This window comes from Salvelinus namaycush, unplaced genomic scaffold, assembly GCF_016432855.1.
Source record: "Salvelinus namaycush isolate Seneca unplaced genomic scaffold, SaNama_1.0 Scaffold222, whole genome shotgun sequence".
NCBI lineage: Eukaryota > Metazoa > Chordata > Actinopteri > Salmoniformes > Salmonidae > Salvelinus > Salvelinus namaycush.
Window position 1 is genome coordinate 1 of NW_024059031.1, and position 63237 is coordinate 63237.

The following is a 63237-nucleotide window of genomic DNA, read 5'->3' on the forward strand; positions in this document are numbered from 1 at the left end:
GCCAGTCTGTTGTTGACGACTGTTTGCCAGTCTGTTGTTGACGACTGTTTGCCAGTCTGTTGTTGACGACTGTTTGCCAGTCTGTTGTTGACGACTGTTTGCCAGTCTCTGTTGACGACTGTTTGCCAGTCTGTTGTTGACGACTGTTTGCCAGTCTTCTGTGTTGACGACTGTTTGCCAGTCTGTTGTTGACGACTGTTGCCAGTCTGTTGTTGACGACTGTTTGCCAGTCTGTTGTTGTCGACTGTTTGCCAGTCTGTTGTTGACGACTGTTTGCCAGTCTGTTGTTGACGACTGTTTGCCAGTCTGTTGTTGACGACTGTTTGCCAGTCTGTTGTTGACGACTGTTTGCCAGTCTGTTGTTGACGACTGTTTGCCAGTCTTCTGTTGTTGACGACTGTTTGCCAGTCTGTTGTTGTCGACTGTTTGCCAGTCTGTTGTTGACGACTGTTTGCCAGTCTGTTGTTGTCGACTGTTTGCCAGTCTGTTGTTGACGACTGTTTGCCAGTCTGTTGTTGTCGACTGTTTGCCAGTCTGTTGTTGACGACTGTTTGCCAGTCTGTTGTTGACGACTGTTTGCCAGTCTGTTGTTGTCGGACTGTTTGCCAGTCTGTTGTTGACGACTGTTTGCCAGTCTGTTGTTGACGACTGTTTGCCAGTCTTTGTTGTCGACTGTTTGCCAGTCTGTTGGTTGTCGACTGTTTGCCAGTCTGTTGTTGACGACTGTTTGCCAGTCTGTTGTTGACGACTGTTTGCCAGTCTGTTGTTGACGACTGTTTGCCAGTCTGTTGTTGACGACTGTTTGCCAGTCTGTTGTTGACGACTGTTTGCCAGTCTTCTGTTGTTGACGACTGTTTGCCAGTCTGTTGTTGACGACTGTTTGCCAGTCTGTTGTTGTCGACTGTTTGCCAGTCTGTTGTTGACGACTGTTTGCCAGTCTGTTGTTGACGACTGTTTGCCAGTCTGTTGTTGACGACTGTTTGCCAGTCTGTTGTTGCCGACTGTTGCCAGTCTGTGTTGACGACTGTTGCCAGTCTGTTGTTGATCGACTGTTTGCCAGTCTGTGTTGGTACGACTGTTTGCCAGTCTGTTGTTTGACGACTGTTTGCCAGTTCTGTTGTTGACGACCTGTTTGCCACGTCTGTTGTTGTACGACTGTTTGCCAGTCTGTTGTTTGTCGACTGTTTGCCAGTCTGTTGTTGACGACTGTTTGCCAGTTCTGTTGTTGACGACTGTTTGCCAGTCTGTTGTTGACGACTGTTTGCCAGTCTTCTGTTGTTGACGACTGTTTGCCAGTCTGTTGTTGACGACTGTTTGCCAGTCTGTTGTTGACGACTGTTTGCCAGTCTGTTGTTGACGACTGTTTGCCAGTCTGTTGTTGTCGACTGTTTGCCAGTCTGTTGTTGACGACTGTTTGCCAGTCTGTTGTTGACGACTGTTTGCCAGTCTGTTGTTGACGACTGTTTGCCAGTCTGTTGTTGACGACTGTTTGCCAGTCTGTTGTTGACGACTGTTTGCCAGTCTGTTGTTGACGACTGTTTGCAGTCTGTTGTTGCGACTGTTTGCCAGTCCTGTTTGTTGTACGACTGTTTTGCCAGTCTGTTGTTGACGACTGTTTGCAGTCTTGTTGTTGACGACTGTTTGCCAGTCTGTTGTTGACGACTGTTTGCCAGTCTGTTGTTGACGACTGTTTGCCAGTCTGTTGTTGACGACTGTTTGCCAGTCTGTTGTTGTCGACTGTTTGCCAGTCTGTTGTTGTCGACTGTTTGCCAGTCTGTTGTTGTCGACTGTTTGCCAGTCTGTTGTTGACGACTGTTTGCCAGTCTGTTGTTGACGACTGTTTGCCAGTCTGTTGTTGACGACTGTTTGCCAGTCTGTTGTTGACGACTGTTTGCCAGTCTGTTGTTGACGACTGTTTGCCAGTCTGTTGTTGACGACTGTTTTGCCAGTCTGTTGTTGCCGACTGTTTGCCAGTCAGTTGTGAGACTGTTGCCAGTCTGTTGTTGACTGTTTGCCAGTCTGTTGTTGATCGACTGTTTGCCAGTCTGTTGTTGACGACTGTTTGCCAGTCTGTTGTTGACGACTGTTTGCCAGTCTGTTGTTGACGACTGTTTGCCAGTCTGTTGTTGACGACTGTGTGCCAGTCTGTTGTTGACGACTGGTATTGCCAGTCTGTTGTTGACGACTGTTTGCCAGTCTGTTGTTGACGACTGTTTGCCAGTCTGTTGTTGACGACTGTTTGCCAGTCTGTTGTTGACGACTGTTTGCCAGTCTGTTGTTGACGACTGTTTGCCAGTCTGTTGTTGACGACTGTTTGCCAGTCTGTTGACGACTGTTTGCCAGTCTGTTGTTGACGACTGTTTGCCAGTCTGTTGACGACTGTTTGCCAGTCTGTTGTTGACGACTGTTTGCCAGTCTGTTGTTGACGACTGTTTGCCAGTCTGTTGTTGACGACTGTTTGCCAGTCTGTTGACGACTGTTTGCCAGTCTGTTGTTGACGACTGTTTGCCAGTCTGTTGTTGACGACTGTTTGCCAGTCTGTTGTTGACTGTTTGCCAGTCTGTTGTTGACGACTGTTTGCCAGTCTGTTGTTGACGACTGTTTGTGCTCGAGAGGGTGTGATTAAAAAGTCAGCTCACTAATCCAACTGTCTGTTGATCATAACGAGAGTGTTCCTGACCCCTGTTTTATTCTCTCGTGTGTGTGTGTGTGTGTGTGTGTGTGTGTGTGTGTGTGTGTGTGTGTGTGTGTGTGTGTGTGTGTGTGTGTTTTAGATATCAACGAGTGCCAGTCTTCTCCCTGCATCTCTGGTTCTAGCTGTATTGATGAGATCAATGGCTACCGCTGCCTGTGTCCCCAAGACAGAGCTGGACCACGCTGTCAGGAAGGTAGGTTAACACAGTCAGTCAGGAAGGCAGGTTAACACAGGCTGTCAGGAAGGCAGGTTAACACAGTCAGTCAGGAAGGCAGGTTAACATAGTCCGTCAGGAAGGCAGGTTAACACAGGCTGTCTGTCAGGAAGGCAGGTTAACACAGGCTGTCTGTCTGTCAGGAAGGCAGGTTAACACAGGCTGTCCGTCAGGAAGGCAGGTTAACACAGTCAGTCAGGAAGGCAGGTTAACACAGTCCGTCAGGAAGGCAGGTTAACACAGGCTGTCCGTCAGGAAGGCAGGTTAACACAGGCTGTCAGGAAGGCAGGTTAACACAGTCCGTCAGGAAGGCAGGTTAACACAGGCTGTCTGTCAGGAAGGCAGGTTAACACAGTCCGTCAGGAAGACAGGTTAACACAATCAGTCAGGAAGGCAGGTTAACACAGTCAGTCAGGAAGGCAGGTTAACACAGTCAGTCAGGAAGGCAGGTTAACACAGTCAGTCAGGAAGGCAGGTTAACACAGTCCGTCAGGAAGGCAGGTTAACACAGTCAGTCAGGAAGGCAGGTTAACACAGTCCGTCAGGAAGGCAGGTTAACACAGTCCGTCAGGAAGGCAGGTTAACACAGTCCGTCAGGAAGGCAGGTTAACACAGTCCGTCAGGAAGGCAGGTTAACACAGTCCGTCAGGAAGGCAGGTTAACACAGTCCGTCAGGAAGGCAGGTTAACACAGTCAGTCAGGAAGGCAGGTTAACACAGTCAGTCAGGAAGGCAGGTTAACACAGTCAGTCAGGAAGGCAGGTTAACACAGGCTGTCTGTCAGGAAGGCAGGTTAACACAGGCTGTCTGTCAGGAAGGCAGGTTAACACAGTCAGTCAGGAAGGCAGGTTAACACAGTCAGTCAGGAAGGCAGGTTAACACAGTCAGTCAGGAAGGCAGGTTAACACAGTCCGTCAGGAAGGCAGGTTAACACAGTCCGTCAGGAAGGCAGGTTAACACAGTCAGTCAGGAAGGCAGGTTAACACAGTCCGTCAGGAAGGCAGGTTAACACAGTCCGTCAGGAAGGCAGGTTAACACAGTCCGTCAGGAAGGCAGGTTAACACAGTCCGTCAGGAAGGCAGGTTAACACAGTCCGTCAGGAAGGCAGGTTAACACAGTCCGTCAGGAAGGTAGGTTAACACAGTCCGTCAGGAAGGCAGGTTAACACAGTCCGTCAGGAAGGTAGGTTAACACAGTCCGTCAGGAAGGCAGGTTAACACAGTCCGTCAGGAAGGCAGGTTAACACAGTCCGTCAGGAAGGCAGGTTAACACAGTCCGTCAGGAAGGCAGGTTAACACAGTCCGTCAGGAAGGCAGGTTAACACAGTCCGTCAGGAAGGCAGGTTAACACAGTCAGTCAGGAAGGCAGGTTAACACAGCCTGTCAGTCAGGAAGGCAGGTTAACACAGTCCGTCAGGAAGGCAGGTTAACACAGTCCGTCAGGAAGGCAGGTTAACACAGTCCGTCAGGAAGGCAGGTTAACACAGTCAGTCAGGAAGGCAGGTTAACACAGCCTGTCAGTCAGGAAGGCAGGTTAACACAGCCTGTCTGTCAGGAAGGCAGATTAACACAGTCTGTCTGTCAGGAAGGCAGGTTAACACAGTCTGTCTGTCAGGAAGGCAGGTTAACACAGTCTGTCTGTCAGGAAGGCAGGTTAACACAGTCTGTCTGTCAGGAAGGCAGGTTAACACAGTCTGTCTGTCAGGAAGGCAGGTTAACACAGTCAGTCAGGAAGGCAGGTTAACACAGTCTGTCTGTCAGGAAGGCAGGTTAACACAGTCAGTCAGGAAGGCAGGTTAACACAGTCTGTCTGTCAGGAAGACAGGTTAACACAGTCAGGATGTCAGGAAGGCAGGTTAACACAGTCAGTCAGGAAGACAGGTTAACACAGTCAGGATGTCAGGAAGGCAGGTTAACACAGTCAGTCAGTCAGTCAGGAAGACAGGTTAACACAGGCTGTCTGTCTGTCAGGAAGGCAGGTTAACACAGTCTGTCTGTCAGGAAGGCAGGTTAACACAGTCTGTCTGTGTCAGGAAGGCAGGTTAACACTGTCTGTCTGTCAGGAAGGCAGGTTAACACAGTCAGGATGTCAGGAAGGCAGGTTAACACAGTCAGTCAGTCAGTCAGTCAGGAAGGCAGGTTAACATAGGCTGTCTGTCAGGAAGACAGGTTAACACAGGCTGTCAGGAAGACAGGTTAACACAGTCAGTCAGTCAGTCAGGAAGGCAGGTTAACATTGGCTGTCTGTCAGGAAGGCAGGTTAACACAGGCTGTCCGTCAGGAAGGCAGGTTAACACAGGCTGTCAGGAAGACAGGTTAACACAGTCAGTCAGGAAGACAGGTTAACACAGTCAGTCAGTCAGGAAGGCAGGTTAACACAGTCAGTCAGGAAGACAGGTTAACACAGTCAGTCAGTCAGGAAGGCAGGTTAACACAGTCAGTCAGTCAGTCAGTCAGGAAGGCAGGTTAACATAGGCTGTCTGTCAGGAAGACAGGTTAACACAGGCTGTCAGGAAGACAGGTTAACACAGTCAGTCAGTCAGGAAGGCAGGTTAACACAGGCTGTCTGTCAGGAAGGCAGGTTAACACAGTCTGTCTGTCAGGAAGACAGGTTAACACAGTCTGTCTGTCAGGAAGGCAGGTTAACCCAGTCTGTCTGTCAGGAAGGCAGGTTAACACAGTCCGTCAGGAAGGCAGGTTAACACAGTCCGTCAGGAAGGCAGGTTAACACAGTCCGTCAGGAAGGCAGGTTAACACAGTCCGTCAGGAAGGCAGGTTAACACAGTCCGTCAGGAAGGCAGGTTAACACAGTCCGTCAGGAAGGCAGGTTAACACAGTCAGTCAGGAAGGCAGGTTAACACAGTCAGTCAGGAAGGCAGGTTAACACAGTCAGTCAGGAAGGCAGGTTAACACAGTCAGTCAGGAAGGCAGGTTAACACAGGCTGTCTGTCAGGAAGGCAGGTTAACACAGGCTGTCTGTCAGGAAGGCAGGTTAACACAGTCAGTCAGGAAGGCAGGTTAACACAGTCAGTCAGGAAGGCAGGTTAACACAGTCCGTCAGGAAGGCAGGTTAACACAGTCCGTCAGGAAGGCAGGTTAACACAGTCAGTCAGGAAGGCAGGTTAACACAGTCCGTCAGGAAGGCAGGTTAACACAGTCCGTCAGGAAGGCAGGTTAACACAGTCCGTCAGGAAGGCAGGTTAACACAGTCCGTCAGGAAGGCAGGTTAACACAGTCCGTCAGGAAGGTAGGTTAACACAGTCCGTCAGGAAGGCAGGTTAACACAGTCCGTCAGGAAGGTAGGTTAACACAGTCCGTCAGGAAGGCAGGTTAACACAGTCCGTCAGGAAGGCAGGTTAACACAGTCCGTCAGGAAGGCAGGTTAACACAGTCCGTCAGGAAGGCAGGTTAACACAGTCCGTCAGGAAGGCAGGTTAACACAGTCCGTCAGGAAGGCAGGTTAACACAGTCAGTCAGGAAGGCAGGTTAACACAGTCAGTCAGGAAGGCAGGTTAACACAGCCTGTCAGTCAGGAAGGCAGGTTAACACAGTCCGTCAGGAAGGCAGGTTAACACAGTCCGTCAGGAAGGCAGGTTAACACAGTCCGTCAGGAAGGCAGGTTAACACAGTCAGTCAGGAAGGCAGGTTAACACAGCCTGTCAGTCAGGAAGGCAGGTTAACACAGCCTGTCTGTCAGGAAGGCAGGTTAACACAGTCTGTCTGTCAGGAAGGCAGGTTAACACAGTCTGTCTGTCAGGAAGGCAGGTTAACACAGTCTGTCTGTCAGGAAGGCAGGTTAACACAGTCTGTCTGTCAGGAAGGCAGGTTAACACAGTCTGTCTGTCAGGAAGGCAGGTTAACACAGTCAGTCAGGAAGGCAGGTTAACACAGTCAGTCAGGAAGGCAGGTTAACACAGTCAGTCAGGAAGGCAGGTTAACACAGTCTGTCTGTCAGGAAGACAGGTTAACACAGTCAGGATGTCAGGAAGGCAGGTTAACACAGTCAGTCAGGAAGACAGGTTAACACAGTCAGGATGTCAGGAAGGCAGGTTAACACAGTCAGTCAGTCAGTCAGGAAGACAGGTTAACACAGGCTGTCTGTCTGTCAGGAAGGCAGGTTAACACAGTCTGTCTGTCAGGAAGGCAGGTTAACACAGTCTGTCTGTGTCAGGAAGGCAGGTTAACACTGTCTGTCTGTCAGGAAGGCAGGTTAACACAGTCAGGATGTCAGGAAGGCAGGTTAACACAGTCAGTCAGTCAGTCAGTCAGGAAGGCAGGTTAACATAGGCTGTCTGTCAGGAAGACAGGTTAACACAGGCTGTCAGGAAGACAGGTTAACACAGTCAGTCAGTCAGTCAGTCAGGAAGGCAGGTTAACATTGGCTGTCTGTCAGGAAGGCAGGTTAACACAGGCTGTCCGTCAGGAAGGCAGGTTAACACAGGCTGTCAGGAAGACAGGTTAACACAGTCAGTCAGGAAGACAGGTTAACACAGTCAGTCAGTCAGGAAGGCAGGTTAACACAGTCAGTCAGGAAGACAGGTTAACACAGTCAGTCAGTCAGGAAGGCAGGTTAACACAGTCAGTCAGTCAGTCAGTCAGGAAGGCAGGTTAACACAGGCTGTCAGGAAGACAGGTTAACACAGTCAGTCAGTCAGGAAGGCAGGTTAACACAGGCTGTCTGTCAGGAAGGCAGGTTAACACAGTCTGTCTGTCAGGAAGACAGGTTAACACAGTCTGTCTGTCAGGAAGGCAGGCAGGTTAACCCAGTCTGTCTGTCAGGAAGGCAGGTTAACACAGTCTGTCTGTCAGGAAGGTAGGTTAACAGTCTGTCTGTCAGGAAGACAGGTTAACAGTCTGTCTGTCAGGAAGACAGGTTAACACAGGCTGTCAGGAAGACAGGTTAACACAGGCTGTCTGTCAGGAAGACAGGTTAACACAGGCTGTCAGGAAGACAGGTTAACACAGTCAGTCAGGAAGGCAGGTTAACACAGGCTGTCAGGAAGGCAGGTTAACACAGGCTGTCTGTCAGGAAGGCAGGTTAACACAGGCTGTCTGTCAGGAAGACAGGTTAACACAGGCTGTCTGTCAGGAAGGCAGGTTAACCCAGTCTGTCTGTCAGGAAGACAGGTTAACACAGTCAGTCAGTCAGTCAGGCAGGAAGGCAGGTTAACACAGGCTGTCAGGAAGGTAGGTTAACACAGGCTGTCTGTCAGGAAGGCAGGTTAACATAGGCTGTCTGTCAGGAAGGCAGGTTAACCCAGTCTGTCTGTCAGGAAGGCAGGTTAACACAGTCTGTCTGTCAGGAAGACAGGTTAACACAGGCTGTCAGGAAGACAGGTTAACACAGGCTGTCTGTCTGTCAGGAAGACAGGTTAACACAGGCTGTCAGGAAGACAGGTTAACACAGGCTGTCAGGAAGACAGGTTAACACAGTCAGTCAGGAAGACAGGTTAACACAGTCAGTCAGTCAGGAAGGCAGGTTAACACAGTCAGTCAGGAAGACAGGTTAACACAGTCAGTCAGTCAGTCAGGAAGGCAGGTTAACACAGTCAGTCAGTCAGTCAGGAAGGCAGGTTAACATAGGCTGTCTGTCAGGAAGACAGGTTAACACAGGCTGTCAGGAAGACAGGTTAACACAGTCAGTCAGTCAGTCAGTCAGGAAGGCAGGTTAACACAGGCTGTCTGTCAGGAAGGCAGGTTAACACAGGCTGTCTGTCAGGAAGGCAGGTTAACACAGTCTGTCTGTCAGGAAGACAGGTTAACACAGTCTGTCTGTCAGGAAGGCAGGCAGGTTAACCCAGTCTGTCTGTCAGGAAGGCAGGTTAACACAGTCTGTCTGTCAGGAAGGTAGGTTAACAGTCTGTCTGTCAGGAAGACAGGTTAACAGTCTGTCTGTCAGGAAGACAGGTTAACACAGGCTGTCAGGAAGACAGGTTAACACAGGCTGTCTGTCAGGAAGACAGGTTAACACAGGCTGTCAGGAAGACAGGTTAACACAGTCAGTCAGGAAGACAGGTTAACACAGTCAGTCAGTCAGTCAGGAAGGCAGGTTAACACAGGCTGTCAGGAAGGCAGGTTAACACAGGCTGTCTGTCAGGAAGGCAGGTTAACACAGGCTGTCTGTCAGGAAGACAGGTTAACCCAGTCTGTCTGTCAGGAAGACAGGTTAACACAGTCAGTCAGTCAGTCAGGAAGGCAGGTTAACACAGGCTGTCAGGAAGGCAGGTTAACACAGGCTGTCTGTCAGGAAGGCAGGTTAACACAGGCTGTCTGTCAGGAAGACAGGTTAACACAGGCTGTCTGTCAGGAAGGCAGGTTAACACAGTCTGTCTGTCAGGAAGGCAGGTTAACACAGGCTGTCAGGAAGACAGGTTAACACAGGCTGTCTGTCTGTCAGGAAGACAGGTTAACACAGGCTGTCAGGAAGACAGGTTAACACAGGCTGTCAGGAAGACAGGTTAACACAGGCTGTCAGGAAGACAGGTTAACACAGGCTGTCAGGAAGACAGGTTAACACAGGCTGTCAGGAAGACAGGTTAACACAGGCTGTCTGGAAGACAGGTTAACACAGGCTGTCAGGAAGACAGGTTAACACAGGCTGTCAGGAAGACAGGTTAACACAGGCTGTCTGTCAGGAAGACAGGTTAACACAGGCTGTCTGTCAGGAAGGCAGGTTAACACAGTCAGTCAGGAAGGCAGGTTAACACAGGCTGTCTGTCAGGAAGGCAGGTTAACACAGGCTGTCTGTCAGGAAGACAGGTTAACCCAGTCTGTCTGTCAGGAAGACAGGTTAACACAGTCAGTCAGTCAGTCAGGAAGGCAGGTTAACACAGGCTGTCAGGAAGGTAGGTTAACACAGGCTGTCTGTCAGGAAGGCAGGTTAACACAGGCTGTCTGTCAGGAAGACAGGTTAACACAGGCTGTCAGGAAGACAGGTTAACACAGGCTGTCTGTCTGTCAGGAAGACAGGTTAACACAGGCTGTCAGGAAGACAGGTTAACACAGGCTGTCAGGAAGACAGGTTAACACAGGCTGTCAGGAAGACAGGTTAACACAGGCTGTCAGGAAGACAGGTTAACACAGGCTGTCAGGAAGACAGGTTAACACAGGCTGTCAGGAAGACAGGTTAACACAGGCTGTCAGGAAGACAGGTTAACACAGGCTGTCAGGAAGACAGGTTAACACAGGCTGTCAGGAAGACAGGTTAACACAGGCTGTCTGTCAGGAAGGCAGGTTAACACAGGCTGTCTGTCTGTCAGGAAGACAGGTTAACACAGGCTGTCAGGAAGACAGGTTAACACAGGCTGTCTGTCTGTCAGGAGAGCCTTCATTGTTGTGATAGTTGTATGTCTTTGCGTCACAGTGACACAGAGAGCGTGCTCTGTGAACGGTCATCTGACCCCTGAAGGAGCTAAGTGGGACGAGGACTGCAACACCTGTCAGTGTTTTAATGGGAAGGTGACGTGTACCAGGGTACGTACCAACTACTCTTACCTTTCATCCACCTGGGTTCTCTCTCAAACAACCTTGCCTGGTGCAATGGAACCAATGGAATAGTCACAAAAGTGCAACCTGCCTATCTGACATCAAATAAATACTACTTGAACCCAGGTAGGGTTCTGAGTCTTATTGTCTGGATCTTGATTGGGTATTTTGTCTCGTTGTGTTCCAGATGTGGTGTGGTCCTAAGTCGTGCCGGATCAGCGGTGGGGTCAAAGGTCGAGGGGGCGGGGCCGGGTGTCGGTCTGGTCAGAGCTGTGTACCAATCAGGGAGGAGCAGTGTTTTGTCCGGCCGTGTCTGAATCTTGGGGAGTGCCACCCCTCCTCCCCACCAACCACCAAATGTCACCCCAGCTCCGGTTACCACGACAACAGCTGCTCCAACATCACGTTTACGTTCACCAAAGAGACCATGCCCAGGGTGAGTCAGTCCTTCTCCCTCCTCTTCTACTATTCAACTCAAACCCCTATTCCATATAGTGCACTACGCAGTCTCTTAACTGTCCTCCTCCGCCCAGCTGCTCAGCCCTCCTCTCCCGGCCCTCCGCTCCCGGCCCTCCTCTCCCGGCCCTCCGCTCTCAGCCCTCCGCCCTGCTCCTCTGTCACTCTCTAACTCAATATGGCTGAGTTTACACAGGCAGCCCAATTCTGATCTTTTGGCCAAATATCAGCAGAAGAGACATGATCTGATTGGTCAAGACAAAAGAGTGGAAAAATATCAAAATTAGGCTGCCTGTGTAAACGCAGCCAACTGTGACAGACCGGGTTCTGAACAAACATACACCTCGCTCTGAGCTAAACCAGCTACTCATCCCAAACCTCGCTCTGAGCTAAACCAGCTACTCATCCCAAACCTCGCTCTGAGCTAAACCAGCTACTCATCCCAAACCTCGCTCTGAGCTAAACCAGCTACTCATCCCAAACCTCGCTCTGAGCTAAACCAGCTACTCATCCCAAACCTCGCTCTGAGCTAAACCAGCTACTCATCCCAAACCTCGCTCTGAGCTAAACCAGCTACTCATCCCAAACCTCGCTCTGAGCTAAACCAGCTACTCATCCCAAACCTCGCTCTGAGCTAAACCAGCTACTCATCCCAAACCTCGCTCTGAGCTAAACCAGCTACTCATCCCAAACCTCGCTCTGAGCTAAACCAGCTACTCATCCCAAACCTCGCTCTGAGCTAAACCAGCTACTCATCCCAAACCTCGCTCTGAGCTAAACCAGCTACTCATCCCAAACCTCGCTCTGAGCTAAACCAGCTACTCATCCCAAACCTCGCTCTGAGCTAAACCAGCTACTCATCCCAAACCGGTTAGGGAAAGTTTTCCACTCCAAGTCCAACTTTCTCTTGAAGGTTCAGTCAGTTTCCGTTATAGGAACGCAAAAAGGGGACTTTCTCAATTTTTGTGTCCCTGTGCTGTTTCCATCCAAATAAATCACATTGTATTTTGGTCACATGCTTTGTGAACAGCAGGTGTAGTGTAACAGTGAAATGATTCCTTCCCAACAATGCAGAGAAAAATATAGAACAATTATAACACAAGGACTAAATACACAATGAGTAACGATAAGTAGTAACTATATACACGGTGTACCAGTACAGAATCGATGTGCAGGGGTACGAGGTCATTGAGGTCGATACTGTACATAGACAGTGCATTTGGAAAGTATTCAGACCCCTTGACTTTTTCCACATTTTATGTTACAGCCTTTTTCTAAAATGGATTCAATCTACACACAATACCCCATAATGACAAAGCAAAAACAGTTTTTTTTAGACATATCACGTAAGTATTCAGACCTTTACTCAGTACTTTGTTGAAGCACCTTTGGCAGCGATTACAGCCTCGCTTCTTCTTGGGTATGACGCTACAAGCTTGGCACACCTGTATTTGGAGGGTTTCTCCCATTCTTCTCTGCAGTTCCTCTCAAGCTCTGTCAGGTTGGATGGAGAGCGTCGCTGCACAGCTATTTTAAGGTCTCTCCAGAAATGTTCGATCAGGTTCAAGTCTGGGCTCTGGCTGGGCCACTCAAGGACATGCAGAGACTTGTCCCGAAGACACTCCTGCGTTGTCTTGGCTGTGTGCTTTGGGTCCTTGTCCTTTTGGAAGGTGAACCTTCGCCGCAGTCTGAGGTCCTGTGTGCTCTGGAGCAGGATTTTAATCAAGGATCTCTCCGTACTTTGGTCCGTTCATCTTTCCCTCGATCCTGACTAGTCCTCCAGTCCCTGCCACTGAAAAACATCCCCACAACATGATGCTGCCACCCATGCTTCACCTGTATGGATGGTGCCAGGTTCCCTCCAGAAATGGTTTTCCTCTGCTAAACCACTCGTAGAGGACGAGGAGAGACTGTCTGAAGCGAAAGCTGTCACGCTTGTTAGGCAACTGCAGAGTGATGACGCTTTGTGTTGGAGTCGCCAGCGGTCCTGTTACAGCTTAGATTCACATGATCTCCTCTGTGTGTGTTCTGACATTCATCTTACAATAATCCCACATTGCGGTCACAGTATTAACTCATTCTCTTGACAGCTGTTATGGATGATGTAGTTTGGGTTTCAGAGGAAGAACACCCATAAAACCTCTATACCCAGGCGGTGTCAGAGGAAGGCCCTACAAATGATCAAAGACTCCAACACTCAAGTCCTAGACTGTTCTCTCTGCTACCGCACGGCGAGCTGCACTGCTGAACCAAGTCTGGAACCAACAGGACCCGGAACAGCTTCTACCTCCAAGTCTGTAACCAACAGGACCCGGAACAGCTTCTACCTCCAAGTCTGGAACCAACAGAACCCGGAACAGCTTCTACCTCCAAGTCTGGAACCAACAGAACCCTGAACAGATTCTACCTCCAAGTCTGGAACCAACAGGACCCTGAACAGCTTCTACCTCCAAGTCTGGAACCAACAGAACCCTGAACAGCTTCTACCTCCAAGTCTGGAACCAACAGAACCCTGAACAGCTTCTACCTCCAAGTCTGGAACCAACAGGACCCTGAACAGCTTCTACCTCCAAGTCTGGAACCAACAGAACCCTGAACAGATTCTACCTTCAAGTCTGGAACCAACAGGACCCTGAACAGCTTCTACCCCCAAGTCAGGAACCAACAGAACCCTGAACAGATTCTACCTCCAGGTCTGGAACCAACAGGACCCTGAACAGCTTCTACCCCCAAGTCAGGAACCAACAGGACCCTGAACAGCTTCTACCTCCAAGTCTGGAACCAACAGAACCCTGAACAGATTCTACCTCCAGGTCTGGAACCAACAGGACCCTGAACAGCTTCTACCTCCAAGTCAGGAACCAACAGAACCCTGAACAGATTCTACCTTCAAGTCTGGAACCAACAGGACCCTGAACAGCTTCTACCTCCAAGTCAGGAACCAACAGAACCCTGAACAGATTCTACCTCCAAGTCTGGAACCAACAGGACCCTGAACAGCTTCTACCTCCAAGTCTGGAACCAACAGAACCCTGAACAGCTTCTACCTCCAAGTCTGGAACCAACAGAACCCTGAACAGATTCTACCTCCAAGTCTGGAACCAACAGGACCCTGAACAGCTTCTACCTCCACGTCTGGAACCAACAGGACCCTGAACAGCTTCTACCTCCAAATCTGGAACCAACAGAACCCTGAACAGCTTCTACCTCCAAGTCTGGGACCAACAGAACCCTGAACAGCTTCTACCTCCAAGTCTGGAACCAACAGGACCCTGAACAGCTTCTACCTCCAAGTCTGGAACCAACAGAACCCTGAACAGCTTCTACCTCCAAGTCTGGAACCAACAGGACCCTGAACAGCTTCTACCTCCAAGTCTGGAACCAACAGAACCCTGAACAGCTTCTACCTCCAAGTCTGGAACCAACAGGACCCTGAACAGCTTCTACCTCCAAGTCTGGAACCAACAGAACCCTGAACAGCTTCTACCTCCAAGTCTGGAACCAACAGGACCCTGAACAGCTTCTACCTCCATAAGACTGATAAATAGTTAGTCCGGGTACCAATTGGTTAACTATTTGAACTATCTGCGTTGACCTTTTTTGTTACCAACTCTTGACTCACATGCTGCTACTGTTTATTATCTATCCTGTTGCCTAGTTACTGGTGCCCTACCTACAGTGCTTTCTGAAAGTATTCAGACCCCTTCTCCTTTTCCACATTTTGTTACGTTACAGCCTTTATTCTAAAATGGATTAAATACAAAATGTTTGTCATCAATCTACACACCTGTACCCCTACACATGGACTCAGTACCGGTTCCCCCTGTATATAGCCTCCACATGGACTCAGTACCGGTTCCCCCTGTATATTGCCTCCACATTGACTCTGTACCGGTAACCCCCTCCACATTGACTCTGTACTGGTACCCCCTGTATATAGCCTCCACATTGACTCTGTACCGGTAACCCCCTCCACATTGACTCTGTACTGGTACCCCCTGTATATAGCCTCCACATTGACTCGGTACTGTAACACCCTGTATATAGCCTCCACATGGACTCAGTACCGGTTCCCCCTGTATATTGCCTCCACATTGACTCTGTACCGGTAACCCCCTGTATATAGCCTCCACATTGACTCTGTACTGGTACCCCCTGTATATAGCCTCCACATGGACTCAGTACCGGTAACCCCCTGTATATAGCCTCCACATGGACTCGGTTCCGGTGCCCCCTGTATATAACCTCCACACTGACTCTGTACCGGGGCCCCCTGTATATAGCCTCCACATTGACTCTGTACCGGGGCCTCCTGTATATAGCCTCCACAGTGACTCAGTACCGTAACACCCTGTATATAGCCTCCACATTGACTCTGTACCGTAACACCCTGTATATAGCCTCCAGATTGACTCTGTATCGTAACACCCTGTATATAGCCTCCACATTGACTCTGTACCGTAACACCCTGTATATAGCCTCCACATTGACTCTGTACCGTAACACCCTGTATATAGCCTCCACATTGACTCTGTACCGTAATACCCTTAAGGGCTTGTAAGTAAGCATTTCACGGTAAAGTCTACACTTGTGACAAAAAGTTTGTTTTGAAAATGACAAATCGAAAACAGGTTTTTAGAAATGTTTGCGAATGTATAAAGAAAAACGTATTTACATAAGTATTCAGACCCTTTGCTATGAGACTCGAAATTGAGCTCAGGTGCATCCTGTTTCCATTGATCATCCTTGAGATGTTTCTAAACTCAGAAAAAAATGAAACATCCCTTTTTCAGGACCCTGTCTTTCAAAGATAATTCGTAAAAATCCAAATAACTTCACAGATCTTCATTGTAAAAGGTTTAAACACTGTTTCCCATGCTTGTTCAATGAACCATAAATAATTAATGAACATGAACCTGTGGAACGGTCGTTAAGACACTAACAGCTTACAGACCGTAGGCAATTAAGGTCACAGTTATGAAAACATAGAACACTAAAGAGGCCTTTCTACTGACTCGAAAAAACAAGCACACAGCCAAGACAACGCAGTAGTGGCTTCAGGACAAGTCTCTGAATGTCCTTGAGTGACCCAGCCAGAGCCTGGACTTGAACCCAATCGAACATCTCTGGAGAGACCGGAAAATAGTTGTGCAGCAACTCTCCCTATCCAACCTGACAGAGCTTGAGAGGATCTGCAGAGAAGAATGGGAGAAACTCCCCAAATACAGGTGTGACAAGCTTGTAGATTCATACCCAAGAAGAGTCAAGGCTGTAATTGCTGCCAAAGTACTGAGTAAAAGTCTGAATAGTTATGCAAATTTTATATTTCATTATTATTTTATATTTTTTTATACATTTATAAAAACCTATGTTTTTGCTTTGTCATTATGGGGTATTGTGATGTCATTATGGGGTATTGTGATGTCATTATTGGATATTGTGTGTAGATTGATGAAACTATTTAGTCAATTTTAGAATAAAGTCAAGGGGTCTGAATGTTCTTGATGTTTTACGTTGTACACTGAGGATATTTTTGAAGTATTCTGCATGCAGAGTCTCAATTTGGTGTTTGTCCCATTTTGTGAATTCTTGGTTGGTGACCGGACCCCATACCCCACAACCATAAAGGGTCAATGGGTTCTATAAATGATTCAAGTATTTTTAGCCAGATCCTAATTGGTAGGTCAATTTCATGTTCCTTTTGATGGCATAGAAGGCCCTTCTTGCCTTGTCTCTCAGATCGTTCACAGCTTTGTGGAAGTTACCTGTGGCGCTGATGTTTAGGCCGAGGCATGTATAGTTTCTCAGTCAGGGCCCGGGTCTGACAGAATCTGTGCAGAAGATCTAGGTGCTGCTGTAGGCCCTCCTTGGTTGGTGACAAAAGCACCAGATCATCAGCAAACAGTAGACATTTGACTTCCGATTCTAGTAGGGTGAGGCCGGGTGCTGCAGACTGTTCTAGTGCCCTCGCCAATTCGTTGATATATGTTGAAGAGGGTGGGGCTTAAGCTGCATCCTTGTCTCACCCCACGGCCCTGTGGAAAGATGTCTTTTGCCAATTTTAACCACACGCTTGTTTGTGTACATGGATTTTAATGTTTTTCCACCAAACACCACTTTCATCAATTTGTATAACAGACCCTCATGCCAAATTGAGTCAAAAGCTTTTTTGAAGTAAACAAAGCATGAGTAGACTTTGCCTTTGTTTTGGTTTGTTTGTTTGTCAATTGGGGTTTGCAGCGTGAATACGTGGTCTGTCGTATGGTAATTTGGTAAAAAGACAATTTGACTTTTGCTCAGTACATTGTTTTCACTGAGGAAATGTACAAGTCTTCTGTTGACAATAATGCAGAGTATTTTCCCAAGGTTGCTGTTGACGATTATGTCCCACGGTAGTTATTGGGGTCAAATTTGTCTCCACTTTTGTGGATTGGGGTGATCAATCCTTGGTTCCAAATATTGGGGAAGATGCCAGAGCTGAGGATGATGTTAAAGAGTTTAAGTATAGCCAATTGGAATTTGTGGTCTGTATATTTTATCATTTAATTTAGGATACCATCAACACCACATGCCTTTTTTGGGTTGGAGGGTTTGTATTTTGTCCTGTAGTTCATTCAATGTAATTGGAGAATCCAGTGGGTTCTGGTAGTCTTTAATAGTTGATTATAAGATTTGTATTTCATCATGTCTATGTTTTTGCTGTTTGTTCTTTATTATAGAGCTAAACATATAGGAGAAGTGGTTTATCCACACATCTCCGTTTTGGATAGATAACTCTTCGTGTTGTTTGTTTAGTGTTTTCCAATTTTCCCAGAAGTGGTTAGAGTCTATGGATTCTTCAAATACATTTGAGCTGATTTCTGACGTGCTGTTCCTTCTTTTTCCGTAGTGTATTTCTGTATTGTTTTAGTGATTCACCATAGTGAAGGAGTAGACTCAGGTTTTCTGGGTCTCTATGTTTTTTGGTTGGATAGATTTCTCAATTTGTCTTAGGTTTTTGCTTTCTCCATCAAACCATTTGTCATTGTTGTTCATTTTCTTAAGTTGTCTGCTTTAAATGTTTAGATTAGATGGTACATTTGACTTTTCAGCTTCCCTGTTTGTTTTCTACTGCCAAGTTTACACTATTACAGTGGAACATTTTGTCCAGGAAGTTGTCTAAAAGGGATTGAATGTGTTGTTGCCTAATTGTTTTTTGGTTGGTTTCCACACTACTTTCCTTCCATCTGTAGCATTTCATGATTTGAGTTTTGCTCTGTTCAGGTAGACTGTCCCTCTCTGTCTCTCTTTCCAGTGTATAACTTCTCTCTCGTCAGCGTATCGAGGCATTGTGTAACTCTCTCCTCTCTCTGTCTCTCTGTCTCTCTCTCCAGTGTGTAACTTTCTCTCTCTCTCCAGTGTGTAACTTTCTCTCTCTCTCTGTCTCCCTCTCCAGTGTGTAACTCTCTCCTCTCTCTGTCTCTCTCTCCAGTGTGTAACTTTCTCTCTCTCTCTGTCTCTCTCTCCAGTGTGTAACTCTCTCCTCTCTCTGTCTCTCTCTTCAGGGTCTGAGTATCGAGGCAGTGTGTAAGCAGCTGAGACAACTGTATGTGCTGAATAATGTGTCCTCTGAGTATTCTGTTTCCATAACCTGTGACCCTTCAACCTCCGCCAGCAACGAGATCCATCTCAGCATCGTAAGTCACTTCCTGTCACCTGTGTGAGTGTGTCTTGGGGTTAAAAGCAAAAAAATACAAATTTCTGTGGACTGTAAGGAAAATGAAACATAGTGTCTGCAAAAGTAAAGCATGAAGGATTTCCCTTAGTCTTCATAAGTCTGTCACTCTTTTCACACTACGGAGCCAAGCAGAGCTGGGCTGGCCTGGTTATGCCATAGACAGACGTGCATTATTTTTTACAATTTGTGTTCTATTTAATTGTATTTGTCACCGTGCTCCGGATAATGGTTACAGATTAGATACGCTGGCTAGCCGTTGTGAGATTTAGTGTTTCGCTGAAGCCATAAAACAACAAAACCCAGTTTAATCTGATAGACATAATCTGATAGACATAATCTGATAGACATAATCTGATAGACATAATCTGATAGACATAATCTGATAGACATAATCTGATAAACATAATCTGAAAACACTGTGTATCAAGACCTCCAATAACCTTTTTTTCTGTTTTCTTGGTTTTCCGTCATCTGGGCATGTTCATAAAACGTCTCCTGCTGATCTAGAATCAGATATGGCCTTTTAGCTCATAATGAGTAAGATTAAATGGCGATGGGGACCTGAGCCTAGATCAGTACTCCCTATTATGAATACGGGCCCTGATGAAGCAGAAACACCACACTTTTCCCTGTGTTTTGTAGGAGGGGACACGGTTATTCCAACATCCCAACAGACATTAGTTAGTATTCCAATACTTACAAGAGTAATCATAAAAAATAATGTTAACAATGAAAAGACTTTCTCTAATTTATCTTTGTGGCTGTAACGGTCGTTGAAGTCGTTCTCCTCCTCAGACGAGGAGGAGGAGTAAGGGTTGGACCAAAACGCAGCGAGGTATGATGACATACTGAATTTATTAAACAAGACGAAACACTATGAACACTTGAACAAACTACAAAACAATAAACGAAGTAGACAGACCTGAACTTACGAACTTACAATAATAACACGAAGAACGCACGAACAGGAACAGACTACAAACACGAACGAAAACGAAAACGAAACAGTCCCGTGTGGTGCGACATACACAGACACGGAAGACAATCACCCACAAACAAACAGTGTGAACAGCATACCTTTATATGGTTCTCAATCAGAGGAAACGTCAAACACCTGTCCCTGATTGAGAACCATATAAGGCTAATTACCAATGAACCTAAACATAGAAACACATAACATAGAATGCCCACCCCAACTCACGCCCTGACCAACTAAACACATACAAAAATAACAGACAACAGGTCAGGAACGTGACAGAACCCCCCCCTCAAGGTGCGAACTCCGGGCGCACCCCTAAAACTCAAGGGGAGGGTCTGGGTGGGCATCTGTCCGCGGTGGCGGCTCCGGCGCAGGACGAGGACACCACTCCACCATTGTCTTTGTCCCCCTCCTTAGCGTCCCTTGAGTGGCGACCCTCGCCCCCGACCATGGTCCATGAACCTTCACCAAGGCCCCTCCTAAATATAGACAACTCAGGACAGAGAGGTAGCTCAGGACAGAGAGGTAGCTCAGGACAGAGAGGTAGCTCAGGACAGAGCTCAGGACAGAGAGGTAGCTCAGGACAGAGAGGTAGCTCAGGACAGAGGGGCAACTCCGGACAGAGAGGCAACTCCGGACAGAGAGGCAGCTCCGGACAGAGAGGCAGCTCCGGACAGAGAGGCAGCTCCGGACAGAGAGGCAGCTCCGGACAGAGAGGCAGCTCCGGACAGAGAGGCAGCTCCGGACAGAGAGGCAGCTCCGGACAGAGAGGCAGCTCCGGACAGAGAGGCAGCTCCGGACAGAGAGGCAGCTCCGGACAGAGAGGCAGCTCCGGACTGAGTGGCAGCTCCGGACTGAGTGGCAGCTCCGGACTGAGTGGCAGCTCCGGACTGAGTGGCAGCTCCGGACTGAGTGGCAGCTCCGGACTGAGTGGCAGCTCCGGACTGAAGGGCAGCTCATGACTGGAAGGCAGCTCATGACTGGAAGGCAGCTCATGACTGGAAGGCAGCTCATGACTGGAGGGCGGCTCTGGCTGCTCATGGCTGGCTGGCGGCTCTGGCTGCTCATGGCTGGCTGGCGGCTCTGGCTGCTCATGGCTGGCTGGCGGCTCTGGCTGCTCATGGCTGGCTGGCGGCTCTGGCTGCTCATGGCTGGCTGGCGGCTCTTGCTGCTCATGGCTGGCTGGCGGCTCTGGCTGCTCATGGCTGGCTGGCGGCTCTGGCTGCTCATGGCTGGCTGGCGGAAGGTTCTGGCTGCTCCTGTCTGGCGGAAGGCTCTGGCTGCTCCTGTCTGGCGGAAGGCTCTGGCTGCTCCTGTCTGGCGGAAGGCTCTGGCTGCTCCTGTCTGGCGGAAGGCTCTAGCGGCTCCTGTCTGGCGGGCGGCTCTGAAGGCTCATGACAGACGGGCGGCTCTGAAGGCTCAGTACAGACGGGCGGCTTTGCAGGCTCAGTACAGACGGGCGGCTTTGAAGGCTCAGTACAGACAGGCAGTTCATGCGGCGCTTGGCAGACGGACAGTTAGACGCGTTGGGCAGACGGGCAGTTCAGGCGCCGTTGGGCAGACGGGCAGTTCAGACGGCATTGGGCAGACGGGCAGTTCAGACGGCGTTGGGCAGACGGGCAGTTCAGGCGCTGTTGGGCAGACGGGCAGTTGGGCAGACGGGCAGTTCAGGCGCCGTTGGGCAGACGGGCAGTTCAGGCGCCGCTGGGCAGACGGCAGACTCTGGCCGGCTGAGGCGCACTGTAGGCCTAGTGCGTGGTGCCGGAACTGGAGGTACCGGGCTAAGGACACGCACCTTCAGGCTAGTGCGGGGAGCAGGAACAGGGCACACTGGTTTCTCAAAGCGCACTATAGGCCTGGTGCGTGGTGCCGGAACTGGTGGTACCGGACTGAGGGCACGCACCTCAGGGCGAGTGCGGGGAGAAGGAACAGTGCGTACAGGGCTCTGGAGACGCACATTAGGCCTAGTGCGTGGTGCCGGAACTGGTGGTACCGGATTGGAGACACGCACCTCAAGGCGAGTGTGGGAAACAGCAACAGGACTCTGGAGACGCACAGGAGGCTTGGTGCGTGGTGTAGGCACTGTCTTAACCAGACGGCTAGCACGCACCTCAGGACGAGTATGGAGAGCTGTTCCCGGTGACATCAACTCACCGACACGTTCAGTCGGACGGATGTCGTGCCTCATGCACCAAACCAGTACATCCCTCATTACTCTCTCCTCCAATTTCCCCATTAAATCCTTCACAGTCTCTGCGTCACTCACCTCCAATTCCGCCCTCACCGGCTCCTTTCGGTAAGCAGGGGGAGTTGGCTCAGGTCTGACTCCTGACTCTGCCACACTCCCCGTGTTCCCCCCCCCAAGAAATTTTTGGGGCTGCCTCTCGGGCCTCCAGCCGCTCTGCCGTGCGAGCGCCTCATAATAGCGCCTCTCCGCCTTCGCTGCCTCCAGCTCTTCTTTGGGGCGGCGATATTCTCCTGGCTCTGCCCAGGGTCCTTTGCCGTCTAGGTCGTCCTCACATGTCCATTTCTCCAAATAGTGCAGCCTCTCCTGCTGCTGCTGCTGCTGCTGCTGTCGCTGTTGCCCGTTACCCCGCTGCTTGATCCTTTGTTGGTGGGTGATTCTGTAACGGTCGTTGAAGTCGTTCTCCTCCTCAGACGAGGAGGAGGAGTAAGGGTTGGACCAAAACGCAGCGAGGTATGATGACATACTGAATTTATTAAACAAGACGAAACACTATGAACACTTGAACAAACTACAAAACAATAAACGAAGTAGACAGACCTGAACTTACGAACTTACAATAATAACACGAAGAACGCACGAACAGGAACAGACTACAAACACGAACGAAAACGAAAACGAAACAGTCCCGTGTGGTGCGACATACACAGACACGGAAGACAATCACCCACAAACAAACAGTGTGAACAGCCTACCTTTATATGGTTCTCAATCAGAGGAAACGTCAAACACCTGTCCCTGATTGAGAACCATATAAGGCTAATTACCAATGAACCTAAACATAGAAAGACATAACATAGAATGCCCACCCCAACTCACGCCCTGACCAACTAAACACATACAAAAACCACAGAAAACAGGTCAGGAACGTGACAGAGGCATTGCTGCACACAATTATATTATGATGTAAGCAAGCGGCAGCCAAGTCACACAGGCTACGCAGAAAGCTAGTTCCCAAGTTAAACTTTATTTTTTTTTACATACATTTTCTACTATCCGGATATCCAAAGAAATGTCATATTATTCGAATAGTGAAATGATTTCAAATACCCCTCCCTAGTGTTTTTCTATCAGTATACAGAAGATACAGCTCACCTGTAAAGGACATAACAGATACCCAACCAGTATACCCCCCCCCCCCTCTCTCACCCCAGTACACAGTAGACCAGTGGATGGACAGATCCCCTATAAAGGGGATAAGAGATATCCAACCATTATAACCCCCCCTCTCTTCTCTCTTCAGTACACAGAGGACCACCTGATGGACAGATCCACTATAAAGGAGATAACAGATAGGATCATCGATCTGGTGTCTAAACACCATGGCAATAACAGCATCATCACCGCCATCGCCAAGGTCCATGTGCAGAGGAGGCCTAGCGCCAGCCAGACGGGTACGATTCATTCTCTCTCACACACACACACACACACACACACACACACACACACACACACACACACACACACACACACACACACACACACACACACACACACACAACTAACTACCACAGATCAGGAGTTCCAAACGCTGCCAGAGACCCGTAATTCCACATGGGTTGTGCGTGTAGGGTACACTAAATTAGAAGGGTTGCAGCCAAGGGGTGGGGAGTGTCTGTAAAGCCTACAGGGACAGGTGGGGACAGGTCGCTCTCTTTGTCTCGCTCTCTGTCTCTCTGTTGGTCTCTTTCTGTCTGTCGCTGTCTTTGTCTCGCTCTCTGTCTCTCTGTTGGTCTCTTTCTGTCTGTCGCTGTCTTTGTCTCGCTCTCTGTCTCTCTGTTGGTCTCTTTCTGTCTGTCGGTCTGTCGCTCTCTTTGTCTCGCTCTCTTTCGAACTGCACACACTTGTAGTAGGAAGGAGGGAAGAGATGAGGGAGAGAGGTTAATAAGAGAGAAAAAATAGAAAATGACACTGAGGAACTGTCCTGAGTTCTAACCTTCTACACGTTCATGGAAAAACCATATCTCAACCTGTGGCTGAGTCCTAAATTATCCCCTATCAAGTACACTTCTTTTGACCAGTGCTCATAGGTCCAGTCCTCTCTATCAGTCACATGGACCAAGGCCCATAGGTCCAGACCTCTCTATCAGTCACATGGACCAGGGCCCATAGGTCCAGACCTCTCTATCAGTCACATGGACCAGGGCCCATAGGTCCAGACCTCTCTATCAGTCACATGGACCAGGGCCCATAGGTCCAGTCCTCTATCAGTCACATGGACCAGGGCCCATAGGTCCAGTCCTCTCTATCAGTAATGCAATTCAGGTCTAACAGCCTTGAGCTGTAGCCAGGGTTTCATTCATGTGGAAATGTTGTGGAACTTGGCGAGGAGTGGAGAGATGGGGAGGGGGACGGAGTGAGGGAGAGGAGGACGGAGTGAGGGAGAGGAGGACGGAGTGAGGGAGAGGAGGACGGAGTGAGGGAGAGGACGGGAGGCTGCAGACAAATGGACAGTGTAGTGAGACAAATGTTGCAGACAGAAGAGCGAGAACTTTAGTAGGAGGAGACAGTCTTTATGTTGACGTTTATAACCTTTAGTAGGAGTAGACAGTCTCTATGTTGACGTTTATAACCTTTAGTAGGAGGAAACAGTCTTTATGTTGACGTTTATAACCTTTAGTAGGAGTAAACAGTCTCTATGTTGACGTTTATAACCTTTAGTAGGAGTAGACAGTCTCTATGTTGACGTTTATAACCTTTAGTAGGAGTAAACAGTCTCTATGTTGACGTTTATAACCTTTAGTAGGAGGAAACAGTCTTTATGTTGACGTTTATAACCTTTAGTAGGAGTAGACAGTCTTTATGTTGACGTTTATAACCTTTAGTAGGAGTAGACAGTCTTTATGTTGACGTTTATAACCTTTAGTAGGAGTAGACAGTCTTTATGTTGACGTTTATAACCTTTAGTAGGAGTAGACAGTCTCTATGTTGACGTTTATAACCTTTAGTAGGAGTAGACAGTCTTTATGTTGACGTTTATAACCTTTAGTAGGAGTAGACAGTCTCTATGTTGACGTTTATAACCTTTAGTAGGAGTAGACAGTCTCTATGTTGACGTTTATAACCTTTAGTAGGAGTAGACAGTCTTTATGTTGACGTTTATAACCTTTAGTAGGAGTAGACAGTCTTTATGTTGACGTTTATAACCTTTAGTAGGAGGAGACAGTCTTTATGTTGACGTTTATAACCTTTAGTAGGAGTAGACAGTCTTTATGTTGACGTTTATAACCTTTAGTAGGAGGAGACAGTCTTTATGTTGACGTTTATAACCTTTAGTAGGAGGAAACAGTCTTTATGTTGACGTTTATAACCTTTAGTAGGAGTAGACAGTCTCTATGTTGACGTTTATAACCTTTAGTAGGAGTAGACAGTCTCTATGTTGACGTTTATAACCTTTAGTAGGAGTAGACAGTCTTTATGTTGACGTTTATAACCTTTAGTAGGAGTAGACAGTCTTTATGTTGACGTTTATAACCTTTAGTAGGAGTAAACAGTCTTTATGTTGACGTTTATAACCTTTAGTAGGAGTAGACAGTCTCTATGTTGACGTTTATAACCTTTAGTAGGAGTAAACAGTCTCTATGTTGACGTTTATAACCTTTAGTAGGAGGAAACAGTCTTTATGTTGACGTTTATAACCTTTAGTAGGAGTAGACAGTCTCTATGTTGACGTTTATAACCTTTAGTAGGAGTAGACAGTCTTTATGTTGACGTTTATAACCTTTAGTAGGAGTAGACAGTCTTTATGTTGACGTTTATAACCTTTAGTAGGAGTAGACAGTCTTTATGTTGACGTTTATAACCTTTAGTAGGAGTAGACAGTCTTTATGTTGACGTTTATAACCTTTAGTAGGAGTAGACAGTCTTTATGTTGACGTTTATAACCTTTAGTAGGAGTAGACAGTCTTTATGTTGACGTTTATAACCTTTAGTAGGAGTAGACAGTCTTTATGTTGACGTTTATAACCTTTAGTAGGAGTAAACAGTCTCTATGTTGACGTTTATAACCTTTAGTAGGAGTAGACAGTCTTTATGTTGACGTTTATAACCTTTAGTAGGAGTAGACAGTCTTTATGTTGACGTTTATAACCTTTAGTAGGAGTAGACAGTCTCTATGTTGACGTTTATAACCTTTAGTAGGAGTAGACAGTCTCTATGTTGACGTTTATAATCTTTAGTAGGAGTAGACAGTCTCTATGTTGACGTTTATAACCTTTAGTAGGAGTAGACAGTCTTTATGTTGACGTTTATAACCTTTAGTAGGAGTAAACAGTCTCTATGTTGACGTTTATAACCTTTAGTAGGAGTAGACAGTCTTTATGTTGACGTTTATAACCTTTAGTAGGAGTAGACAGTCTTTATGTTGACGTTTATAACCTTTAGTAGGAGGAAACAGTCTTTATGTTGACGTTTATAACCTTTAGTAGGAGTAGACAGTCTCTATGTTGACGTTTATAACCTTTAGTAGGAGTAGACAGTCTTTATGTTGACGTTTATAACCCTTAGTAGGAGTAGACAGTCTCTATGTTGACGTTTATAACCTTTAGTAGGAGTAGACAGTCTTTATGTTGACGTTTATAACCTTTAGTAGGAGGAAACAGTCTTTATGTTGACGTTTATAACCTTTAGTAGGAGTAGACAGTCTTTATGTTGACGTTTATAACCTTTAGTAGGAGTAGACAGTCTCTATGTTGACGTTTATAACCTTTAGTAGGAGTAGACAGTCTCTATGTTGACGTTTATAACCTTTAGTAGGAGTAGACAGTCTCTATGTTGACGTTTATAACCCTTAGTAGGAGTAGACAGTCTTTATGTTGACGTTTATAACCTTTAGTAGGAGGAGACAGTCTTTATGTTGACGTTTATAACCTTTAGTAGGAGTAGACAGTCTTTATGTTGACGTTTATAACCTTTAGTAGGAGTAAACAGTCTCTATGTTGACGTTTATAACCTTTAGTAGGAGTAGACAGTCTTTATGTTGACGTTTATAACCTTTAGTAGGAGTAGACAGTCTTTATGTTGACGTTTATAACCTTTAGTAGGAGGAAACAGTCTTTATGTTGACGTTTATAACCTTTAGTAGGAGTAGACAGTCTCTATGTTGACGTTTATAACCTTTAGTAGGAGTAGACAGTCTTTATGTTGACGTTTATAACCCTTAGTAGGAGTAGACAGTCTCTATGTTGACGTTTATAACCTTTAGTAGGAGTAGACAGTCTTTATGTTGACGTTTATAACCTTTAGTAGGAGGAAACAGTCTTTATGTTGACGTTTATAACCTTTAGTAGGAGTAGACAGTCTTTATGTTGACGTTTATAACCTTTAGTAGGAGTAGACAGTCTTTATGTTGACGTTTATAACCTTTAGTAGGAGTAGACAGTCTCTATGTTGACGTTTATAACCTTTAGTAGGAGTAGACAGTCTTTATGTTGACGTTTATAACCCTTAGTAGGAGTAGACAGTCTTTATGTTGACGTTTATAACCTTTAGTAGGAGGAGACAGTCTTTATGTTGACGTTTATAACCTTTAGTAGGAGTAGACAGTCTTTATGTTGACGTTTATAACCTTTAGTAGGAGTAGACAGTCTTTATGTTGACGTTTATAACCTTTAGTAGGAGTAAACAGTCTCTATGTTGACGTTTATAACCTTTAGTAGGAGGAAACAGTCTTTATGTTGACGTTTATAACCTTTAGTAGGAGTAGACAGTCTTTATGTTGACGTTTATAACCTTTAGTAGGAGTAGACAGTCTTTATGTTGACGTTTATAACCTTTAGTAGGAGTAGACAGTCTTTATGTTGACGTTTATAACCTTTAGTAGGAGGAGACAGTCTTTATGTTGACGTTTATAACCTTTAGTAGGAGGAAACAGTCTTTATGTTGACGTTTATAACCTTTAGTAGGAGTAGACAGTCTTTATGTTGACGTTTATAACCTTTAGTAGGAGTAGACAGTCTTTATGTTGACGTTTATAACCTTTAGTAGGAGTAGACAGTCTTTATGTTGACGTTTATAACCTTTAGTAGGAGTAGACAGTCTTTATGTTGACGTTTATAACCTTTAGTAGGAGTAGACAGTCTTTATGTTGACGTTTATAACCTTTAGTAGGAGTAGACAGTCTTTATGTTGACGTTTATAACCTTTAGTAGGAGTAAACAGTCTCTATGTTGACGTTTATAACCTTTAGTAGGAGTAGACAGTCTTTATGTTGACGTTTATAACCTTTAGTAGGAGTAAACAGTCTCTATGTTGACGTTTATAACCTTTAGTAGGAGTAGACAGTCTTTATGTTGACGTTTATAACCTTTAGTAGGAGTAGACAGTCTTTATGTTGACGTTTATAACCTTTAGTAGGAGTAGACAGTCTTTATGTTGACGTTTATAACCTTTAGTAGGAGTAGACAGTCTCTATGTTGACGTTTATAACCTTTAGTAGGAGTAGACAGTCTTTATGTTGACGTTTATAACCTTTAGTAGGAGGAGACAGTCTTTATGTTGACGTTTATAACCTTTAGTAGGAGGAAACAGTCTTTATGTTGACGTTTATAACCTTTAGTAGGAGTAGACAGTCTCTATGTTGACGTTTATAACCTTTAGTAGGAGTAGACAGTCTTTATGTTGACGTTTATAACCTTTAGTAGGAGTAGACAGTCTTTATGTTGACGTTTATAACCCTTAGTAGGAGTAGACAGTCTTTGTTGATGTTTAACACTTGAGGGACCTCAAGTTACAGGACTTCTATATTTCAGGACAGACTCATTTGTTTCTTAACAATGAAATGGTTGATGAAGTCCTGTTTCTCTCCTACCCAGACTACCTCGTGCCGCTGCTGTCCTCTGTCTTCATTCTCCTCTGGATCCTGGCGTTGGTCTCAGTCTTCCTGTACTGCGTGCATCGCCGTCGGAAACGTGGCAGTCACCATGGCAACGGAGCCTTGTCGTCCGCGGCAACCGAAGACAACACAACCAACAATGTGCGCGAGCAGCTCAACCAGATCAAGAACCCCATCAACGAGAAACACGCCGGAGGCGGCGGCCATCTCACAACATCGGTGGCCATCAAGGACTACGAGGATAAGAACTCGATCGTCGCCAAGGTACGGACACACCACCCCCCGGAGGGCGAGGAGGACAACGATAAAGAGAGACATATGGGGAATAAAGGACGCTTCGCGGTTACAGCCAAACAACCTGCCTACACACTGGTGGAGCGGGAAGACCGGGGCCTCAATGGAGGCCTGGGGGCCAACGGGCCCAACGACGGGGACGGCAGGACCACGGTGCAGCCCAGTTCCAAACATCCTAACTGGACTAATAAACAGGACAACAGGGTCCTGGAGACGGCACACAGCATGAACAGGATGGACTACATCGTATAGCAGGAAGTGACATTGGAGGCAGGAAATAAAACGCTGTGTAAAGAATTCCCCTTCCTGGACGTTATGGTCATCCCGGCAACGTGGTCCTTCTGACACGCTCTGTAGACACTGTGTTGCCGTGCAACCAAACCCTTTGATCATGCTGAAGAGGACCAGGGGGAGTGTTCTGGGATTTGTAGTTTTGTATCCCTGGGTGCGTCAGATGTGGTACCCTGTTTCCTATTTAGTGCACTACTTTTGACCAGAGCCCTATGGGCCAAGTGTACGTTGTAGGGAATAGGTTGCTGTTTTAGACGTTGCTCCTGATAATTTAACGCTAGCTGGCTACACTGGCAGAGAAGGTTGCTTTGGTTGGCAGGATAAGAGGTGTTGCGTTTTCACATTTCAACACTACACTTATTCCCTATATAACACACTACTTTTGAGTGGAGCCCTATGGGACCTGGTCTAAAGTAGTGTACTATGTAGGGAATAAGGGTGCCATTTTAGACACACATAGTTGTAATGTATTTCTCTCTCTCCTCTAGTAGGTATAAACTAGTTTTGTTTTGCCTTTTCAGCTTTCATACCACAGCAATGTCATGAAATTAAACCAAAATAAGTACAACTTTAGAATTATTTATTCTTTGGGGCGGGTGGGGTCGATGTCAGCAGTTGCAATATGAAGAATTTGTGTCGGTTTAGAATGTGTAGATATGTACATTTCTTTTATTTTTAATTAATCATTGTGTATATTTTGATTTATTAACTTAAATAATAATCAAGAGCCTTAAGATATAATTCCTTTTTATTTATATGTTCTGTCTCTAGATGGAAGGTTTTGACGGCTTAGTTTCTTTTTTGACGATGAACTTGTTTATTTCTTTCACAAAAAATGATTTTTTTTTTGTTGTTGCCTGAAATATTTTTATTATTTTTGTTTGTTTTTTAATGATTTTACAGCGTCCATTGTTGCTTAGAGGGGAAGAAGAAATTAAAACAAAATACAAATAAATGGTTGCTTTGGGCTGTAAACCTTTCAGAGATTGAGTGTAGTGGAAGACATTTTCCTTGTGACTAATTGAACAAAAAGCCTTTAGCAGCATCATAAGTCACTCATCACATACTCAGAAAACTGAAAAACAAGTATATCTGCCAATCACACATCAATCACGCATAAAGTCATAGCTAGACCAAGGACTTGTCCCACATGACACCCTATTCCCTATGGGCCCTGGTCTAAAGTAGTGCACCCTATTCCCTATGTGCCCTGGTCTAAAGTAGTGCACCCTATTCCCTATGGGCCCTGGTCAAAAGTAGTGCACCCTATTCCCTATGTGCCCTGGTCTAAAGTAGTGCACCCTATTCCCTATGGGCCCTGGTCTAAAGTAGTGCACCCTATTCCCTATGGGCCCTGGTCTAAAGTAGTGCACCCTATTCCCTATGGGCCCTGGTCAAAAGTAGTGCACCCTATTCCCTATGGGCCCTGGTCAAAAGTAGTGCACTATAAAGGGGATAGGGAGCCATTTGGGAGGTAACCCAATCGTACTTGAATGGTAGAGGGTCAACAGTCCCGGATCGGTTTGTGCTATCAAATCCATTGCATGCATGAAACCGAACAGGGCCTGTATTCATAAATTCTTTCAGAATAGGAGAGCTGATCTAGGATCAGGTCCTGCCTGTTCACATTCATTTTATTCATTATCTGAAAGGCAAAACTGATCCTAGACCAGCACTATGAATTGTGGGCCCTGGGACTCTTGAGGGGTGTACTACGAAGCAGCATCATTTAGTTAGCTAAATTTGTAATTAATTAACCACCAGACATAACTTTTGATGTTAGTGTCCATATTCTGTTAACTTACACCCAGATAATGTTGTGTCATCCTATACTGGTATTTGTGGCCATAAATTGGTAGAGAACAAACACCTCAAACGGACCGTTTAAAAAAATGCTTCCTGTTTCCTCATTGGCTGCGGTCTACTCACATGAATATATTTTATGCCCACACCATTAAAACACAGAAAAAGCTGCTTAACTTAATTATTTTTAGGAAGGTAAACTTTCACTAATTTGTAATTAATTATACGTGATATTTCATAAAAATCTAGAAACAGTGGACAATGAGAAAGATAAAACTTGTTTTTTTGGTTGTTGACCCAGTTGGACAATGTTCAAGTTTATTTAAAAAAAAAAAAAAAAAAATGTTTTTTTTATAAATATTTAGTCAATTTAGCTAGCTAAAGCATTGACCCTGCTTGGTAGTGCTCTATGCTGCCGGAAGACTGTTCTTTAGTTTCTGTTTCAACTATTAAGACGGACATGTTTTCTCTTTACGAGATCATGGCAACATTCATTTCCTGTCCTTTTTTCCACCCTTGTGTTATGAGAATGTATTATGTGTTGATGTTGCAATTCTGGCAATATTTTGAAAGTCAATATTTATTAAATATTTTTTATGAAAAGATAATTTAAACTGTCACCGTTTTGGAGTCATGTTCTGAGTAAAATATGTGAATGAATAAAACGTTTGATCCTGAGGTTATACAATCAAATCGATAGAAAAATGTATTGTCACATGCTTCATAAACAACCGGTTTAGACTAACAATTAAAATGCTTAAGAGATTAACGCTATCCGCCATAGTATTAACACAGCATCTGCACACACACGTCATACTCTGAAAAGTGGAAACATACTGTTTCTGTGAAGTAGTTTTGGGCTTTTATACAGTACCCTGAAATCAGTCAGTTTATTGAACCATGGGGAAAAATAGCTACTGTGTAAATACTTCAATGTGGTTTTGATTGGATTGAGCCATCGAGGGTCTTTACACTATGCCAGACACTTTTAACCATACAAGTTAGAGAGTATGAATGTGTCCTAAAATGGCACCCTATTCCCTAAATAGTGTACTATACAGGGACTAGGGTGCCATTACGGAGGCGCCCTATGGGTCTTTATTCTACGCCAAGATGTTTAGTCAATAACCAGACACGTTAGGGAAGGTTCTGAGACTACCGTGGAAACAACTTAATAGTGAACAAGGTCTCATTGTAAGCGTCTGTGTTTGACTAATGATTAATGTAGGCTGGAGCTAAACTCCTTTCAATCAGACCAACAGGCCTGAAGATTGACATTGTTCCAGAAATGTACTCCCCATGTCCAAATGATCCTGAACAGGGCTGGGGTGAATTCCATTTTTTATTTAGTCAATTCAGGAAGTGAACTGAACATTTTGTGAATTTGAATGGAATTGGTCCCAGCATTGATCCCTGGGGTACTCCTGCACTTTTAACATTTAACTAGGACCTAGATATATTCCAAACCTCATCACCTGATCTTCACTCTACCACACAGTGGGTTATGGATCTGAGACGGAGATGCCCAGAAGCCCACTAGATAGTGGTGTGTTGCGGAGGGGGACAGACTAACATCTTTAACCAATAACCAAACGGAGATTCAGTGAAAATGAAAAGAGCTGCGCGAAACGGTGCTGAAATAGTTGACCACACGCGGGTGCTTAAAATCCTATTTTAACAATTGGATGACTTTGGGTGTTCCAGTATCCTACTTTATTCCACTATTTCTGTGATATTTATTCACATAGTAATTCGATATGGATCCATCCAGACGTGGTTAGAAAACAAGGCATTTGGTGGACTCCGTAAGAGTCTATTGTCCTGCTGATAGTCCCTCAATAGTCTATTGTCCTGCTGATAGTCCATCAATAGTCTATTGTCCTGCTGATAGGCCATCAATAGTCTATTGTCCTGCTGATAGGCCATCAACAGTCTATTGTCCTGCTGATAGGCCATCAACAGTCTATTGTCCTGCTGATAGGCCATCAATAGTCTATTGTCCTGCTGATAGGCCATCAACAGTCTATTGTCCTGCTGATAGGCCATCAACAGTCTATTGTCCTGCTGATAGGCCATCAACAGTCTATTGTCCTGCTGATAGGCCATCAATAGTCTATTGTCCTGCTGATAGGCCATCAATAGTCTATTGTCCTGCTGATAGGCCATCAACAGTCTATTGTCCTGCTGATAGGCCATCAATAGTCTATTGTCCTGCTGATAGGCCATCAACAGTCTATTGTCCTGCTGATAGTCCCTCAATAGTCTATTGTCCTGCTGATAGTCCATCAATAGTCTATTGTCCTGCTGATAGGCCATCAACAGTCTATTGTCCTGCTGATAGTCCATCAATAGTCTATTGTCCTGCTGATAGTCCCTCAATAGTCTATTGTCCTGCTGATAGTCCATCAATAGTCTATTGTCCTGCTGATAGGCCATCAACAGTCTATTGTCCTGCTGATAGGCCATCAACAGTCTATTGTCCTGCTGATAGTCCCTCAATAGTCTATTGTCCTGCTGATAGGCCATCAACAGTCTATTGTCCTGTTGATAGGCCGTCAATAGTCTATTGTCCTGCTGATAGCCCATCAATAGTCTATTGTCCTGCTGATAGCCCATCAATAGTCTATTGTCCTGCTGATAGTCCATCAATAGTCTATTGTCATGCTGATAGGCCATCAATAGTCTATTGTCCTGCTGATAGTCCATCAATAGTCTATTGTCCTGCTGATAGGCCATCAACAGTCTATTGTCCTGCTGATAGCCCATCAATAGTCTATTGTCCTGCTGATAGTCCATCAATAGTCTATTGTCCTGCTGATAGTCCATCAATAGTCTATTGTCCTGCTGATAGGCCATCAACAGTCTATTGTCCTGCTGATAGCCCATCAATAGTCTATTGTCCTGCTGATAGTCCCTCAATAGTCTATTGTCCTGCTGATAGTCCATCAATAGTCTATTGTCCTGCTGATAGTCCATCAATAGTCTATTGTCCTGCTGATAGTCCATCAACAGTCTATTGTCCTGCTGATAGTCCATCAATAGTCTATTGTCCTGCTGATAGTCCATCAATAGTCTATTGTCCTGCTGATAGTCCATCAATAGTCTATTGTCCTGCTGATAGTCCATCAATAGTCTATTGTCCTGCTGATAGTCCCTCAATAGTCTATTGTCCTGCTGATAGTCCCTCAATAGTCTATTGTCCTACTGATAGCCCATCAATGGTGCATGCATCTTAAAATAACTCCTGCACAGAGAAAAGAAAGGACCCTTGAACAATTAACATGTCGGTAAAATACTGTTAGACTTAGGGATTATGGTCACAGACAGTGCTATTCGCAAACACTAATAATAATAATGGTTGGATAACAGATCGGCTTTCGGAACGCATTAAGAGGCGGCTTCTAGCTTCAAAGAAATCTGCAGAGCTGGGAAGGTTGTATTCTCCATAAATATAACATTCTGTTGGTTGCAAGAATTTTATATAATAATTAAAGTTTTGAATCCGGCGTCGTTTTGCGTGTCAATTCATAAACCAAGTGCCATGGAATCGGTACATCGAAAATCTCTTCCCAACTATTTTGTAATCTATATTTTACATTTAAGTCATTTAGCAGACGCTCTTATCCAGAGCGACTTACAAATTGGTGCATTCACCTTATGATATCCACACATGGTATTGCATTTTTATTTTATTTAACTAGGCAAGTCAGTTAAGAACAAATTCTTATTTTCAATGACGGCCTAGGAACAGTGGGTTAACTGCCTGTTCAGGGGCAGAACGACAGATTTGTACCTTTTCAGCTCGGGGATTTGAACTTGCAACCTTTCGGTTACTAGTCCAACGCTCTAACCACTAGGCTACCCTGCCGCCCCTATATGGCACAGCTGTCATTTTTTTGGTCCTTAAATGAAACTGGTATATGTTTTTATTTATCATAATTTTATTTAACTAATTTTGGTCTTTAATGCAGGGCCGACAGACAAGTTCCTTACTTCCTCCCCCTTCCATTTGCCTCTTCCATTTTTGTGGTAATGCTGCAATTAGTTGGTTGTAATTTTGGGTAGAGCAGACATTTACATATTGTTGTGTCAGCTGCATGTGTGACAACTCCACCAGTCCTATTTATATCATTTACAAAGATTATATATTTTAAAAACATTTTATAGGATTTTTTTTTTTTTTTTATCAATTAGTGTATTTTTAGTTTAACCACAATATTTGTTGTATTATTTGTTCAGTTTTTTTTCTGGTGGATTAAACTGAAATTGCAACCAACTTTCTATGGCTTGTTTAAAAAAAGACAATATTTTGTTTTCAAATAACCGAAAGTGAGCGGTTGTAATCTGAATAAAGGGAAAGAGGACGTTCCTGAACATGGGGTGAGACATTCTTAATAATTAGTTAGAAAACCAGTTCAGATTTAAGTAGAACTTTTGTATGACTGAAGCCCTTAGTGATGTCATAATGGTCGCGTGCTTTCATATTTAATCATTTCTGCCCTCCGACTTCATATTCATTATATAAGTAGGTCCATGTGCACCTTGATATTGGAGATGGAGGCAGGAAGACCCGGCACCTTCCTCAGATGAACCGCAACATGTCGGCTAAAGCCATTTAATTCATGAATGCATTTGAAGTTTTTTTTAATATTGTGATAGTGAAGAGCAAAATAATCCTAACATTTACAAATAAAAATCTGATTGATTTATCAAGACCGGTCCCCATGCTATGTCATTCAGCGATATCTATTCCCATAGTAATTCCTTATGGATGCATCCAGAGGTTAGAAAACAGTGCATGTGGTGGGCTATGCAAAAGAGATGGGAGAAGTGACATGTCTCACAAACATCCATTAATACATTTAAAGTCTCTAAACTCGGCAAGAGTCTATATTCCTCCTGATAGTTTAAATAAACATCTGCATTTTGAAAGAGTATTTTTAATCATTATTTTATTAACAAAAGCATAAAGATACTGATGAAGAAATACTGTACAGCTTTATCCGACATGTTGTGGTTACATGATGTTTCTAGTTAGAAATGTAACACTTGATACATTACAAGTTGGGGGCATTTCTTTTCACACCTAGCCGAGCTATTAGACGATCCTTTTGTAAAGGTATGAAGAGTCTATTGTCCTGCTAGTAGCCCATCGTGGAAACGTTGTTTGCAGAATTCACAGCCTACAAAATACCTCCAGCTGTCCATCACTACTGTAAATAAAAATACAGCATCTACAGTGGTCCAAATCTATTATTGAATTTGATGTAAAAAAATTAAACGCAGATAATTTTAAACGTTATACTAACAAGTGGTTGCCATGGTGAATAATCCAATAATATATCGGTATGACACGGCTCTCGGAACTCATTAAGAGGCGGCTTCTAAATGAAAATACTAGCAGATCACTAACATGTCCCTGTAGATCTAACTGGAGAATTCTAAATTAATATAATAATTTTTTTTGATTGAATGACAGATCGGCTCTCGGAACTCATTAAGACTCATTCTGTCCTCAATATAATCATTAATTCAGAAGGTTAAACTCACGGGTTTTAGGCCTGTAGTAGATAACAATCCATGCCTTTTGGGGATGCTAAGAAGTCAAAAGTTATGGGTGGAGTTAGAATTTTGTCTGTCAGTAGTTTTAAAATCAACCAATCAACCAAATGTTTAAGGTGCGTGTGGGCGATGGAAAGAAACAAAATGGTGCCGTTTGATGTGAGCGCTGGAGATAAAATAAATGACTACAAAAAAAATAAGGCTTGTAACACGCATCTGATTATTCATTATGAATAGGATTTATTTTTGTTTACATTCTTCATTGTAACCACAATGTCACAAATAATTGAACCCACACAACATGAGCAGATTAACTTGGTCAAAACATTTCTTTATTAAAAGACTATCAGAAAGAAAGTTGGTACTTATTTTTGATCCAAAGCTTTATGCTGACAAATCCTCGCTGGATTCTTTCATTCCGTTTCTTCTTCACATCAGCAAAGAAGGACTCCGTGTTTCAAAAACTCACTTTCTCTAGAGGGTCTATCACTCTTTCACACAGTGGTAAATAAAGCCAGTTTGTTATTTAGAATGATTCATTTCTGTTTTTAGAGGGAGAGAAACCAAAAGCCCACCGTGCTTATTTTTCAAAAATTGTCAGTCCACATGTCAAGTGTAATTCCCCCATTGTGTTTACCTAAGTTCTCTCCACCGACCGTTGTTGTTGTTGCCTGATGGAGGAGTCTAGTGCCAGAGGAGAGTCTCTCAGACTGAAACATTCACAACTCCATTAATTTATGAAAAGATAGTCCATTATTTGCCAGAGATAAGACTACCGCTAGATCCCTGCCTGTGCCATTAAACCCCTACAACTCATCCAGAACGCCGCAGCCCGTCTGGTGTTCAACCTTCCCAAGTTCTCTCACGTCACCCCGCTCCTCCGCTCTCTCCACTGGCTTCCAGTTGAAGCTCGCATCCGCTACAAGACCATGGTGCTTGCCTACGGAGCTGTGAGGGGAACGGCACCTCCGTACCTTCAGGCTCTGATCAGGCCCTACACCCAAACAAGGGCACTGCATTCATCCACCTCTGGCCTGCTCGCCTCCCTACCTCTGAGGAAGTACAGTTCCCGCTCAGCCCAGTCAAAACTGTTCGCTGCTCTGGCACCCCAATGGTGGAACAAACTCCCTCACGACGCCAGGTCAGCGGAGTCAATCACCACCTTCCGGAGACACCTGAAACCCCACCTCTTCAAGGAATACCTAGGATAGGATAAAGTAATCCTTCTAACCCCCCCCCCCCCCTTAAAGAGTTAGATGCACTATTGTAAAGTGGTTGTTCCACTGGATATCATAAGGTGAATGCACCAATTTGTAAGTCGCTCTGGATAAGAGCGTCTGCTAAATGACTTAAATGTAAATGTAGATCAGCGTTCTAACTCCCCCTTGTGATAGTGTGGTGCAGTGACAGAATGCCACCATCTACCACTAACGGCCGCGGCATAAGCTCAAAACTTTTAAACGAAGAACCACTGTGTGTCGTTAGATGCTTTTATTATTATTTTCTTATTGTTTTACCCCTTTTTCTCCCCAATTTTGTGGTTTCCAATTGGTCGTTACAGTCTTGTCCCATCGCTGCAACTCCCGTACGGACTCGGGAGAGGCGAAGGTCGAGAGCCGTGCGTCCTCCGAAACACAACCCAACCCGATGCTTCTTGACACAACGCCTGCTTAACCCGGAAGCCAGCCGCACCGATGTGTCGGAGGAAACACCGTACACCTGGCGACCGCGTCAGCGTGCACTGCGCCCGGCCCGCCACAGGAGTCGCATCTGCGCGATGGGACAAGAACATCCCTGCCAGCCAAACCCTCCCCTAAACCCGGACGACGCTGGGCCAATTGTGCGTCACTATATACACAGAAGATCTCTACTAAACATAAAAATCAAGATGTTTATCGGTCTCTCCGTGACCGCCGATAACTTAAGAACCAAGTTACAATAATTTTTTTTATTTTTTACAATAAACAAAATGACAAAAAGATGCATCAAATGAAAGATGAATAACCTACAAGTACATTTTAATCATATGGAAATCAATCGAGTACTATTTTGCCAAGCTACTGTCTAATTTATGCCTCAATATATTGGATGATGTGTATCAATATGAGCCCAATAATGTGTCAAACCTGATTCAGTGCATTATTGTTGGGTAAGAATTCGAATAAGCCGCCTCAATATGGAGCCACAGGCTTCAGGAGCTGATCTGTCGTCAGTATTGTGGAATAATTCTAATGTTAATATCAGATTTGAAAGGAGAAAACTGAACTGAGAGCAGGCTGAGTGACTGGGGAGGGCTGAGTGACTGTTATTTAGTTGAGCAGAGTCAGTGGGGGGCTGGGAAGGTTGGTTTCCTTGTTGGGCCCTAGCCGAGCCAGGGTGGGGGCCCGGAGGGCCTGCATAGCTGTGGAGACCCAGGGGGAAGTGGGTTGACTGGTTTCCCAGGAATCTATCTGGCCGTGGGGCTATGGAGAGGGAGTGATCTGGCCCAACTCTGGCCCTGCCCTCTGCACTCTGGCAACACCAAGAACCCCTCTGGCTACACCTCTGGCTACTGAGTCAGAGGATACTGGAAGGGGTCAGATGCCTAGGAGTCAGTCAGAGGATACTGGAAGGGGTCAGATGCCTAGGAGTCAGTCAGAGGATACTGGAAGGGGTCAGATGCCTAGGAGTCAGTCAGAGGATACTGGAAGGGGTCAGATGCCTAGGAGTCAGTCAGATGATACTGGAAGGGGTCAGATTCCTAGGAGTCAGTCAGATGATACTGGAAGGGGTCAGATTACTAGGAGTCAGTCAGAGGATACTGGAAGGGGTCAGATGCCTAGGAGTCAGTCAGAGGATACTGGAAGGGGTCAGATTACTAGGAGTCAGTCAGAGGATACTGGAAGGGGTCAGATGCCTAGGAGTCAGTCAGAGGATACTGGAAGGGGTCAGATGCCTAGGAGTCAGTCAGAGGATACTGGAAGGGGTCAGATTCCTAGGAGTCAGTCAGAGGATACTGGAAGGGGTCAGATTACTAGGAGTCAGTCAGAGGATACTGGAAGGGGTCAGATGCCTAGGAGTCAGTCAGAGGATACTGGAAGGGGTCAGATTACTAGGAGTCAGTCAGAGGATACTGGAAGGGGTCAGATTACTAGGAGTCAGTCAGAGGATACTGGAAGGGGTCAGATTACTAGGAGTTAGTCAGATGATACTGGAAGGGGTCAGATTACAAGGAGTCAGTCAGAGGATACTAGAAGGGGTCAGATGACTAGGAGTCAGTCAGAGGATACTGGAAGGGGTCAGATGCCTAGGAGTCAGTCAGATGATACTGGAAGGGGTCAGATTACTAGGAGTCAGTCAGAGGATACTAGAAGAGGGTCAGATGCCTAGGAGTCAGTCAGAGGATACTGGAAGGGGTCAGATTACTAGGAGTCAGTCAGATGATACTGGAAGGGGTCAGATGACTAGGAGTCAGTCAGAGGATACTGGAAGGGGTCAGATGCCTAGGAGTCAGTCAGAGGATACTGGAAGGGGTCAGATGCCTAGGAGTCAGTCAGAGGATACTGGAAGGGGTCAGATTACTAGGAGTCAGTCAGAGGATACTGGAAGGGGTCAGATTACTAGGAGTCAGTCAGATGATACTGGAAGGGGTCAGATGACTAGGAGTCAGTCAGAGGATACTGGAAGGGGTCAGATGCCTAGGAGTCAGTCAGAGGATACTGGAAGGGGTCAGATGCCTAGGAGTCAGTCAGAGGATACTGGAAGGGGTCAGATTACTAGGAGTCAGTCAGAGGATACTGGAAGGGGACAGATTACAAGGAGTCAGTCAGAGGATACTAGAAGGGGTCAGATGCCTAGGAGTCAGTCAGAGGATACTGGAAGGGGTCAGATTCCTAGGAGTCAGTCAGAGGATACTGGAAGGGGTCAGATGCCTAGGAGTCAGTCAGAGGATACTGGAAGGGGTCAGATTACTAGGAGTCAGTCAGAGGATACTGGAAGGGGTCAGATGCCTAGGAGTCAGTCAGAGGATACTGGAAGGGGTCAGATTCCTAGGAGTCAGTCAGAGGATACTGGAAGGGGTCAGATTACTAGGAGTCAGTCAGAGGATACTGGAAGGGGTCAGATGCCTAGGAGTCAGTCAGAGGATACTGGAAGGGGTCAGATTACTAGGAGTTAGTCAGATGATACTGGAAGGGGTCAGATTACAAGGAGTCAGTCAGAGGATACTAGAAGGGGTCAGATGACTAGGAGTCAGTCAGAGGATACTGGAAGGGGTCAGATGCCTAGGAGTCAGTCAGATTACAAGGAGTCAGTCAGAGGATACTAGAAGGGGTCAGATGACTAGGAGTCAGTCAGAGGATACTGGAAGGGGTCAGATGCCTAGGAGTCAGTCAGAGGATACTGGAAGGGGTCAGATGCCTAGGAGTCAGTCAGAGGATACTGGAAGGGGTCAGATGCCTAGGAGTCAGTCAGAGGATACTGGAAGGGGTCAGATGCCTAGGAGTCAGTCAGATGATACTGGAAGGGGTCAGATTACTAGGAGTCAGTCAGAGGATACTAGAAGGGGGTCAGATGCCTAGGAGTCAGTCAGAGGATACTGGAAGGGGTCAGATGACTAGGAGTCAGTCAGAGGATACTGGAAGGGGTCAGATGACTAGGAGTCAGTCAGAGGATACTGGAAGGGGTCAGATGCCTAGGAGTCAGTCAGAGGATACTGGAAGGGGTCAGATTACAAGGAGTCAGTCAGAGGATACTGGAAGGGGTCAGATGACTAGGAGTCAGTCAGAGGATACTGGAAGGGGTCAGATGACTAGGAGTCAGTCAGATGATACTGGAAGGGGTCAGATGACTAGGAGTCAGTCAGAGGATACTGGAAGGGGTCAGATGACTAGGAGTCAGGCAGAGGATATTGGAAGGGGTCAGATGACTAGGAGTCAGTCAGAGGATACTGGAAGGGGTCAGATTCCTAGGAGTCAGTCAGATGATACTGGAAGGGGGTCAGATGCCTAGGAGTCAGTCAGAGATCAAGTCCTAAATGGAACTGTGGAAGAGACAGGGTATTGGGTAAACACACATCTGCCACAATACCATCTCTATCCCTGGCATCAGGCATCTTTACTGTACCCTCAAGCTCTCTCCTCTCTCAGTCTCTCTCCTCTCAGTCTCTCTCCTCTCTCAGTCTCTCTCCTCTCTCAGTCTCTCTCCTCTCTGTCTCTCTTCCCCTCCATAATCTTTCCCCTCTCTTCTCCTCTCCTACTCTTCTCCCCTCCATTATATTCCCTCTCTTCTCCTCTCTTCCCCTCCATAATCTTTCCCCTCTTCCTCTCCCTTCTCATCTCCTCCTCCCACCATGCTCCCTCCCCTCCTCTCCCTCCCCTATGACGCCTAGTGTGTGGAAGCAATAGACAGGGCTGAGGAGACTACATCCTTGACAGATCGGCCCTCAGACCTGCGGCGGGGCCGTTTTGGTTCGTCTGCTCTGTGTTATTGCTGCTTGTGAGAGGAAGGAGACTCTGGGACTGTTTCCCTGGAGTAAGCAGCTCCACTTCCACTGTGGTTTGAGAGGTTTGGGACTGGGTCCGCTCTGGGGCTGGCGCTGGTCCTGGTCTGGGAGAGAGGGGCTGTGGACTGGTCCTGCCCTGGCCGCTGGGGAAAGAGCAGGAGCTGGGAGAGAGGAGAGAGGGGCTGTGGACTGGTCCTGCCCTGGCCGCTGGGAGAGAGGAGCTGTGGACTGGTCCTGCCCTGGCCGCTGGGAGAGAGGAGCTGTGGACTGGTCCTGCCCTGGCCGCTGGGAGAGAGGAGCTGTGGACTGGTCCTGCCCTGGCCGCTGGGAGAGAGGAGCTGTGGACTGGTCCTGCCCTGGCCGCTGGGAGAGAGGAGCTGTGGACTGGTCCTGCCCTGGCCGCTGGGAGAGAGGAGCTGTGGACTGGTCCTGCCCTGGCCGCTGGGAGAGAGGAGCTGTGGACTGGTCCTGCCCTGGCCGCTGGGAGAGAGGAGCTGTGGACTGGTCCTGCCCTGGCCGCTGGGAGAGAGGAGCTGTGGACTGGTCCTGCCCTGGCCGCTGGGAGAGAGGAGCTGTGGACTGGTCCTGCTCTGGCGCTGGGGAAAGAGCAGGAGCTGGGAGAGAGGAGAGAGGGGCTGTGGACTGGTCCTGCTCTGGGGAAGAGGCTGGGTATGGGAGAAAGGAGAGAGGGGATGGGGCTGTGGACTGGTCCTTCTCTGGGGCTGGGAAAGAGGCTAGGTATGGGAGAAAGGAGAGAGGGGATGGGGCTGTGGACTGGTCCTGCTCTGGGGCTGGGAAAGAGGCTAGGTATGGGAGAAAGGAGAGAGGGGATGGGGCTGTGGACTGGTCCTTCTCTGGGGCTGGGAAAGAGGCTAGGTATGGGAGAGAGGAGAGAGGGGATGGGGCTGTGGACTGGTCCTTCTCTGGGGCTGGGGAAGAGGCTGGGTATGGGAGAAAGGAGAGAGGGGATGGGGCTGTGGACTGGTCCTTCTCTGGGGCTGGGAAAGAGGCTAGGTATGGGAGAAAGGAGAGAGGGGATGGGGCTGTGGACTGGTCCTTCTCTGGGGCTGGGAAAGAGGCTAGGTATGGGAGAAAGGAGAGAGGGGATGGGGCTGTGGACTGGTCCTTCTCTGGGGCTGGGAAAGAGGCTGCAGCTGGGGGCAGGGGCTGGGAAAGCCTCGGACTCTGTCTTGGCACTGGATTTGACCAGAGGTGGACGAGGAGACGACAGAGGAGGAGGAAGAGGGAGAGGGTTGGAGGATTCAGCTGAGTGTGTTATGAGTGTTGGAGGAACAAGCTACTAGAGGTGGCCCAAGGCACACCCTCTTGGCCCTGGGAGGGTCTTCCCCTGGGACCCTGCTGGGTTCGTCTTCACCACCCCGACACCGGGACTGACTCAGTACTGTCTCTCTGGGGTCAGTGTTCCCTGGGAGACCAACACTCTCTCGTTGCTGCCCCTCTGTGAGTCCCACCCCTCCCACAGCCCCGGCCTGTACTGTGGGGTCAGTGGATGTTGTGGGCTGGCCGTGGGGCAGCACTGCGTCTGTGGTAAGGCTGGGCTGGCCGTGGGGCAGCACTGCGTCTGTGGTAAGGCTGGGCTGGCCGTGGGGCAGCACTGCGTCTGTGGTAAGGCTGGGCTGGCCGTGGGGCAGCTCTGCGGTAAGGCTGGGCTGGCCTGTCGGTGGCTGGGGCACCGGAGCCTGTTCTCCTGGGACTCTGTTCTGCTCAGAGTGAAGTTTCTTCCCCAGGATTGATCCGCAGGGCAGAGGTTGGGTTTCTGGTTGGGGCCTGGTGTTTGCGTGCCTGGCTCTGAAACAGGGAACAGACAGAGAGGATGATCGTGTATCTTATTATCCCAACACTGTGGCTCTGGAACATTTTCCCATTAGATCATAGTAACTGACATCTTCTGGAGGGAACTTCTCTTTGTTATTGTGGAGGAGTTCAGTTCGTCTCTGGTTTCTGCTGCTGGCCTGGAAAAATACTGGGACTCTGTACTCTGACTCTAGAGGGAGGGAGGGAGACAGAGAGACAGAGGAAGGGAGAGAGAGGGAGGGAGGTTTGGGAGGGAGGGAGAGGGAGGGAGGGAGGGAGAGAGAGAGGGAGAGGGAGAGAGAGAGGGAGGGAGAGGGAGAGAGGGAGTCAGAGGGAGGGAGACAGAGGGAGGGAGGGAGGGAGGGAGGGAGGGAGGGAGGGAGGGAGGGAGGGAGGGAGGGAGGGAGGGAGGGAGAATTAGTGGGAGAGGGAGAGAGAAGACAAACAGGGAATCAGTGTCAACAGAGAATAATATGTGTGGCTTCCTATGGAAGGCCTGGCTCTGTAACAAACTGCTGTCATCGTCACAGACACCGTGTAAAGAGCATTTTACAGCTCTCCCTCGCTTTCTCTCTCTCTCTCGCCCATCTTCACAGACACCGTGTAAAGAGCATTTTACAGCTCTCCCTCGCTTTCTCTCTCTCTCTCGCCCATCTTCACAGACACCGTGTAAAGAGCATTTTACAGCTCTCCCTCGCTTTCTCTCTCTCTCTCGCCCATCTTCACAGACACCGTGTAAAGAGCATTTTACAGCTCTCCCTCGCTTTCTCTCTCTCTCTTGCCCATCTTCACAGACACCGTGTAAAGAGCATTTTACAGCCATTAGAGGCAAGGAGACAGACACACAGAGAACCCATGTAAAGAGCATTTTACAGCCATTACAGTTCAGGAGATAAAGATTGGAGCTTGTTGGAGGAGAGGACTGCTTTTAAAAAATATACTGAAATGAAGGACTATTTCAAACAGTTTGATTACAAGTATCTAACCACATAATACCAGGAGTCAACTTCTGTGGATCGATGAGTCAACATGTTACATCCTTCATTAGATTCTTAGTGCTTCACTCTGGTACATCTGATTGATATTCTCTAACAGTGACATAGCACGTTACATATGGGTGTTATTAACCCTCTGACATAGCACGTTAAATATGTGTTTTTACCCCTCTAACAGTGACATAGCACGTTAAATATGTGTTTTTACCCCTCTAACAGTGACATAGCACGTTAAACATGGATGTTATTAACCCTCTGTGACATAGCACATTAAATATGTGTTATTAACCCCATGTGACATAGCACATTAAATATGGGTGTTATTAACCCTCTGACATAGCACATTAAATATGTGTTATTAACCCTCTGTGACATAGCACATTAAATATGAGTGTTATTAACCCTCTGACATAGCACATTAAATGTGTTATTAACCCTCTGTGACATAGCACATTAAATATGGGTGTTATTAACCCTCTGACATAGCACATTAAATATGGGTGTTATTAACCCTCTGACATAGCACATTAAATATGGGTGTTATTAACCCTCTGACATAGCACATTAAATATGGGTGTTATTAACCCTCTGACATAGCACATTAAATATGGGTGTTATTAACCCTCTGACATAGCACATTAAATATGGGTGTTATTAACCCTCTGACATAGCACATTAAACATGGGTGTTATTAACCCTCTGACATAGCACATTAAATATGGGTTTTATTAACCCTCTGACATAGCACATTAACTATGGGTGTTATTAACCCTCTGACATAGCACATTAAATGTGTTATTAACCCTCTGTGACATAGCACATTAAATATGTGTTATTAACCCTCTGACAGTGACATGTGTTATTAACCCTCTGACAGTGACATAGCACGTTAAATAACTGTTATTAACCCTCTGTGACATAGCACATTAAATGTGTGTTATTAACCCTCTGACAGTGACATGTGTTATTAACCCTCTGACAGTGACATAGCACGTTAAATAACTGTTATTAACCCTCTGTGACATAGCACATTAAATATGTGTTATTAACCCTCTGACAGTGACATAGCACGTTAAATAACTGTTATTAACCCTCTGTGGCACTTGGTAACTTCCCAGCTGGCACCCTGGTTTAATCCCTCTCTTTACTACAGCTCTCCACCAGACAGAACGAGACTTCAACGATTAAAGCCTTGTGAATACAATCACCAAGCCAACAAGGAGAGAGTGTGTGTGTGTGTGTGTGTGTGTGTGTTACATTTTCCTCCTCACTGGGGCATACCGTAGCAAAAAAAAGTTTTAATTTTTCCCTCCCTGTTTCAGTCAGTTTTCTGTTTGTGGTCTGCAGTATTGAGGGCAGAGAGACATGGATGGAAAGGCAGCAACTCAGGAAGTAATGACCCATCCAGCCCACACACAACTGTGATGTTCAATCTAGCTGCTGGCAGAACGGAAAGAGAGAACGGAGAGAGAGAGAACGGAGAGAGAGAGAACGGAGAGAGAGAACGGAGAGAACGGAGAGAGAGAACGGAGAGAGAGAGAGAACGGAGAGAATGGAGAGAGAGAGGAGAGAGTACGGAGAGAGAGAGTACGGAGAGAGAGAACGGAGAGAGAGAGTACGGAGAAAGAGAGTACGGAGAGAGAGAGGAGAGAGAACGGAGAGAGAGAGAACGGAGAGAGAGGAGAGAGTACGGAGAGAGAGAGTACGGAGAGAGAGAGGAGAGAGAACGGAGAGAGAGAGAAGAGAGTACGGAGAGAGAGAGTACGGAGAGAGAGAGAACGGAGAGTTTGACCAGAACTTGGATCAAGAGCCCATCAATTTAACCCAAACTGATTGCATGAACTGAGTCCCAGATCTATACTGAACCAAAAAATATACGCAACATGTTTCATGAGCTGAAATAAAACATCCCAGAAATGTTCCATATGCATGAAAAAGCTTATTTCTCTTAAATTGCGTACACACACATGTTTACATCCCTGTTAGTGAGCCTTTCTCCTTTGCCAAGATAATCCATCCACCTGACAGGTGTGGCATATCAATAATCTGATTAAACAGCACGATCAATACACAGGTGCACCTTGTGCTGGGAACAATAAAAGGCCACTCCAAAATGTACAGTTTTGTCACACAACACAATGCCACAGATGTGTCAAGCTTTGAGGGAGCGTGCAATTGGCATGCTGACTGAATGAATGTCCACCAGAGCTGTTGCCAGATAATTTAATGTTCATTTCTCTAGCATAAGCCGCCTCAAACGGATTTGAATTCGGTGGTACGTTCAAACTGGCCTCACAACCGCAGACCACGTGTAACCACGCCAGTCCAGGACCTCCACCTCCGGCTTCTTCACCTGCTGGATCGTCTGAGACCAGCCACCTGTACAGCTGATTAAACTGAGGAGTATTTCTGTCTGTAATAAAGCCCTTTTGTGGGGAAAAACTCATCTGGTTAGCTGGGTCTGGCTCTCAAGTGGGTGGGCCTATGCCCAGTCATGTGAAATTCATAAATTAGGACTTAATTTATTTATTTCAATTGACTGATTTCCTTATATGAACTGTTACTCAGTAAAAACGCTGAAATTATGGGGTTTGTCTAGTACATTTGTTTCTATGTTTGTCCAGTATATTTGTTTCTATGTTTGTCCAGTAAATTTGTTTCTATGTTTGTCCAGTAAATTTGTTTCTATGTTTGTCCAGTAAATTTGTTTCTATGTTTGTCCAGTATATTTGTTTCTATGTTTGTCCAGTACATTCGTTTCTATGTTTGTCCAGTACATTTGTTTCTTTGTTTGTCCAGTATATTTGTTTCTATGTATGTCTAGTACATTTGTTTCTATGTTTGTCCAGTACATTTGTTTCTATGTTTGTCCAGTGTATTTGTTTCTTTGTTTGTCCAGTATATTTGTTTCTATGTTTGTCCAGTAAATTTGTTTCTATGTTTGTCCAGTATATTTGTTTCTATGTTTGTCCAGTATATTTGTTTCTATGTTTGTCCAGTAAATTTGTTTCTATGTTTGTCCAGTATATTTGTTTCTATGTTTGTCCAGTAAATTTGTTTCTATGTTTGTCCAGTACATTTGTTTCTATGTTTGTCCAGTATATTTGTTTCTTTGTTTGTCCAGTATATTTGTTTCTATGTTTGTCCAGTACATTTGTTTATGTTTGTCCAGTATATTTGTTTCTATGTTTGTCCAGTAAATTTGTTTCTATGTTTGTCCAGTAAATTTGTTTCTATGTTTGTCCAGTAAATTTGTTTCTATGTTTGTCCAGTATATTTGTTTCTATGTTTGTCCAGTACATTCGTTTCTATGTTTGTCCAGTACATTTGTTTCTTTGTTTGTCCAGTATATTTGTTTCTATGTTTGTCCAGTATAATTGTTTCTTTGTATGTCTAGTACATTTGTTTCTATGTTTGTCCAGTACATTTGTTTCTATGTTTGTCCAGTGTATTTGTTTCTTTGTTTGTCCAGTATATTTGTTTCTATGTTTGTCCAGTAAATTTGTTTCTATGTTTGTCCAGTATATTTGTTTCTATGTTTGTCCAGTAAATTTGTTTCTATGTTTGTCCAGTAAATTTGTTTCTATGTTTGTCCAGTAAATTTGTTTCTATGTTTGTCCAGTAAATTTGTTTCTATGTTTGTCCAGTATATTTGTTTCTATGTTTGTCCAGTACATTCGTTTCTATGTTTGTCCAGTACATTTGTTTCTTTGTTTGTCCAGTATATTTGTTTCTTTGTTTGTCCAGTATATTTGTTTCTATGTTTGTCCAGTATAATTGTTTCTTTGTATGTCTAGTACATTTGTTTCTATGTTTGTCCAGTACATTTGTTTCTATGTTTGTCCAGTAAATTTGTTTCTATGTTTGTCCAGTATATTTGTTTCTATGTTTGTCCAGTATATTTGTTTCTATGTTTGTCCAGTAAATCTATTTCTTTGTTTGTCCAGTATATTTGTTTCTATGTTTGTCCAGTAAATTTGTTTCTATGTTTGTCCAGTATATTTGTTTCTATGTTTGTCCAGTACATTCGTTTCTATGTTTGTCCAGTATATTTGTTTCGTTGTTTGTCCAGTAAATTTGTTTCTATGTTTGTCCAGTATATTTGTTTCTCCAGTATATTTGTTTCTATGTTTGTCCAGTATATTTGTTTCTATGTTTGTCCAGTATATTTGTTTCTATGTTTGTCCAGTAAATTTGTTTCTTTGTTTGTCCAGTATATTTGTTTCGTTGTTTGTCCAGTACATTTGTTTCGTTGTTTGTCCAGTATATTTGTTTCTATGTTTGTCCAGTACATTTGTTTCTATGTTTGTCCAGTATATTTGTTTCTATGTTTGTCCAGTATATTTGTTTCTATGTTTGTCCAGTATATTTGTTTCTTTTTTTGTCCAGTATATTTGTTTCTATGTTTGTCCAGTACATTTGTTTCTATGTTTGTCCAGTAAATTTGTTTCTATGTTTGTCCAGTAAATTTGTTTCTATGTTTGTCCAGTATATTTGTTTCTATGTTTGTCCAGTACATTCGTTTCTATGTTTGTCCAGTACATTTGTTTCTATGTTTGTCCAGTACATTTGTTTCTATGTTTGTCCAGTATATTTGTTTCTATGTTTGTCCAGTATATTTGTTTCTATGTTTGTCCAGTATATTTGTTTATTTTTTTGTCCAGTATATTTGTTTCTATGTTTGTCCAGTACATTTGTTTCTATATTTGTCCAGTATATTTGTTTCTTTGTTTGTCCAGTATATTTGTTTCTATGTTTGTCCAGTAAATTTGTTTCTTTGTTTGTACAGTATTTTTGTTTCTTTGTTTGTACAGTATAATTGTTTCTATGTTTGTCCAGTATATTTGTTTCTATGTTTGTCCAGTATATTTGTTTCTATGTTTGTTCAGTATAATTGTGCTGTCTTGCCAACTTCACGTGTGACAATGACAACATGAAAGATCTGAGACTCAGGCTGGCATGAACAGGAAGTGACGAGGGATCTCACTGGGTCCAAGTAATGTCTTTATACCGACACATTTCAGTATGACACGCTAGATAAAAACTCACATCACATTAGAATGAATAAGTAAGACAATAGTATGATCAGGAATGGAGACTAGAATAGACTCAGGGATATCACTCTGGATGGGTTCTAGAATAGACTCAGGGTTATCAGGAATGGAGACTAGAATAGACTCAGGGTTATCACTCTGAATGGAGACTAGAATAGACTCAGGGTTATCACTCTGAATGGGGACTAAATAGACTAGGGTTATCACTCTGGATGGGTTCTAGAATAGACTCAGGGTTATCAGAATGGAGACTAGAATAGACTCAGGTTATCACTCTGAATGGAGACTAGAATAGCCTCAGGGTTATCACTCTGGATGGGTTCTAGAATAGACTCAGGGTTATCAGGAATGGAGACTAGAATAGACTCAGGGTTATCACTCTGAATGGGGACTAGAATAGACTCAGCGTTATCACTCTGAATGGGGACTAGGATATACTCAGGGTTATCACTCTGAATGGGGACTAGAATAGACTCAGGGTTATCACTCTGAATGGGGACTAGAATAGACTCAGGGTTATCACTCTGAATGGGGACTAGGATATACTCAGGGTTATCACTCTGAATGGGGACTAAATAGACTCAGGGTTATCACTCTGAATGGGGACTAGAATAGACTCAGGGTTATCACTCTGAAGGGTTCTAGAATAGACTCAGGGTTATCAGGAATGGAGACTAGATAGACTCAGGGTTATCACTCTGAATGGGACTAGAATACTCAGGGTTATCACTGAATGGGGACTAGAATAACTCAGTTATCACTCTGAATGGGGACTAGGATATACTCAGGGTTATCACTCTGAATGGGGACTAGAATAGACTCAGGGTTATCACTCTGAATGGGGACTAGAATAGACTCAGGGTTATCACTCTGAATGGGGACTAGAATGACTCAGGTTATCAGGATGGAGACTAATAGACTCAGGGTTATCACTTGATGGGACTAGAATAGACTCGGGGTTATCACTCGGAATGGAGACTAGAATAGACTCAGGGTTATCACTCTGAATGGAGACTAGAATAGACTCAGGGTTATCACTCTGAATGGAGACAGAATAGACTCAGGTTATCACTCTAATGGGGACTAGAATAGACTCAGGGTTATCACTCTGAATGGGGACTAGAATAGACTCAGGGTTATAACTCTGAATGGGGACTAGAATAGACTCAGGGTTATCACTCTCTGAATGGACTAGAATAGACTCAGGGTTATCACTCTGAATGAGACTAGAATAGACTCAGGGTTATCACTCTGAATGGGACTAGAATAGACTCAGGGTTATCAGGAATGGAGACTAGAATAGACTCAGGGTTATCACTCTGAATGGAGACTAAATAGACTCAGGGTTATCACTCTGAATGGACTAGAATAGACTCAGGGTTATCACTCTGAATGGGGACTAGAATGACTCAGGGTTGTCACTCTGAATGGAGACTAGAATAGACTCAGGTTATCACTCTGAATGGGGACTAGAATAGACTCGGGATATCACTCTGGATGGGTTCTAGAATAGACTCAGGGTTATCAGGAATGGAGACTAGAATAGACTCAGGGTTATCACTCTGAATGGAGACTAGAATAGACTCAGGGTTATCACTCTGAATGGGGACTAGAATAGACTCAGGGTTATCACTCTGGATGGGTTCTAGAATAGACTCAGGGTTATCAGGAATGGAGACTAGAATAGACTCAGGGTTATCACTCTGAATGGGGACTAGAATACTATCAGGTTATCACTCTGAATGGGGACTAGGATATACTCAGGGTTATCACTCTGAATGGGGACTAAATAGACTCAGGGTTATCACTCTGAATGGGACTAGAATAGACTCAGGGTTATCACTCTGAATGGGACTAGGATACTCAGGGTTATCACTCTGAATGGGGACTAGAATAGACTCAGGGTTATCACTCTGAATGGGGACTAGAATAGCTCAGGGTTATCACTCTGAATGGGTTCTAGAATAGACTCAGGGTTATCAGGAATGGAGACTAGAATAGACTCAGGTTATCACTCTGAATGGAGACTAGAATAGACTCAGGGTTATCACTCTGAATGGGGACTAGAATAGACTCAGGGTTATCACTCTGAATGGGGACTAGAATAGACTCAGGTTATCACTCTGAATGGAGACTAGAATAGACTCAGGATATCACTCTGAATGGAGACTAGAATAAGACTCAGGGTTATCACTCTGAATGGGGACTAGAATAGACTCAGGGATATCACTCTGGATGGGTTCTAGAATAGACTCAGGGTTATCAGGAATGGAGACTAGAATAGACTCAGGTATTCACTCTGAAGGGAACTAGAATAGACTCAGGGTTATCACTCTGAATGGGTTCTAGAATAGACTCAGGGTTATCAGGAATGGAGACTAGAATAGACTCAGGGTTATCAATGAATGGGACTAGAATAGACTCAGGGTTATCACTCTGAATGGGGACTAGAATAGACTCAGCGTTATCACTCTGAATGGGACTAGGATATACTCAGGGTTATCACTCTGAAGGGGACTAGAATAGACTCAGGTTATCACTCTGAATGGGGACTAGAATAGACTCAGGGTTATCACTCTGAATGGGGACTAGATATACTCAGGGTTTATCACTCTGAATGGGGACTAGAATAGACTCAGGGTTACACTCTGAATGGGGACTAGAATAGACTCAGGGTTATCACTCTGAATGGGTTCTAGAATAGACTCAGGGTTATCAGAATGGAGACTAGAATAGACTCAGGGTTATCACTCTGAATGGGGACTAGAATAGACTCAGGGTTATCACTCTGGATGGGTTCTAGAATAGACTCGGGTTATCAGGAATGGAGACTAGAATAGACTCAGGGTTATCACTCTGAATGGAGACTAGAATAGACTCAGGGTTATCACTGAATGGGGACTAAATAGACTCAGGGTTATCACTCTGAATGGGGACTAGATATACTCAGGGTTATCACTCTGAATGGGGACTAGAATAGACTCAGGGTTATCACTCTGAATGGGACTAGAATAGACTCAGGGTTATCAGGAATGGAGAATAGAATAGACTCAGGGTTTCATCTGAATGGGACTAGAATAGACTCAGGGTTATCACTCTGAATGGGGACTAGAATAGACTCAGGGTTATCACTCTGAATGGGGACTAGAATAGACTCAGGGTTATCACTCTGAATAGAGACTAGAATAGACTCAGGGTTATCACTCTGAATGGGGACTAGAATAACTCAGGGTTATCAGGAATGGAGACTAGAATAGACTCAGGGTTATCACTCTGAATGGAGACTAGAATAGACTCAGGGTTATCACTCTGAATGGGGACTAGAATAGACTCAGGGTTATCACTCTGAATGGGGACTAGAATAGACCTCAGGGTTATCACTCTAATGGGACTAGAATAGACTCAGGGTTATCACTCTGAATGGGGACTAGAATAGACCAGGTTATCACTCTGAATGGGGACTAGAATAGACTCAGGTTATCACTCTGAATGGAGACTAGAATAGACTCAGGGTTATCACTCTGAATGGAGACTAGAATAGACTCAGGTTATCACTCTGAATGGGGACTAGAATAGACTCAGGGTTATCACTCTGAATGGGGACTAGAATAGACTCAGGGTTATCACTCTGAATGGAGACTAGAATAGACTCAGGGTTATCACTCTGAATGGGGACTAGAATAGACTCAGGGTTATCAGGATGGAGACTAGAATAGACTCAGGGTTATCACTCTGAATGGAGACTAGAATAGACTCAGGGTTATCACTCTGAATGGGGACTAGAATAGACTCAGGGTTATCACTCTGAATGGGGACTAGAATAGACTCAGGGTTATCACTCTGAATGGGGACTAGAATAGACTCAGGGATATCACTCTGAATGGAGACTAGAATAGACTCAGGGTTATCACTCTGAATGGGGACTAGAATAGCTCAGGGATATCACTCTGGATGGGTTAGAATAGACTCAGGGTTATCAGAATGAGACTAGATAGACTCAGGGTTATCACTCTGAATGGAGACTAGAATAGACTCAGGGTTATCATCTGATGGGGACTAGAATAGACTCAGGGTTATCACTCTGGATGGGTTCTAGAATAGACTCAGGGTTATCAGGAATGGAGACTAGAATAGACTCAGGGTTATCACTCTGAATGGGGACTAGAATAGACTCAGCGTTATCACTCTGAATGGGGACTAGGATATACTCAGGGTTATCACTCTGAATGGGGACTAGAATAGACTCAGGTTATCACTCTGAATGGGACTAGAATAGACTCAGGTTATCACTCTGAATGGGGACTAGGATATACTCAGGGTTATCACTCTGAATGGGGACTAGAATAGACTCAGGGTTATCACTCTGAATGGGGACTAGAATAGACTCAGGGTTATCACTCTGAATGGGTTCTAGAATAGACTCAGGGTTATCGGAATGGAGACTAGAATAGACTCAGGGTTATCACTCTGAATGGAGACAGAATAGACTCAGGGTTATCACTCTGAATGGGGACTAGAATAGACTCAGGGTTATCACTCTGAATGGGGACTAGAATAGACTCAGGGTTATCACTCTGAATGGAGACTAGAATAGACTCAGGGATATCACTCTGAATGGAGACTAGAATAGACTCAGGGTTATCACTCTGAATGGAGACTAGAATAGACTCAGGGATACACCTGGATGGGTTCTAGAATAGACTCAGGGTTATCAGGAATGGAGACTAGAATAGACTCAGGGTTATACACTCTGAATGGAGACTAGAATAGACTCAGGGTTATCACTCTGAATGGGTCTAGAATAACTCAGGGTTATCAGGAATGGAGATAGAATAGACTCAGGGTTATCACTGAATGGGACTAGAATAGACTCAGGGTTATCACTCTGAATGGGGACTAGAATAGACTCAGCTTATCACTCTGAATGGGACTAGGATATACTCAGGGTTATCACTCTGAATGGGGACTAGAATAGACTCAGGGTTATCCTCTGAATGGGACTAGAATAGACCAGGGTTATCATCTCGAATGGGGACTAGGATATACTCAGGGTTATCACTCTGAATGGGGACTAGAATAGACTCAGGGTTATCACTCTGAATGGGACTAGAATAGACTCAGGGTTATCACTCTGATGGGTTCTAGAATAGACTCAGGGTTATCAGGAATGGAGACTAGAATAGACATCAGGGTTATCACTCTGAATGGGGACTAGAATAGACTCAGGGTTATCACTCTGGATGGGTTCTAGAATAGACTCAGGGTTATCAGGAATGGAGATAGAATAGACTCAGGGTTATCACTCTGAATGGAGACTAGAATGACTCAGGGTTATCACTGAATGGGGACTAGAATAGACTCAGGGTTATCAGGAATGGAGACTAGAATAGACTCAGGGTTATCAGGAATGGAGACTAGAATAGACTCAGGGTTATCACTCTGAATGGAGACTAGAATAGACTCAGGGTTATCACTCTGAATGGGGACTAGAATAGACTCAGGGTTATCACTCTGAATGGGGACTAGAATAACTCAGGGTTATCACCTGAATGGAGACTAGATAGACTCAGGGTATCACTCTGAATGGGGACTAGAATAGACTCAGGGATTCACTCTGGATGGGTTCTAGAATAGACTCAGGGTTTACCAGGAATGGAGACTAGAATAGACTCAGGGTTATCACTCTGAATGGAGACTAGAATAGACTCAGGGTTATCACTCTGAATGGGGACTAGAATAGACTCAGGGTTATCACTCTGATGGGTTCTAGATAGACTCAGGGTTATCAGGAATGGAGATAGAATAGACTCAGGGTTATCACTCTGAATGGGGACTATAATAGACTCAGCGTTATCACTCTGAATGGGGACTAGGATATACTCAGGGTTATCACTCTGAATGGGGACTAGAATAGACTCAGGGTTATCACTCTGAATGGGACTAGAATAGACTCAGGGTTATCACTCTGAATGGGGACTAGATATACTCAGGGTTATCACTCTGAATGGGGACTAGAATAGACTCAGGGTTATCACTCTGAATGGGGACTAGAATAGACTCAGGGTTATCACTCTGAATGGGTTCTAGATAGACTCAGGGTTATCAGGAATGGAGACTAGAATAGACTCAGGGTTATCACTGAATGGGGACTAGAATAGACTCAGGGTTATCACTCTGAATGGGGACTAGAATAGACTCAGGGTTATCACTCTGAATGGGGACTAGGATATACTCAGGGTTATCACTCTGAATGGGGACTAGAATAGACTCAGGGTTATCACTCTGAATGGGGACTAGAATAGACTCAGGGTTATCACTCTGAATGGGTTCTAGAATAGACTCAGGGTTATCAGGAATGGAGACTAGAATAGACTCAGGGTTATCACTCTGAATGGAGACTAGAATAGACTCAGGGTTATCACTCTGAATGGGGACTAGGATATACTCAGGGTTATCACTCTGAATGGGGACTAGAATAGACTCAGGGTTATCACTCTGAATGGGGACTAGAATAGACTCAGGGTTATCACTCTGAATGGGTTCTAGAATAGACTCAGGGTTATCAGGAATGGAGACTAGAATAGACTCAGGGTTATCACTCTGAATGGAGACTAGAATAGACTCAGGGTTATCACTCTGAATGGGGACTAGAATAGACTCAGGGTTATCACTCTGAATGGGGACTATAGACTCAGGGTTATCACTCTGAATGGAGACTAGAATAGACTCAGGATATCACTCTGAATGGAGACTAGAATAGACTCAGGGTTATCACTCTGAATGGGGACTAGAATAGACTCAGGGATATCACTCTGGATGGGTTCTAGAATAGACTCAGGGTTATCAGGAATGGAGACTAGAATAGACTCAGGGTTATCACTCTGAATGGAGACTAGAATAGACTCAGGGTTATCACTCTGAATGGGTTCTAGAATAGACTCAGGGTTATCAGGAATGGAGACTAGAATAGACTCAGGGTTATCACTGAATGGGGACTAGAATAGACTCAGGGTTATCACTCTGAATGGGGACTAGAATAGACTCAGCGTTATCACTCTGAATGGGGACTAGGATATACTCAGGGTTATCACTCTGAATGGGGACTAGAATAGACTCAGGGTTTCACTCTGAATGGGGACTAGAATACTCAGGGTTATCACTCTGAATGGGACTAGGATATACTCAGGTTATCACTCTGAATGGAGACTAGAATAGACTCAGGGTTATCACTCTGAATGGGGACTAGAATAGACTCAGGGTTATCACTCTGAATGGGGACTAGAATAGACTCAGGGTTATCACTCTGAATGGGTCTAGAATAGACCAGGGTTATCAAATGGAGACTAGAATAGACTCAGGGTTATCACTCTGAATGGAGACTAGAATAGAACTCAGGGTTTATCACTGAATGGGGACTAGAATAGACTCAGGGTTATCACTCTGAATGGGACTAGAATAGACTCAGGGTATCAGGAATGAACTAGTAGATCAGGTTATCACTCTGAATGGGGACTAGAATAGACTCAGGATATCACTCTGATGGGTTCTAGAATAGACTCAGGGTTATCAGGAATGGAGACTAGAATAGACTCAGGGTTATCACTCTGAATGGGAGACTAGAATAGACTCAGGGTTATCACTCTAATGGGGACTAGAATAGACTCAGGGTTATCACTCTGGATGGGTTCTAGAATAGACTCAGGGTTATCAGGAATGGAGACTAGAATAGACTCAGGGTTATCACTCTGAATGGGGACTAGAATAGACTCAGCGTTATCACTCTGAATGGGGACTAGGATATACTCAGGGTTATCACTCTGAATGGGGACTAGAATAGACTCAGGGTTATCACTCTGAATGGGGACTAGAATAGACTCAGGGTTATCACTCTGAATGGGGACTAGGATATACTCAGGGTTATCACTCTGAATGGGACTAGAATAGACTCAGGGTTATCACTCTGAATGGGGACTAGAATAGACTCAGGGTTATCACTCTGAATGGTTCTAGAATAGACTCAGGGTTATCAGGAATGGAGACTAGATAGACTCAGGGTTATCACTCTGAATGGAGACTAGAATAGACTCAGGGTTATCACTCTGAATGGGGACTAGAATAGACTCAGGGTTATCACTCTGATGGGGACTAGAATAGACTCAGGGTTATCACTCTGAATGGAGACTAGAATAGACTCAGGGATATCACTCTGAATGGAGACTAGAATAGACTCAGGGTTATCACTCTGAATGGGGACTAGAATAGACTCAGGGATATCACTCTGGATGGGTTCTAGAATAGACTCAGGGTTATCAGGAATGGAGACTAGAATAGACTCAGGGTTATCACTCTGAATGGAGACTAGAATAGACTCAGGGTTACTCACTCTGAATGGGTTCTAGAATAGACTCAGGGTTATCAGAATGGAGACTAGAATAGACTCAGGGTTATCACTGAATGGGGACTAGAATAGACTCAGGGTTATCACTCTGAATGGGGACTAGAATAGACTCAGCGTTATCACTCTGAATGGGGACTAGGAATAGACTCAGGGTTATCACTCTGAATGGGGACTAGAATAGACTCAGGGTTATCACTCTGAATGGGGACTAGAATAGACTCAGGGTTATCACTCTGAATGGGGACTAGGATATACTCAGGGTTATCACTCTGAATGGGGACTAGAATAGACTCAGGGTTATCACTCTGAATGGGGACTAGAATAGACTCAGGGTTATCACTCTGAATGGGTTCTAGAATAGACTCAGGGTTATCAGGAATGGAGACTAGAATAGACTCAGGGTTATCACTCTGAATGGGGACTAGAATAGACTCAGGGTTATCACTCTGGATGGGGTCTAGAATAGACTCAGGGTTATCAGAATGGAGACTAGAATAGACTCAGGGTTATCACTCTGAATGGAGACTAGAATAGACTCAGGGTTATCACTGAATGGGGACTAGAATAGACTCAGGGTTATCACTCTGAATGGGGACTAGGATATACTCAGGGTTATCACTCTGAATGGGGACTAGAATAGACTCAGGGTTATCACTCTGAATGGGGACTAGAATAGACTCAGGGTTATCACTCTGAATGGGGACTAGAATAGACTCAGGGTTATCAGGAATGGAGAATAGAATAGACTCAGGGTTATCACTCTGAATGGGGACTAGAATAGACTCAGGGTTATCACTCTGAATGGGGACTAGAATAGACTCAGGGTTATCACTCTGAATGGGGACTAGAATAGACTCAGGGTTATCACTCTGAATGGAGACTAGAATAGACTCAGGGTTATCACTCTGAATGGGGACTAGAATAGACTCAGGGTTATCAGGAATGGGAGACTAGAATAGACTCAGGGTTATCACTCTGAATGGAGACTAGAATAGACTCAGGGTTATCACTCTGAATGGGACTAGAATAGACTCAGGGTTATCACTCTGAATGGGGACTAGAATAGACCAGGGTTATCACTGAATGGGGACTAGAATAGACTCAGGGTTATCACTCTGAATGGGGACTAGAATAGACTCAGGGTTATCACTCTGAATGGGGACTAGAATAGACTCAGGGTTATCACTCTGAATGGAGACTAGAATGACTCAGGGTTATCACCTGAATGGGACTAGAATAGACTCAGGGTTATCACTCTGAATGGGACTAGAATAGACTCAGGGTTATCACTCTGAATGGGGACTAGAATAGACTCAGGTTATCACTCTGAATGGGGACTAGAATAGACTCAGGGTTATCACTCTGAATGGAGACTAGAATAGACTCAGGGTTATCACTCTGAATGGAGACTAGAATAGACTCAGGTTATCAGGATGGGACTAGAATAGACTCAGGGTTATCACTCTGAATGGAGACTAGAATAGACTCAGGGTTATCACTCTGATGGGTCTAGAATAGACTCAGGTTATCAGAATGGGACTAGAATAGACTCAGGGTTATCACTCTGAATGGAGACTAGAATAGACTCAGGGTTATCACTCGAATGGAGACTAGAATAGACTCAGGGTTATCACTCTGAATGGGGACTAGAATAGACTCAGGGTTATCACTCTGAATGGGTTCTAGAATAGACTCAGGGTTATCAGGAATGGAGACTAGAATAGACTCAGGGTTATCACTCTGAATGGAGACTAGAATAGACTCAGGGTTATCACTCTGAATGGGGACTAGAATAGACTCAGGGTTATCACTCTGAATGGGGACTAGAATAGACTCAGGGTTATCACTCTGAATGGAGACTAGAATAGACTCAGGGATATCACTCTGAATGGAGACTAGAATAGACTCAGGGTTATCACTCTGAATGGGGACTAGAATAGACTCAGGGATATCACTCTGGATGGTTCTAGAATAGACTCAGGGTTATCAGGAATGGAGACTAGAATAGACTCAGGGTTATCACTCTGAATGGAGACTAGAATAGACTCAGGGTTATCACTCTGAATGGGTTCTAGAATAGACTCAGGGTTATCAGGAATGGAGACTAGAATAGACTCAGGGTTATCACTGAATGGGGACTAGAATAGACTCAGGGTTATCACTCTGAATGGGGACTAGAATAGACTCAGCGTTATCACTCTGAATGGGGACTAGGATATATCAGGGTTATCACTCTGAATGGGGACTAGAATAGACTCAGGGTTATCACTCTGAATGGGGACTAGAATAGACTCAGGTTATCACTCTGAATGGGGACTAGGATATACTCAGGTTATCACTCTGAATGGGGACTAGAATAGACTCAGGGTTATCACTCTGAATGGGGACTAGAATAGACTCAGGGTTATCACTCTGAATGGGTTCTAGAATAGACTCAGGGTTATCAGGAATGGAGACTAGAATAGACTCAGGGTTATCACTCTGAATGGGGACTAGAATAGACTCAGGGTTATCACTCTGGATGGGTTCTAGAATAGACTCAGGGTTATCAGGAATGGAGACTAGAATAGACTCAGGGTTATCACTCTGAATGGAGACTAGAATAGACTCAGGGTTATCACTGAATGGGGACTAGAATAGACTCAGGGTTATCACTCTGAATGGGGACTAGGATATACTCAGGGTTATCACTCTGAATGGGGACTAGAATAGACTCAGGGTTATCACTCTGAATGGGGACTAGAATAGACTCAGGGTTATCACTCTGAATGGGGACTAGAATAGACTCAGGGTTATCTGAATGGGGACTAGAATAGACTCAGGGTTATCACTCTGAATGGGGACTAGAATAGACTCAGGGTTATCACTCTGAATGGGGACTAGAATAGACTCAGGGTTATCACTCTGAATGGGGACTAGAATAGACTCAGGGTTATCACTCTGAATGGAGACTAGAATAGACTCAGGGTTATCACTCTGAATGGGGACTAGAATAGACTCAGGGTTATCAGGAATGGAGACTAGAATAGACTCAGGGTTATCACTCTGAATGGAGACTAGAATAGACTCAGGGTTATCACTCTGAATGGGGACTAGAATAGACTCAGGGTTATCACTCTGAATGGGGACTAGAATAGACCCAGGGTTATCACTGAATGGGGACTAGAATAGACTCAGGGTTATCACTCTGAATGGGGACTAGAATAGACTCAGGTTATCACTCTGAATGGGGACTAGAATAGACTCAGGGTTATCACTCTGAATGGAGACTAGAATAGACTCAGGGTATCACTCTGAATGGAGACTAGAATAGACTCAGGGTTATCACTCTGAATGGGGACTAGAATAGACCAGGGTTATCACTCTGAATGGGGCTAGAATAGACTCAGGGTTATCATCTGAATGGGGACTAGAATAGACTCAGGGTTATCACTCTGAATGGAGACTAGAATAGACTCAGGGTTATCACTCTGAATGGGGACTAGAATAGACTCAGGGTTATCAGGAATGGAGACTAGAATAGACTCAGGGTTATCACTCTGAATGGAGACTAGAATAGACTCAGGGTTATCACTCTGGATGGGTTCTAGAATAGACTCAGGGTTATCAGGAATGGAGACTAGAATAGACTCAGGGTTACACTCTGAATGGAGACTAGAATAGACTCAGGGTTATCACTGATGGGGACTAGAATAGACTCAGGGTTATCACTCTGAATGGGGACTAGGATATACTCAGGGTATCACTCTGAATGGAGACTAGAATAGACTCAGGGTTATCACTCTGAATGGAGACTAGAATAGACTCAGGGATATCACTCTGAATGGGACTAGAATAGACTCGGGTTATCACTCTGAATGGGGACTAGAATAGACTCAGGGATATCACTCTGGATGGGTTCTAGAATAGACTCAGGGTTATCAGGAATGGAGACTAGAATAGACTCAGGGTTATCACTCTGAATGGAGACTAGAATAGACTCAGGGTTATCACTCTGAATGGGTTCTAGAATAGACTCAGGGTTATCAGGAATGGAGACTAAATAGACTCAGGGTTATCACTGAATGGGGACTAGAATAGACTCAGGGTTATCACTCTGAATGGGGACTAGAATAGACTCAGCGTTATCACTCTGAATGGGGACTAGGATATACTCAGGGTTATCACTCTGAATGGGGACTAGAATAGACTCAGGGTTATCACTCTGAATGGGGACTAGAATAGACTCAGGGTTATCACTCTGAATGGGGACTAGGATATACTCAGGGTTATACTCTGAATGGAGACTAGAATAGACTCAGGGTTATCACTCTGAATGGGGACTAGAATAGACTCAGGGTTATCACTCTGAATGGGGACTAGAATAGACTCAGGGTTATCACTCTGGATGGGTTCTAGAATAGACTCAGGGTTATCAGGAATGGAGACTAGAATAGACTCAGGGTTATCACTCTGAATGGGACTAGAATAGACTCAGGGTTATCACTGAATGGGGACTAGAATAGACTCAGGGTTATCACTCTGAATGGGGACTAGAATAGACTCAGGGTTATCAGGAATGGAGACTAGAATAGACTCAGGGTTATCACTCTGAATGGGGACTAGAATAGACTCAGGGTTATCACTCTGAGTGGGTTCTAGAATAGACTCAGGGTTATCAGAATGGAGACTAGAATAGACTCAGGGTTATCACTCTGAATGGAGACTAGAATAGACTCAGGGTTATCACTCTGAATGGGGACTAGAATAGACTCAGGGTTATCACTCTGGATGGGTTCTAGAATAGACTCAGGGTTATCAGGAATGGAGACTAGAATAGACTCAGGGTTATCACTCTGAATGGGGACTAGAATAGACTCAAGCGTTATCACTCTGAATGGGACTAGGATATACTCAGGGTTTCACTCTGAACTGGGGACTAG

The 63237-nt window shown here is 45.1% G+C and overlaps 1 protein-coding gene and 1 long non-coding RNA gene across 2 annotated transcripts in view; one reads left to right on the top strand and one right to left on the bottom strand.

Annotated features, from left to right (window-relative positions):
• Nucleotides 1-2630: 2630 nt before the first annotated feature.
• LOC120038495 (protein jagged-1b-like) lies at nt 2631-30192 on the top strand (the record flags this gene model as incomplete). Its single annotated transcript, XM_038984216.1, has 6 exons — nt 2631-2888; nt 10271-10380; nt 10580-10828; nt 18393-18524; nt 23033-23183; nt 28602-30192. Coding segments are annotated over 6 exons (1466 nt in total), but the record flags the coding sequence as incomplete, so codon positions are not given.
• A 13797-nt stretch (nt 30193-43989) lies between these two features.
• LOC120038492 overlaps nt 43990-63237 on the bottom strand; it is a 65061-nt gene continuing 45813 nt past the window's right edge. Inside the window, exon 3 of the long non-coding RNA XR_005475092.1 lies at nt 43990-44058. This is a non-coding gene — a long non-coding RNA (uncharacterized LOC120038492). The remainder of the gene's footprint in view (nt 44059-63237) is intronic.